The following is a 72,089-nucleotide window of genomic DNA, read 5'->3' as shown; positions in this document are numbered from 1 at the left end:
TAATTTTCAAAGTAATACCAATATTAATATTAATATTAACATTAATAATACTGAAAGTAATATAATAACTATATATTAACTTATGATTTATTATCATAATATTACATATTATTAATTATGTAATACATATATTATATAGTAACATATTTGTATATTTAATATTTATATATATATTATATATATTACAACATACATATTAATTGTGTGCAGAATAACGTCTTATTTATTTTGTATATATGTTTAATTCAAATGATTAAATAGTATTAACTCAAATTAATATATACACCTTTATTTATATTTACATATGTATATATATTTATTTAATAACATAATAGTTTTTATTACATCGCATATTATTTTACATATTTATTTCCTACCATTAAATCATATAATATTTCAAATAATATTCCAAATTATTATTTATATATACATTTAATTATATATGTATTTATTTACAATTAGTTGTTCGTGAATCGTCGGGAATGGTTGAAGGTTAATTGAATATATGAACATCCTTTCAAAATTTTCTAGACTCAACAGTACACACTTTGCTTATCGTATAGAAATCATATAAAGATTAAGTTTAAATTTAGTCGGAAATTCCCGGGTCATCACAATACCTACCCGTTAAAGAAATTTCGTCCCGAAATTTGAGTGAGGTCTTCATGGCTAACAATAAAAATGTTTTTCATGACGAATATGAGTTGATAGATAGAGTTTTATCACCATTGAGTAATGTAGATAAAACTATTCGATTACTCGAAGCGTACGAGTGAAGCTATCACAAAAGAGTGAAATGAGAAATAAAGATTCATCTTATCTTTTGACGTAGATAGGATTGATTTCCGGAGTTCAAGGGATTTAGAGAAAATCTTCGTAACAAGATTTGATTCTTCGATAATTAAGGAAATTAGGATCCGCTTTAAATGCGATCATCTGTTTTGATTGCTCTGTCGGATATTTTACTATAATTCCACCCCCGTCATTTCCTTAAAACTCACACCTTCTATTCTTTCCCCCCTCAATTCATAATTTAAAACATTCGTCAATATGCTCCATCCCGTCCTGATCCTTGATATACTTCTAACCTTCATATCTGTCATTCTTCTCTTTCATCTACCACCGGAAGATTCTATTCACTTCTATTATTACCTTGGGGTTATAGTGTTTTGAATTCTCCCGTGTCTTTATGTTGTGATAAACATTGATATACACGGTTTGTAATTTATGTGTTATTATCGGGCTTTATATCCTCTCTTATATTTCGGAGCTCTTTGCCTTTTTATTCTCTTCTCGACTCTAAGTCAAGCGAATAATGATCCAGTATTTGTAGATATGAAATTCGGAATGAACATAGTTAATGTTCTAAGAAAGAAATCGTAATGGCACGATCTTGATTTGGTAAATTATCAGAATATCCTGGAAAATACAACTATCAAGAAGATATGTTCTTAATATGTTTGGAGATTGGGTAGAACGTAAGAGTCGTGTTAATGGCACATGATGATGGTATGTTCTGTGAATCATCACGTTCCATTAGAAACTCAGCATAACTTACTGTAATATAATCACATTGATCAAGTGTCATTATATTATACTAACTCATGCATCAGTTCCCAACATTACTTTAATAACTTTCATATTTTAAGCTCGAAAGTTTACAGAATATAGGAACTAACAGTTTCTATATGATGTAACACTGATAGTACGAAGAGATTAATGATTTCAGGTAAGAATAGTTATAAAAATATCTCCAGAAATATGGATGATATTTATAATGAAAGATACGATAATATCTCGGAATATCTAAGATCAGAGGATGATAGAAACTATTGTCTGCAAGGGTTTAGAGTAATGAGCAAGATATTCACTAAAGACCTTAGCAGACATTGAATCATTCGGATTCTTTGAAGTCAAACTTATTCTTTGTGATTTGTCCACGGCTTTCTTCATAGTTTCGCATAATCTGCTTTTCGGTACTAAATTTTCTATTGAATGTTTCCATTATAATGATACACAGGAAGCACGAAGAGGTATATAATTTTGGACAAGAATATTTATGAAAATATCCTTAGAAATATCGAAGATATTGATGATGATATTTTGGAATTTCTAAGTTCGATGGTTGATGGAGAAAGATTTTTTGCAAGATTTTAACATGACTTCGGAGCAAGATATTCTCTAAAGATTTCAACGGATCTAGAATTATGGATTCTTTGAATATAGGGTATGGTCCTTGTATTTGTCCTTGGTCTCCTTCATGGTTAACTCTATCCATTTTCCAGTTCCAATGTTTCTGAGCTTTTCCAACATATTATTCTTTATCATCAAACTTCCGACGACTAAGGTCGTTTACGGTTGCCTACAGTTTCTGCTGCTTCATTCAGCTTTTTCAACATTCAGAGTGTCGGTTCGTAAACTGGGTGCCTTTTCAAAATTTCAGAATTGAAGATCGTAATTCTAGGAGATAATTGTTATATGTATACATATAACTGTTGATGTGGAAACGTTTGCGAGATTTAGAATACAGATTTACTAATTCTGGGTAATTGGTATGGCAATTCTTGTTACAAGATGCGAATGAGTACATGATGAGACTTCAATAGATAAATATAGTGATTGGTCGGAGGGATTTAAACCAAGGAGTGACGAGGTTGCTGGTACATTTGCTGGTAATGTGGTGGAATATAAAAGAATCCTCCGGTATCAAAAGAGTAATTGTATATATCAGGATTATAGTAAGGCTACTTCGAATGAAAAGTCGAAGTTGACTTGCTGGAGCTGTGACAAAATTTGTTACTTTGAAAGGGATTACCTAGTTATTTTGGGTAATAACAATGCCAAAGAAGCTAGCACAGATACGTGTTAAACGTTTACTCAGGTTCCGAGTGTTTTCAGGTGCATAACTATATGCATCAATCTTTTCTCCCGCAAATGAAGTGCGGTTGGTTCATCCTCTCGATTGAGGTGTTTTCAAGAATCATGAAAGGTTTGAACGCAGAATGTAATCGTGAAGATACAAATGATGTTTAAGACGAAATCAAGTGGCAGACTTGAATTATTATTTAGTTTCATATGTTATAATCAGTATTTTAATTCATTTTAATTATTCACTGTTGGTAGTCCTCAGTTGATTAGTCCATAGTTAGCTAGGAACAGTTAGCTAGGGTTTTGTTAGAGTGGATTCTTAACAAAATTTCTCATAGTTAATTTGTTTGTTCCTAACAAATTTTATTCCGTCAAATGTTTTCTTCATTATGCTCCCTTGTTGGATTCTGATAGGTCAAAATCCAAATATGAAATTTGAATGAACATGGTTATTTTGTGGGGAACGGATTCGTATAGCTGTGGTTGTAAGTAGGATAGTAAATAACAGTTGAATCAGATTCGTGGAATGTACAGTGTAACTTATTAATCCGAAATCTAAATATTCCTCGGGTATTGCCTACCCGTTAAAATATTTTTACCATTAACAGTTTGTGCAATAAAAATTTTAATTACAATCTTTATGAAAACATATATACATATATATTTTCTTCAGACGTAATCATGGATTTAATGAGTCAGTGTGATATTAAACTCATCAGATTTACGGCTAGAACTAGAGTACATAATCTCTAAAACATTAGAGGTTACATAATCATCACGAAGGATGAAGATAGTTTATGTAGAACGATTCGTAGAACGATGATTATGCTTGAGGTATAGATTGCGAGGTTGAGACGTGTGATGATGTTGTTGTTGTTGGTACTGGTTATGCTGCTGGTGCTGCTGATGGTGGTACTGTTGCTGTCGGTGCTACAAGTGTTGTTGGTGCTGAGGTTGGTGATGATGTTGGTGTAGTAAGTATAGCTTGTAGATCACGCACCATTCTTGTCAAGGTTTCTATCCTACCCTCTATCATTTCTATCCATCCACTCATCTGATTCGATAGATCTTGATTATCAATTCGAAGTTCCCTAACTTCTTCTAATATTCCCCTTCGATTGGTATTCGGAAGTAGAGGTTGAATATTTTCTGAGATTGCAGTAATGCGACCTTCGAGGTGGAAAACTTTAGCAAGAAGGGTGAATACAGTGTTGCGCATAGGTTCACCGGTGAGTACATCGTTTTCTCCAATGTTAGGAGGTAAGTTTGGTTCGCAGTAGGGCTCGCCTTCTTCATTTCTCCATCGAGTGAGTGAGTCTCTAACCCACCCCCATCTTCTCCAGAAAGAAAAATAACTAAATGGTTGAGGCACTTCTGGTTCATTGACTTCGGAGTCTGCTTCAATATACATCTCGAAATCGCTTCCGGAACTAATGAAATCCAAGCTAGGTGTAAGATCCATCTTTCACGATCATTTGAAGGGTTTTGATATGAAATGATTTTCGAATATCGAATGATATTTTAATTATATATAGAATATCTATACATACTTCCAAAGATCCCGTGAATTACGGAGAAAATTAAGGAAACATGTCAAATAAAGTCTACAGTGACAGATACACTAAGATATGGATTAGTAGATATGCTAAGATATGAATTTTGTCTATACACTATTCATGCAATCATTGCAGTGAGATGTGTCTAGACTAAGAATGATAAGCAGGTAATTTCCTAAGGATGATAATCTGATGATTTCTGACAAAATGATAAGCAAAATTTTCGACATGTAGACACGGTCGAAGTCCAGACTCACTAATGCATCCTAACGACTATCAGTTAGACACACTAATGCAAGACCCGGTTCGCTAAGACCACCGCTCTGATACCAACTGTGAAGACCCGTCATAATCCATCCAGACGAAGTCCATATCGATTATAAACGATTCACAATAGTTGATTACATCGCGAGGTACTTGACCTCTATATGATACATTTTACAAACATTGCATTCGTTTTTGAAAATACAATCTTTCATTACATCGAAAGTTGACGGCGTGCATACCATTTTATAATATATCTAACTATAATTGACTTAATAATAATCTTGATGAACTCAACGACTCGAATGCAACGTCTTTTGAAATATGTCATGAATGACTCCAAGTAATATCTTTAAAATGAGCAATTGCACAGCGGAAGATTTCTTTCATACCTGAGAATAAACATGCTTTCAAGTGTCAACCAAAAGGTTGGTGAGTTCATTAGTTTAACATAAATAATCATTTTCATCAATTTAATAGACCACAAGATTTTCATATTTCATTTCTCATAAATATACGTCGCATGCATAGAGACAAAAATATCATTCATATGGATTGAACACCTGGTAACCGACATTCACAATATGCATATAAGAATATCCCCATCATTCCGGGATCCTCCTTCGGACATGATATAAATTTCGAAGTACTAAAGCATCCGGTACTTTGGATGGGGCTTGTTGGGCCCGATAGATCTATCTTTAGGATTCGCGTCAATTAGGGTGTCTGTTCCCTAATTCTTAGATTACCAGACTTAATAAAAAGGGGCATATTCGATTTCGATAATTCAACCATATAATGTAGTTTTGATTACTTGTGTCTATTTCGTAAAACAGTTATAAAAACAACGCATGTATTCTCAGTCCCAAAAATATATATTGCAAAAGCATTTAAAAAGGGAGCAAATGAAACTCACGCATATAAATATTGTAAAAACAGTTAATAAAGCATTTGCATGTATTCTCAGCCCAAAAATGTAATGGGTAAAAAGGGAATAATGAAACTCACTCTACAATATTTTGTAGTAAAAATATTCATACGACGATACTGAACAATGCAGGGTTGGCCTCGGATTCACGAACCTCAATGAAGTAGTCCTTTTAAAAAAAAAATTGCCCAAGTCCGGGTTTTGAACCCGCGACGTCCCGTTAACCCAATAACATCCTTAACCATTAACATCCTTGTTCTTCTTTTAAAAAAAAAACAAAATGCCCGAGCCCGGGCTCGAACCTGAGACCTCTCTTTAAACCCAACACTCTAAACCACCCAAGCTATCTTTCATTTCTGAAATAACTAGGACATTAAACTGTTTTAACTCGATTTTTTGATTTCTTCTTCTTTATAACATCATCATACTCATCATCGTCCTTCTCATTATCTAATCTATCTATCAACATCGTTATTATTATTATTCTTTTAATCATGTATCATTATCATTATCGGGTAATCATAACCTCATCACTATAATCATAACCATTAAGTGATTTTATATCTACATAAAATCATAACAATAACCCTAATCATAATCATCCTTATAACCGTTATCATTTGTTTTCGTGTTGTCATTACCATTAACTCGATTATAATCGTTCATTATCATAGAATCATAACCCTAATCATCATCTAATCGTAATCGTTATCATAATCATCTTCAATTATCATTGTTATCATTAAAACAAAACAATCATAGTTTGAACCCCAAACATTTGCAGTCCATTACTTCTGGAGCCCAACAAAATATATTTAGAGTTCACAACCCAACTTTTATTTAAAAGATATCGGCCCACTATTAGAACAAAGAAGTGATACATCGAGCAGTAGGCCTATCAAGGCATATTTCAATTTCTAATAAATAATTCCAACTTGCTACCTAATATGTCGGCCATAGAAGTGGAACAAGAACAAGAATACCGTCGCTATCTCATCAACTTTACAGCTCATCCTAACACCATCATAAATCACAATCATTCTTGCCATTGTATCATCATTATTATTTCGGTTTGCAGTAAAATAAGGACACGAGAACAGTGGAAGTAAAACAGCGAAAATAATGGTGGTTATTGGTTATTGCGGTGATGGTTCAGACCAAAACAGAAATAAATGAGTCGAGCAAGGACCCACATATTCTTTGGTTATGTTTGGGTGCTTTGATTAGCAAGACAAGAAACAGGAAAACATAAGGTTGTAGCTGCAGTAGCGAGCAACCGAGGTTGAAGAAAGAAAAAGAAGAGAGAAAGAGTAGGGTTTCGAATAGATTAGAAAACAGTAATTAAATTGGAACTTAAATAACCAGAGTGGTGTTCGATTTTGGTTTAATTCAAATCAAATGGGTTAGTTGTGGTGATAATGGTGGTAGTAGTTCTTTTCGTGAGGAAGTTGTTTATGGTGAAGAGGTTGGCTGTTTAGGCAGTATGTTCACACAGTAACAACAATGGTTGTTTGTTGATTCCATCGTACGTATGAGGTAAAAAAAATATATAAACAATTTAAATAGCGAGTTTTGTGTTGTTTTTCCTATCAAACAAGTGTACAGAATATTAACATGAATAGCAGGTGCGAACTTACTTGATTTGTAGCAGTGAAGGTGATGGTTATGGTTTTAGTGGTGGTTAATGGTGTCGGGTTGATTGAGGATGGGGAAGAATCAAAATGGTGATGGTGTGTGTGTGATTTTTGTATGATATGTATATGTTATATACACATATTTATGTGATTCATAATATAGGTGGTTCATATTAGGAGGAGGATGATAATAGTAATCACAGTAATGAATTATATGATGTAGTAGTTGTGATAATACAGTAACAAGAATTGTTCAATGTTTTTGTAAGATAGCAATCGAAGAGTAGACATAATATCTGATCATACAATAATAAAATATAATTGATATCGATTGTTAACAAATTCTTGGATGCTTCTGCGATGGAATTCGATTATGAAACAGATTTAGAGACAGGAATTGAAAGTGTGATAGTGATGTGCAACAGACTCCATATAATTAATCAGATTATACATGTCTTTTATAATTTATATATAAATTAATAATTATTAATAGTTTAATTAATAATAATACAATTAATAATATTATAAAAATACTATTATCAATAATAGAAATAATAATAATGATATTAATTTTCAAAGTAATACCAATATTAATATTAATATTAACATTAATAATACTGAAAGTAATATAATAACTATATATTAACTTATGATTTATTATCATAATATTACATATTATTAATTATGTAATACATATATTATATAGTAACATATTTGTATATTTAATATTTATATATATATTATATATATTACAACATACATATTAATTGTGTGCAGAATAACGTCTTATTTATTTTGTATATATTTTTAATTCAAATGATTAAATAGTATTAACTCAAATTAATATATACACCTTTATTTATATTTACATATGTATATATATTTATTTAATAACATAATAGTTTTTATTACATCGCATATTATTTTACATATTTATTTCCTACCATTAAATCATATAATATTTCTGTAGTGACCCGAACTTTTCCATGTTTATATATATATTAAATAAAATTGTTATTTACATGATTAAATGTTTCCAACATGTTAAGCAATCAAACTTGTTAAGACTTGATTAATTGAAATATGTTTCATATAGACAATTGACCACCCAAGTTGACCGGTGATTCACGAACGTTAAAACTTGTAAAAACTATATGATGACATATATATGGATATATATATAGTTAACATGATACTATGATAAGTAAACATATCATTAAGTATATTAACAATGAACTACATATGTAAAAACAAGACTACTAACTTAATGATTTTTAAACGAGACATATATGTAACGATTATCGTTGTAAAGACATTTAATGTATATATATCATATTAAGAGATATTCATACATGATAATATCATGATAATATAATAATTTAAAATCTCATTTGATATTATAAACATTGGGTTAACAACATTTAACAAGATCGTTAACCTAAAGGTTTCAAAACAACACTTACATGTAACGACTAACGATGACTTAACGATTCAGTTAAAATGTATATACATGCAGTGTTTTAATATGTATTTATACACTTTTGAAAGACTTCAATACAATTATCAAAATACTTCTACTTAACAAAAATGCTTACAATTACATCCTCGTTCAGTTTCATCAACAATTCTACTCGTATGCACCCGTATTCATACTCGTACAATACACATCTTTTAGATGTATGTACTATTGGTATATACACTCCAATGATCAGCTCTTAGCAGCCCATGTGAGTCACCTAACACATGTGGGAACCATCATTTGGCAACTAGCATGAAATATCTCATAAAATTACAAAAATATGAGTAATCATTCATGACTTATTTACATGAAAACAAAATTACATATCCTTTATATCTAATCCATACACCAACGACCAAAAACACCTACAAACACTTTCATTCTTCAATTTTCTTCATCTAATTGATCTCTCTCAAGTTCTATCTTCAAGTTCTAAGTGTTCTTCATAAATTCTACAAGTTCTAGTTACATAAAATCAAGAATACTTTCAAGTTTGCTAGCTCACTTCCAATCTTGTAAGGTGATCATCCAACCTCAAGAAATCTTTGTTTCTTACAGTAGATTATCATTCTAATACAAGGTAATAATCATATTCAAACTTTGGTTCAATTTCTATAACTATAACAATCTTATTTCAAGTGATGATCTTACTTGAACTTGTTTTCGTGTCATGATTCTGCTTCAAGAACTTCGAGCCATCCAAGGATCCGTTGAAGCTAGATCCATTTTTCTCTTTTCCAGTAGGTTTATCCAAGGAACTTAAGGTAGTAATGATGTTCATAACATCATTCGATTCATACATATAAAGCTATCTTATTCGAAGGTTTAAACTTGTAATCACTAGAACATAGTTTAGTTAATTCTAAACTTGTTCACAAACAAAAGTTAATCCTTCTAACTTGACTTTTAAAATCAACTAAACACATGTTCTATATCTATATGATATGCTAACTTAATGATTTAAAACCTGGAAACACGAAAAACACCGTAAAACCGGATTTACGCCGTCGTAGTAACACCGCGGGCTGTTTTGGGTTAGTTAATTAAAAACTATGATAAACTTTGATTTAAAAGTTGTTATTCTGAGAAAATGATTTTTATTATGAACATGAAACTATATCCAAAAATTATGGTTAAACTCAAAGTGGAAGTATGTTTTCTAAAATGGTCATCTAGACGTCGTTCTTTCGACTGAAATGACTACCTTTACAAAAACGACTTGTAACTTATTTTTTCGACTATAAACCTATACTTTTTCTATTTATATTCATAAAATAGAGTTCAATATGAAACCATAGCAATTTGATTCACTCAAAACGGATTTAAAATGAAGAAGTTATGGGTAAAACAAGATTGGATAATTTTTCTCATTTTAGCTACGTGAAAATTGGTAACAAATCTATTCCAACCATAACTTAATAAACTTGTATTGTATATTATGTAATCTTGAGATACCATAGACACATATACAATGTTTCGACCTATCATGTCGACACATCTATATATATATTTCGGAACAACCATAGACACTCTATATGTGAATGTTGGAGTTAGCTATACAGGGTTGAGGTTGATTCCAAAATATATATAGTTTGAGTTGTGATCAATACTGAGATACGTATACACTGGGTCGTGGATTGATTCAAGATAATATTTATCGATTTATTTCTGTACATCTAACTGTGGACAACTAGTTGTAGGTTACTAACGAGGACAGCTGACTTAATAAACTTAAAACATCAAAATATATTAAAAGTGTTGTAAATATATTTTGAACATACTTTGATATATATGTATATATTGTTATAGGTTCGTGAATCAACCAGTGGCCAAGTCTTACTTCCCGACGAAGTAAAAATCTGTGAAAGTGAGTTATAGTCCCACTTTTAAAATCTAATATTTTTGGGATGAGAATACATGCAGGTTTTATAAATGATTTACAAAATAGACACAAGTACGTGAAACTACATTCTATGGTTGAATTATCGAAATCGAATATGCCCCTTTTTATTAAGTCTGGTAATCTAAGAATTAGGGAACAGACACCCTAATTGACGCGAATCCTAAAGATAGATCTATTGGGCCTAACAAACCCCATCCAAAGTACCAGATGCTTTAGTACTTCGAAATTTATATCATATCCGAAGGGTGTCCCGGAATGATGAGGATATTCTTATATATGCATCTTGTTAATGTCGGTTACCAGGTGTTCACCATATGAATGATTTTTATCTCTATGTATGGGATGTGTATTGAAATATGAAATCTTGTAGTCTATTATTATGATTTGATATATATAGGTTAAACCTATAACTCACCAACATTTTTGTTGACGTTTTAAGCATGTTTATTCTCAGGTGATTATTAAGAGCTTTCGCTGTCGCATACTTAAATAAGGACTAGATTTGGAGTCCATGCTTGTATGATATTGTGTAAAAACTGCATTCAAGAAACTTATTTTGTTGTAACATATTTGTATTGTAAACCATTATGTAATGGTCGTGTGTAAACAGGATATTTTAGATTATCATTATTTGATAATCTACGTAAAGCTTTTTAAACCTTTATTGATGAAATAAAGGTTATGGTTTGTTTTAAAAATGAATGCAGTCTTTGAAAAACGTCTCATATAGAGGTCAAAATCTCGCAACGAAATCAATTAATATGGAACGTTTTTAATCAATAAGAACGGGACATTTCAATTTCAAATAATATTCCAAATTATTATTTATATATACATTTAATTATATATGTATTTATTTACAATTAGTTGTTCGTGAATCGTCGGGAATGGTCGAAGGTTAATTGAATATATGAACATCCTTTCAAAATTTTCTAGACTCAACAGTACACACTTTGCTTATCGTATCGAAATCATATAAAGATTAAGTTTAAATTTAGTCAGAAATTCCCGGGTCATCACATAGCTAATCTTGAACGAATGTTTATTAGATGCGAACAATCAAATCTAGTTCTTAATTGGGAGAAATACCATTTTATGGTTAAAGAAGGCATCGTTCTTGGTCATAAAATTTCAAAAGAAGGAATTGAAGTGGATAGAGCTAAAGTAGATGTAATTGCTAAACTTCCACATCCCACCAATGTTAGAGGAGTTAGGAGTTTTCTAGGGCATGCCGGTTTTTACCGACGTTTCATAAAAGATTTTTCTAAAATTGCCACTCCTATGAATAAACTCCTAGAAAAGGATGCTCCATTCATCTTTTCAGATGAATGTATCAAATCTTTTAATATTCTTAAAGAGAAACTCACTAATGCGCCGATCATGATAACACCAAATTGGAATCTACCATTTGAACTAATGTGCGATGCAAGTGATTTTGCAATGGGAGCCGTTTTAGGACAAAGGATTGAAAAACGATTTCAACCTATATATTATGCTAGTAAGATGTTACAAGGAGCACACACAAATTATACAACTACTGAAAAAGAACTCCTTGCTATTGTCTTTGCTTTTGACAAATTTCGATCATATCTCGTTCTAGCTAAAACGGTGGTCTATACCGACCATTCTGCTCTTAGATACCTATTTTCGAAACAAGATGCTAAACCAAGATTAATCCGTTGGATCTTACTCTTACAAGAGTTCGATATTGAAATCCGAGATAAAAAAGGAGCAGAAAATCTCGCCGCTGATCATCTTTCTCGTCTTGAAAATCCTGAATTAGAAGTTCTAAATGAATCGGCCATACAAGACAACTTTCCTGATGAATATCTATTGAAGATAGATTATAATGAAATCCCATGGTTTGCAGACTATGCAAACTACTTAGTTTGCGGATTCCTTGAAAAAGGATTATTGTACCAAAAACGAAAGAAATTCTTCAGTGATATAAAACACTATTTCTGGGAAGATCCACATCTATTTAAAAGTTGTCCAGATGGAATAATACGCCGATGTGTATTCGGAGATGAAGCTAGTAAAATTTTAAACCATTGTCACACAGGACCAACAGGAGGGCATTATGGGCCTCAATTAACAGCAAGAAAAGTTTATGAAGCTGGATTCTATTGGCCTACAATTTACAAAGACGCACACCTTCTTTGCAAATCCTGTGATGCATGTCAAAGGGCCGGAAAAATAAGTCAACGTGATGAAATGCCACAAAATGTCATACAAGTATGTGAAGTATTTGACATTTGGGGTATTGACTTTATGGGTCCATTTCCAAAATCTCATAATAATCTCTATATTCTCGTAGCCATTGATTATGTATCTAAATGGGCGGAAGCACAAGCTCTCCCAACTAACGATGCACGAGTTGTAGTCAACTTTTTAAAATGTCTTTTTGCAAGGTTTGGAACACCGAAAGCTTTAATAAGTGATCGGGGAACTCATTTCTGTAATAATCAACTTGAGAAAGTTCTTAAAAGATATGGAGTAACTCATAAAATCTCCACTGCTTATCATCCACAAACAAGTGGACAAGTTGAAAATACCAACCGAGCTTTAAAACGTATTCTAGAAAAAAACGTAGGATCAAATCCGAAGGAATGGTCCATTAAATTGGAGGATGCACTCTGGGCTTTTAGAACAGCCTACAAAACTCCAATTGGAACCACACCTTTTAGACTCGTTTATGGAAAAGCATGTCATCTTCCAGTAGAAATTGAACACAAAGCATTTTGGGCTTTGAAGACATGTAATCTTGATTTACATGAAGCTGGACGTCTACGATTAAGTCAACTAAATGAATTAGAAGAATTAAGACATGAATCATACGAAAATTCGTTAATCTATAAAGAAAAAACGAAGAAATGGCATGATAAAAGAATCAGAAGTTTAAAAGAATTTAAAGAAGGAGACAGAGTTCTTCTTTTCAATTCACGATTCAAGCTATTTCCTGGAAAATTGAAATCAAGATGGTCTGGACCATTCATAGTCAAAAGAGTTTTCCCATACGGAACGATATAATTAATAAATTCAAATGGGATTGAATTTAAAGTTAATGGTCACAGAGTTAAACACTACATAGATAGTCCAATGGAAGTTGATAACGAAGTTAATCACAATTTCGATACCACAGCTAACTAAGTGTGGGGAGAATCAAGTCTTTAAAGGATAATATGTATTTCTGTTAGAGTTAGATTGTCTGTTTTCGTGTAGTTATCGAAAATGGAACCCGAATGGTCTTTCCCTAGCAGACCCTAAAGAACTAGTCTTCTCCCCCCATTCTGAATTTTTATTTTTTTAGGAAATGAAGACTGCCTGTGAACTAAACCATGGTCTAATGCTACACGCTTTGATCACTAAACGTAATAATGACACACTACCGAGTGAAATAGTATCAGTAATCAGAGAAAGATTGGACGGAGTAAGAAAAGAATCCAGATGCGAAGATAATAAGTTACAATTTGGTAAAGGAAAATCAAAATCCGCAGCGAAAAGAAGAGCACGACACCTAGAAAGATGTCACAAATGCGGAAAATGGTCACATGGAGGTAAATGTTCAAATAATCAAACCTATTCAAATACCGAATTTGTTACTTTATGCAGAGACGGACCGTTCATATGTTTAGAATAAAAAACACTGAATGCTCGAGGTTACGCCTATGTAGCCATGGAAAACCAATTAAACTGACTATCTTATGAATGGGATAGATCGTATAACTAAGAATACTATCTCACAGGTAAGTCTGTACAGTTTTTATTTTTATTTTTATTTTTAACCTTTTGATAATAAACGCTAATTTGTTCGCTATAAAGTATTAAATTGGTATTGAATAAAATTAGGTTTGGCGATCGAAATTATTGATATCATACAAAAATTTATTACATCACTGCGAAATTTAACGTTTATTCTTAAGGTATAAATATCTTTAATCAATCAACCCAAAATATTTAAAAAATTCGTCATGAGTTAAATTAGGTCTTGGAACTGAAAATACTTTACCGAAAAGAGGGGCGCATATTTTTGATAATATTTGATTGATTAAAGTGGGATAAAAGCCAAAAAGATTTTTAATTTTATTTTTACCATGTTTTTAAAATTAATATATAAATCTTAAATTAATATTGTAAACTTTGTAAAATCAATATATTTAAAATTGTAAATATTTGAAAAATTAATATAAGTTTGGTGTGAATTTATAATATGAATTTTTAAATTAAGTTTGGTGTGAATTTTTAATTTTTAAAATATGAATTTTATTTTTATGCATTTTAAATTGTAAGTTTGGTGTGAATTTTTAATATTAATTTTGAATTTTATATTTAAGTTGTGTGAATTTAAAAAGAAAAATTTACTTTATTTCGCTAAGTTAAAAATATGATTTTTAAAATTCGTCGTAAGTTGAAGACTAGGTCATTGAACCGAAATTGCTTTACCCAAGGGAGGGACGAGAACTTTTATTATCATTATTTTTAATCTTATTGAATTAAAGTATGACAAAAACATTAAAAACTAAAAAATCTAAGCTTTTAAAACAATCGCTTGAAAAAGACAAATTTTAATATTTTGTCGAAGGACGGACTAGGACATCGATCCGAAACGACCTCGCCCTAAATAACAAGGGAAACAAAATTTTAAAATTAATTGCTTAATTGTTTCATAAGTTAAGGTTTATTAAAAAAAAAAAAAAGCATCGCGACTCGCGGAGTTCCAAAAATACAGAAAAAAATAAAAGGGCCGAACAGATCAGTCTGCACACTACCACACCCATTTTTCACAAAATACACAAAAAATAACTCCCAAAATCGAATTTTTTCACCGAAAATCATCAAATCTTTTACTAAAATCATGTTAAGAAGGATGCTATCAAGGAATTACTCAAGAAAAACGGTAAATTTCTACACCTGAACACCATTTAATCCGAAAATTAGTATTCTTGAGCAAATTTATACCCAATTTGATTTTGATGCTTTTTAGTGTAATTATGCTTAAATTGCTTATGTATTATGCTTGTATAACCTAGATTGATGCTATTTAACATGATTAGGAGCCTTAAACTTCAAATTTTGAGTAATCTAGGGTTTGTGTTCTTGAGCAAATTTGGGGCTTTTTGATATAAACAGGTTATGGCCGATTTTTGTCATGAATTGTTGCTAAATTAAGTAGTGTAACATGTTTAGGTAGTTAAGTGACCCAAACTTTGAGCCTAAGCATGATTTTGAGAATTAAAGTGGACTTTTTCAAGTCTAAAATTCATGAACTTGATTTTTGAGAGATAATGCCATTTGAAACTTGTTTAATTGCTAGTGATGATTATTTTGACATATTATTTGAGTAGAATGCTTATGAACTTGGCGAACATTTTCGTATATGCTTATTTTAAAAAGTGTAGATTTGATGAAAATATGAAAATGAGCTTAAGTTTGATATAAATTGATCATGTCATTGTAATTATTTTGATTGATGATTTTGCTGACACTAATGCATATTTGGATGCACAAAAATTGTGTTTGATGTGTTTTGCAGACTGAAAGGGGTGAATCTTCATCCCAAGCTCGCAATGCTCCTACTGAGAATACGGAACAACAGGAGGTGGATAACTACTACAAACAAGATATACCTCATCTAGTCATGACATTTTCTGATATGCACTTGGAAGATTTGCACCCGAACCTGAGATTTGACAGACTTTGGATAGATTATCCAAAATACCAAAGGGGTTTGCATACTCTTCATTCTAAAGCTGTTGAAGTACCTAGGGTCATAGAATGGGGACCATTAGAAGCTGTAGAATTGGCCGGGCCAATTAGGGGAATTACTTGCACAGAGGTATGGTAATTCTACTTTTAACGATTGGGTACGGTTATTCAACATGCGTAGACCTGTATATAAAGTATGGTGTAAAGAATTGTTGTGTAGTATAGAATTAAATGATCGGGTAGATAGTTTAACCGATCGATCTTTTATTAGATTTTTGTTAGGAGGTTCGATGCGCCACATGTCTTTACTAGACATGGCTCAGGCTTTACGTATATATACGCCTGAGGAGTTAGCATCTGCCGATTGTAGAGGGTTGATACTAAATGGTAGAAAGATAGACGAAAATTTTGATACGCATGGTGTATGGAGTCAAATGACTAGCCATCACCGATTTAAAGGGGGAAATTACTCTTATTTGGATATAGGTAGAGCAGAGTTAAGAGTAATTCATAGGTTTTTAGCTAATTCGATTACACAAAGAGGTAAGAATAAGGAAAAGGTAAATGAACAGGATTTGTTTTACCATATGTGTATTCGAGACCCACAAAGCGCTGTAAGTATACCTTATTGTGTGGGTTATTATTTATCAGCTATGGTTAGGGGGATGAGACCGCATAGCATAATAGGAGGTGGTATATTTATTACTTTGATTGCTGAATATCTCGGTGTGGATATAAGTCGGGGGGGATTATTAGTCGAAGAACCAGGACTCCGCGATACAATAGGTTTAAATGTATACCATGGTACGAAGGTTTTGAAGAGGCGAAATAACGCCGCAGTACAATACCATGGTAGACATCCACAGGTTGAGAGAAACCAACAGCCAGGTAATGTGGGAGGGGGAAATGAAATGACAGAAATGCAAAGGTTTATAGCTTCACAAGAGTATGAAAATGCTAGACATCGAGCATTTGAAGATTGGCAAGTTCATCAAAACCAAATCATAGCTCATTGCCAACATGTAGGTAGAAACTATATTCCTACTCAATTGCCCGTATTTCCTCCCTGGTCTATAGAGATCCAACCACCGTATCCTACGTATAACCCAGCCGAAGCATTTTATAACACCTATGGTTATGCATGGAACCCCTACTGGTATCAGTATCATCCCTAGTCTACTTAGTTTTATTTATTTTATTATTTGTAATGTTAATACATTTAATACTTATGTTAATATTGTAATAGTTTTTATAATTTTCTAACTTTTATTATTAGATTTTAATAATTTTTGAATGTGGGGTAATATACCAAACTTCAAAAATATGTATATATGTTTGCAGTTTATCTTATGTACACAACAGGGTAAAACAACGCATTTTCAAAGACTGGCATTAAGTTCAGTAAAAGCAACTAATTTTGACGACAAGATGCAAAATATATGTGAAATAACAACGAGAAGGAATGAACAAATGATGTGCACCATTTATCATTCAACACAAACAACAATATGTTTGGAAAATTTGGTAAAATTTAATCATTTCTACGCTAATCACCCTCAATAATTTAAATTGTTACTGATTTCTTGCAAATGAGGGCATTGCAAGATCTTAAGTGTGGGAAGGGGTTAAATTCTTTCGGATTTTTAAAATTTTTATCTTAAACACTTGGTTACCATTAAAAATACTAGTAAAGCAGTAGTTGTATTAGAATCTAGTGCTCTCTGATAATAAAGAACAGCCCTAGTCTTATATACTGACTACCCAATTCTAGTAAAATTTTTCAAAATTTTCAATTAAATGAACTCAAAATCATGTTTATACATATTTATGAACGATAAAACTAGGTGTTAACACCGAAATTATTGTTACCTTGGAAAGGACATAAATTGAGAAACAAACCAAAATGTTAGAATTCATTTAAAATGGAATAGAGGACAATAAAAAGAAAAATAAAAGCCAAGTGTGGGAAAAATTACCAAGTTATCTTAAACATATGTCACATATTTCTGTAACAAATAACTGAAAATACTTTTGCTTTGGACTAAACTAAACTGTTTTACCCGATGAAAGAAAAGAAGAGATGGATCTACACGATGAATCAATTCCATCATTAAAAGGAAGTAAAGTCTTCCGAAAAAGAAACGCGCTTCTTGATTTAGGTCAAGAAGTTGTCGTCCAGACCAGCTGTAGGTTGACGAAAAACCTAGAAAAGTCATCTCTAAAATCAGCAGGAAATCCAAGGACCTCAGCATTAAACAGGGTCGCCAAGTGGTCAGATTTATCCTAACCATGAGAAGGATTTATCTCGTACAATGGGGGGGCACCGTGCAAATTAGCTGGATAAGACTAATGAATCAGATCCCCAGAAAGGATAATCTCCTTAAAAAATCAAAAATCAGCTTTTAAGCCTGATATTACTCAATCCTTGAGATTGACCTTAAAGATTGAGAATTACAAACTCATGGAATTCAATGATATCTAAACTCGAGCCTGAACGAGAAAATATTTTGATCAAAATTACAAACCGATTTGTTTTCTAAAAACCCATTTTCAATGCGTTCATTACCATTGAACGTAAAATCCTAGGAATTCACCTGGAATTCATTAGGTCACCTGAACCAAATCGGGTGTCAACCGTAAGAACGGTGGTTGCATAGTATGGTCAAAGACAGGACCTTGTGCCAGACCGAAAAATTATAAGGATGAGCTTTACTATTGCTCCTACCAAGGATAGTAATTGCGTCCGACACGTTATAGACTATAATTAAAAGCATGTCAGGGGACATTGCCTTAACAGTTGCTTATTCAACGCTTTCCTTTACAACCGGACGGTAGTTTACCAAAAGGTAATATACAGAGCAAGTATACTGGACGTGTTGCTTTCCTAATACAAGGTTAGCAAGTGGGTGACACAAAACCATAAGTTTTGAGCTAAAATTTTCAAATATGAAACCCACCAAACCCACAAAAATATTTTGCAAACACCGGTGAAGGGTTATTCTGGAAAACTTATCTAGGGTAAAAACTAGATTTAATTTTCAAAAGATCAAATGTTTTCATAAAGATCCAATTTCCTTAATGGATCTAAATTTTTATAGTCATGTGGGACTGTAAACCATATCGTTACTACCATTGTTTATACCGCCGTATAGAAATCACTGATGTACAAAGTGTGAAGAATAAAGAAGTGATTCTAGTATTTCAAGACTATATTGCTTGAGGACAAGCAACGCTCAAGTGTGGGAATATTTGATAATGCTAAAAACGAACATATATTTCATAGCATTATTCCTCAAGAAAGACAAGCTTTTAGTTGCAATTGTTCTATTTACAAGTGATATTCGTTTAAATAATAAAAGGTGAAGACAAAAGACAGATTCGACGAATTGAAGACGCAAACGACCAAAAAGCTCAAAAGTACAAAATACAATCAAAGAGGTTCCAATTATTGATAAGAAACGTCTCGAAATTACAAGAGTACAAGATTCAAAACGCAAAGTACAAGATATTAAATTGTACGCAAGGACGTTCGAAAATCCGGAACTGGGACCAGAGTCAACTCTCAACGCTCGACGCAACGGACTAAAAATTACGAGTCAACTATGCACATAAATATAATATAATATTTAAATAATTCTTATAATTATTTAAATATTATAATATATTAAAAATTCGTCGACAAAGAAAGACTCCAAAGTTGGTGAGCTGGAAAATCAAACTCCGCGACTCGCGGAGTTTGAAGGCAAAAATTGCCGCGAGTCGCGGAGCCCCAAATTCTGAAACCACCTATAAAAGCAAACGCAGTTTGATTGCAAAAATATCAATATATATCCACCCATCTATCTAAACGTATATATTTATATTTATATTTTAATTTTAATTTTAATTTTAATTTTAATCCTAATAATAAGGGTATGTTAGCGAAAGTTGTAAGGGTGTAAGTCGAAATTCTGTCCGTGTAACGCTAACTATTTTTAATCATTGTAAGTTATGTTCAACCTTTTTAATTTAATGTCTCGTAGCTAAGTTATTATTATGCTTATTTAATCCGAAGTAATCATGATGTTGGGCTAATTACTAAAATTGGGTAATTGGGTCTTGTACCATAATTGGGGTTTGGATAAAAGAACGACACTTGTGGAAATTAGACTATAAGCTATTAATGGATTTTATATTAACTAAACAATACCTTGTTAATTTAATATACAAACTTATAATTTGACGTATTTATATATAACCACATACGCTTGACTGGGTACGGTGGGCGGGATATCTATAAATACCAATAATTATTCATTTTACCGGACACGGAACTGGATTAATAGTTAAATAGACTTGTTGAAACAGGGGTGAATTACATTCAAGGGTAATTGGTGTAATTGTTAACAAAGTAGTAAAACCTTGGTTTACACGCAGTTGATAACCTGGTGTATTCATTAAACAAAGTATTAAAACCTTGTTACAATTCGAATCCCCAATTAGTTGGAATATTTGACTTCGAGAATAAGAATAATTTGACGAAGGCTTTCGCTCTTTATATTTATGACTGATGGACTATTATGGACAAATCCGTATGGACATATTAAATAATCCAGGACAAAGGACAATTAACCCATGGGCATAAAACTAAAATCAACACGTCAAACATCATGATTACGGAAGTTTAAATAAGTATAATTCTTTTATTTCATATTTAATTTCTTTTATTTTATATTTAATTGCACTTCTAATTATAGCACTTTTATTTATTGTTATTGTATTTAATTGCACTTTTAATTATCGTACTTTTTAATTATTGCAAGTTTATTTTATCGCACTTTTATTATTCGCAATTTCATTATCATTATTTACTTTATGCTTTAAATTAAGTCTTTTATTTATATTTTACATTTGGTTTTAACTGCGACTAAAGTTTTAAAATCTACAAACCGGTCATTAAACGGTAAAAACCCCCCTTTATAATAATAATATTACTTATATATATATATATATATATATATATATATTTGTATTTTTATAAAAGTAACTAATATAGCGTTAAGCTTTGTTTAAAGATTTTCCCTGTAGAACGAACCGGACTTACCAAAAACTACACTACTGTACGATTAGGTACACTGCCTATAAGTGTTGTAGCAAGGTTTAGGTATATCCCATTCGTAAATTAATAAAACTTGTGTCATATTTTGTAGTATTTTGTATTAAAAATAATACTATTTCGTACCCTCACGCTACATCATCAGTTTTCTTTTTTATTTATTACTTTAATTTCTATTGTTGCCATGGTTATTGGCTAAGTTATTTAATGTTTGTCTAGACTTATAAACCTTTGTATTGGATGCTACTTATCAGTTATTCTTTTAATTAATGATGATTTGATGTTTGAATTAAAGAACGATTCTAATTAAAGCTAGACTTTTCGATTCAATTGGTTGTGTATTTGTTTAATAGGACGAGATTTCATTAATTTAATGCATAAATTTACAATTGGTTTGTCTTAATTGATTGTTTACTTACTCGGAGACGAGAGTAAATTGGATTCAATGGCTAGACGAAATAGGGGTGAATTATACGCAACGAGAGTTGGTGTAATTGTGATTCGAGTCTTCATCTCAGCTGAGATATTTAGTCACATTTAGGAGGTCTTAGGCTACGGGAAATTCCGTGTCGTGTAATCTTAATTGAAGTGTTTGCGTTGGGGAATTCCAGGTGAACCGACTAGATAATTCATATTAGTTAGATAATAACTGGGGCTTAATCTAAATGCATCCAATGCTACGTGTAAAAGGTCTAGAAAAGCATTCGTTCTTCTATTTGATTACAACTATCTTATTTTTATTTGTCAGTTTGCTTTAAAGCTTAAACTTAAAAATACTAAAAATATTGTCTTTTACTTTTTATCTATCCTTGATTTGACTAATCGTTAAATAGCCACAAAACAAATTATCTCATACTTTCAATTTTCATAGATTAACTTAGTTTATTTTTATTAGTTACAATCTTAATTCTCACGTTTAAACTGTCCTTAGAATGATTTCGGAATTACCAACTTTATACTATTGCACGATCGGGTACACTGCCCGTTAGTGTGTAGTAATCTTTAAACCGGCATTTTTCAGAGATAAATTATATACTAGATTTCACACATCAAGTTTTTTTGGCGCCGCTGCCGTGGACAGTTGTGTCGTAAATTAAGATTGTTATCTAATTGTTCTTAGTTTAGTTTAATTAGAGTTTTTTTTATTAATTTTCTTTATTTTCAGTTGAATCGGTGCGTTTAATCAGTTGTTAGTTGTGATTTCGCAGATAACAGGTAGTGCATGCCACATACACGTTCTTCTAATTCTTCGATTCTTCAACCGTTTGACGAACCCGAAAGAGAGTTATTCAGAGCGTTAAGTCAAGAGCAACAGTCTACAGTGGATTCATCAGCTTCTTCAAATGATAATATAATCAATTTGGATAGTAGTGCTGAGACTGTGGTGCCCGAATCACCACCTTTAATCAACGAAGTAGAAGAATCTTACATTTCCTTAGATATTTTCGAGACTGAAGAGATGGTTGAACAACCAAATCATCCTCGGACTATGGCAGAAAAGCTGAAGGCCACCCGAGCTGGCCAAGGCAATTCGATTACTCAACCAAACATCACTCAGCCTTTCCAAATCACAGGGCCAATTCTGAGTTTGATTTCTTCAGACTGCCAATTTCATGGCAAGGATAGTGAGGATGCTAATGAGCATCTCCGTATTTTCAATGATGTTTGCAACCTTTTCAAGCTGCATGAGGTTGCCTATACTTTGATCAAGACAAGGCTTTTTCCCTGGACTCTTAAGGGAGAAGTTAAGCGATGGTTAGATAAGCAACTAGAGGGAACGATTATCTCTTGGGAAGTTTTAGTGGATAAATTCTTATCAAAGTTTTTCACTGCGTCTCGAGCTGCTAGACTTCAAGCAGAAATTTCACAATTCAGGCAAAAGAGCAGTGAGACATTATTTGATGCTTGGGACCGTTATGCTAATATATTACGATCGTGTCCTCAACACGGGTTGAATGATTTACAAAAGGTCCAAATTTTTTATAAGGGGTGTGTCATACCAACTCGTCAGAGCATTGATCAAGCAGCAGGTGGTACTTTAATTGATAAGACAGAAGAAGAGGCACTAGAGATTATTGAAAAGCAAGCTGCCTACACTCATGAATGGCATCAAGATCATGAGTCAACCCATTCAGCGTCAATTAAGAGAACCGAAAACACTGGTGAGTATGATGATTATGGGTCTATCAATGCTAAGTTAGACAAATTTGGTAGACACTTGGAGAAGTTGGAAAAGGACATGCATGGTATTAAGGTTGGTTGTGAGTTTTGTGGGGGATTACATTTAGGAAAAGATTGTGGGTTTGACTATGAACCAAAAAGAAGAGATCGCTTATATTAGTCAACAGAACAACAATCAGTTTCAGGGACGTGCGCAGTTTAATAGGAATTTCAACAATCCCTATAATCCTCAAGGTAATCAAGGTTCGAGGTTCCATCCAGGATCTAGTGGAGGATATCAACAGCAAGCTCCCGGGTATTTTCAGAAACCCCAAGCCGAAGAGAAAAAGTCCAACCTGGAAGCTATGATCGAAAAGCTTGTGATGTCTTAAACTCAGCTTGTTACTACTGTTACTCAAAACAATGAGAAGAATGATCAAATGTTTCGAAATCAACAAGCGACTATTCAGAATCTGGAGAAACAAATTGGTCAACTTGCTAATCAGAGTAATGAGAGGAAACCAGGGGAGTTACTGAGCAAAACAGATACTAACTCGAAGAATGGGCACGTTAATGCTATCACCACCCAAAGTGGTTTAGCATATGATTCACCGCGGAAGACCGATGAGTATGCTTTGCGAGTACTGTTAGCTAAGGATCGTGAACCGGTTGTTGTTAGTGAACCGGAGGGGGAAAAGGAGCCGGAACAGGTGATTGAGAAAGTTGTAAGGGTACCGAAAACCATTGCTGCGAAACCGGTAGTTAAAGAGTATCAACCACCGCTCCCATTCCCCAGGAAGCAAAGATTGGAGAAGCTTGAGGCAGAAAAGTCCAAATTCATGGATTTGATTAAAAAAGTTAGCATAAATATGCCTTTTATTGATGTGATTGCAGGTATGCCAAAGTATGCAAGGTTTCTGAAGGATTTTCTAACTAACAGGAAGAAGCTGGAGAATGTGTCTTCGGTCAGGTTGAATGCCGCATGCTCAGCGGTAGTTGCAAATAAGCTTCCCGAGAAGCTTGAGGATCCTGGGAGTTTTACCATTCCTTGTTTACTTGGTAATTTAGATTGTGTGATGGTGTTGGATTTGGGGGCTAGCATAAATTTAATGCCTTATTCTATTTATTTACAGCTAGACCCTGGGGAGTTAAAACTCACGCATATAGCTATTCAGCTAGCTGACCGCTCTATTAAATTCCCTCGTGAAATCATAGAGAATATGCTAGTTAAGACCGGGTCGTTGATTCTTCCAGCTAATTTCGTGGTTTTGGATATGGAAGTGGATGAAAGGATTCCACTTATTTTGGGTCAGCCATTTTTGAATACTGCTAGGTGTATCATCGATGTTTATGGCCAAAAGTTGACCCTTAGGATAGATGACTTGAGTGCAACATTCTCAATCGACCATGCTTTAAAGTACCCTGCCTACACTGATGATACATGTTATTTTCTTAACGCTGTGGATGTCCAGTCTGAGTTTTTGCAGGAATTCCCAGAGTTACAGGGTTCAGGAGAATGCTCCTTGGTTAAAATTGATGAGGAGTTGCAGGTTGAGGAGGTGGATATTTTAACTGCCTTGATGAAAAACGGCTATGAGCTGATTGAGGAGGAGTTCAAGGAACTCGAACGTGATGTGGACTACCGGAGCAAGTCTTCAATTGAAGAACCTCCCGAGTTAGAATTGAAGACACTTCCAGATCATTTGGAATACGCTTATTTGCAGGAGGAATCTAAGCTCCCGGTAATTATTTCTTCTTCTCTTACTACAGGTCAGAAAACTGAACTTGTGACCATGCTAAAGGCCCATAAACCGGCCATTGCGTGGAAAATTCATGACATCAAGGGTATTAGTCCCTCCTATTGCACCCACAAAATCTTAATAGAGGATAACTCCAAACCTGTGGTGCAACGTCAAAGGAGGTTAAACTCGCACATGCAAGATGTCGTGAAGAAAGAGATCATTAAGCTCCTTGATGCAGGTCAGATTTACCCGATTTCTGACAGTCCGTGGATTAGCCCGATACACTATGTGCCTAAGAAAGGTGGTATGACTATCACCACCAATGATAAAAATGAGTTAATTTCCACTCGAACTGTCACGGGGTGGCGTGTTTGTATTGACTATCGTAAGTTGAACGACTCCACACGCAAAGGCCACTTCCCGTTACCTTTCATGGATCAAATGCTAGAGAGGTTGGCGGAAAACAGCATTTATTGTTTTCTTGATAGTTTTTCGGGCTATTTTCAAATTCCTATCTCGCCCAAGGACCAAGAGAAAACCACTTTTACGTGCCCATATGGCACATTCTCATACCGTCGCATGCCCTTTGGCCTTTGTAATGCTCCGGCCACTTTTCAAAGGTGCATGATGGCCATATTCCATGATATGATAGAAGATTGTATGGAGGTGTTCATGGATGACTTTTCGGTCTTCAATGACACTTTCAATTCATGCCTTCTTAATTTAGAGCGGATGTTGGTAAGGTGTGAGAAATCTAATCTTGTGCTCAACTGGGAAAAGTGCCATTTCATGGTACAAGGGGGCATAGTCCTCGGGCACAAGATTTCTAGGAATGGTATTGACGTGGATCCCGCAAAGGTAACGGCTTTTAAGAACCTTCCACCTCTAACCGATGTTAAGGGTGTTCGAAGTTTTCTCGGGCACGCCGGTTTTTTCCGGCGGTTCATCAAGGATTTTTCCAAAATCGCTAACCCGATGAATAAACTCCTTGAAAAGGACACACCTTGGAACTTCTCCGAAGAGTCCCAAAAGGCATTCGAACTTCTCAAGGAGAAACTCATCATTGCACCTATCATAATTGCTCCGAATTGGTCTCTTCCGTTCGAGCTTATGTGTGATGCATCCGATTTTGCTGTTGGCTCTGTCTTGGGCCAAAGGGTCGAGAAACATTTCCGACCCATTTATTATGCAAGCAAGACCTTGAAAGGAGCGCAATTGAATTATACTACCATTGAAAAGGAGCTCCTTGCGGTCATCTTTTCGTTTGATAAGTTCCGGTCCTACTTAGTCTTATCTAAGACTATAGTCTTTACGGACCATTATGCTCTAAAGTACCTTTTCGCCAAACCGAATGCTAAACCTCGACTGCTTAGATGGATCTTGCTTTTGCAAGAATTCTATGTTGAGATCCGGGATAAAAAGGGTGCCGAAAACTTAGCGGCCGATCACCTTTCACGTCTTGAGAATCCCTCCCGTGAGGTTCTCGATGAGACTACTATTCATGATGATTTTCCAGATGAATATCTCATAAAGGTGGAGGAGTGTGGAGACCCTTGCTTCGTTGATTTTGCCAATTACTTGGTTGGGGGGTTCTTAGAAAAAGGTTGGTCACATCATAAACGTAAGAAATTCTTTAGTGACCTTAAGTATTATTTTTGGGAGGACCCTTATCTTTTTAGGTGGTGTTCCAATGGAATGATCCGCTGATGTGTTTCCGGAGACGAATGCGAGCGCATTCTTGTCCAATGTCATCATGGACCAACGGGGGGGCATTATGGTCCCCAAGTTACGGGGCAAAAAGTATTTGAGGCCGGTTTTTATTGGCCTACTATCTTCAAGGATGCCCACCGCATATGTCAATCATGCGATGCTTGTCAATGGGCAGGCCAAATCACCCAACGAGATGAGATGCCTCAAAATGTCATTCAAGTTTGCGAGATTTTCGATATTTGGGGGATTGATTTCATGGGCCCGTTCCCGAAATCTAATAATAAGCTCTACATTCTTGTTGCCATCAACTATGTTTCGAAATGGGTCGAAGCGCAAACTTTGCCCACTAATGATGCACGAGTTGTAGTTTTGTTCCTTAAACAACTCTTTTCTCGGTTTGGTGCCCCAAAAGCTTTAATTAGCGATCGGGGAACTCACTTTTGTAATGCCCAACTTGAAAAGGTGTTGAAACGATATGGGGTGACCCATAAAGTTTCTACATCATACCATCCTCAAACGAATGGGCAAGTCAAAAACACCAACCGAGCTTTAAAGAGGATTCTTGAAAAAACAATTGTTTCTAATCCTAAGGAGTGGTCGTTCAAACTTGATGATGCCTTATGGGCATTTAGAACGGTGTACAAAACGCCAACCGGAATGACTCCTTTTCGTTTACTTTATGGTAAAGCGTGTCATCTTCCGGTGGAGATAGAACACAAAGCTTTTTGGGCTCTCAAAACGAGCAATCTTGATCTTAAGGAGGTAGGTCGCCTTCGGTTGAGTCAATTAAATGAGTTGGAAGAATTAAAGCTCGATGCTTATGAAAATTCGTTGATTAGTAAGGAGAGGACAAAGAAGTGGCACAATAATCGTCTAAAAGATCCTAAAGAATTTAAGGAAGGGGATCGTGTGCTTCTTTTCAATTCACGGTTCCGTTTGTTTTTCGGAAAGTTAAAGTCTAAGTGGTCGGGACCATTTATTATTCGTAAGGTTTATCCCCATGGGGCGGTTGATTTGGTTAATTCAAAGGGGGAAGAGTTTAAGGTGAACGGTCATCGAATCAAACACTACGTCGATGGACCGCAAGAGGTGGATGATGAGATCAAACTCATCTTTACCTCTAACAACACGTGATAGTCTTGGTGATTTTCTTTGTTGTAGAGTTTGTATATTATTTTTGTAGTTTATTTTTTTTCATGCTTGAAACAGGTGCAATTTGATCAACGGTAATTGTTTTGGTTCATGGGAAATTGAATGTTTTGTTTCATGCTTGAAAAAGGGAATTATGTGTTAAAAAAATGAAAAATTCGAACTTATGCGACTGCGCGCCGCGCACTTACCTGCGCACCGCGCACATGTGAAGGAAAGTAACTGGGCGTTTTGGTTAATTTCTGAATTGGTTTCAAGCTATAATGCGCACCGCGCATGTGTACGCGCACCGCGCAGTTTTTCCACGTACAAACGCGTACCGCGCTCTTTCTGCGCACCGCGCGTTTCTGCTATCAGGCCTGATTGCTGTTTTTAAAATAACCCGAACCAAATTTGTTTTAACCCGAAATTAAACGGGTCTAGTCGGTTTTTAAGCACTTTTAGGGTTATTTTAAACCAATTTACACCCAATCAAACACACACAAACGCATACGATCAATTCTCAAAGCTAGGGTTTCTTTAATTTTCAAACTTTTTGTGATTTTCTCTCAAATTACTTGTGAATCATGCCTCCTAGGGTCCGTTTCTCTTACTCTTACACTTAATTTCATCTCTATTTGTACTATTTATGTTTTAATTGATGATTAATTGAAGTTCAAGTGTGGGGTTAACCCTAATTCGTTTAATGCTTAATGATTCACATGATTAGTATTAATAATGCCTAATATGCTTTGTTTGTATGATGTTTACATTTGATTAGTGCATATTATTGATGCCAGGGTTTGCTATGAGATTAAATCCGAATTTGAAGTTTTAATTTGGGGTTTTGTGTGTGAGATGGTTAATGGAGGTAGTTCATGATAGTGTGGGGTAATTTGGGCGTGTCAAGTGTGAAGCTACTTGATTTTTGATGTTTTGAGTTGGATTGCCAATAAAGTTGATAATTTTGGGTATATTTGAGTATGATATGACTTTTTCATGTGTTGTAGGGGATTTCGAAGGTGATTTTGAGTTGGTTAAAATTTTATGTTCATGAATGGTTAAGCCTAGTTTGTTTGGAAATCGAATTTTGTTGATATGCTAGCTTTTCATGAAACATGAAATATTATTGATTATGTGGATTTAGTTGGTTGTGTTTGTCATGAAAGATAGTGTTATTTTGAGACATGCTCTTATGTGATGTTTAATTAGGAAAGGAAAATGAGTAAAAAGAGGATGTTTGCGAGTTTAAAATTAGCTAACACTAACTTTTGAGTTTTTGTGGTTGTTTTGTGGTTAAAATTGTGACTGCAGAGTCAAGCAAAGCGTACTAGAACTGCACCAAGTGCTTCAGCAGAAGCACAAGCACTACAAGAGGATCCGAGGGATTGGATTGAGTACGTCAGGAATGAGTATCCGACTGAGTTTGCGAGGATAAATGTTGGGGTATTGGTCTCACTTGGTATTTTGATTGGAGCTTTCTTGAGGAAGCTCAAGTTCGTCGAGAGTTTGATTCTATACTAATGTTGTCTTATAATAACACAATTCTCCGCCCGTGGGAGAGGGTGTTTTCGCTTCATGATGATATTTATCCGTTGTTATGCAAGGAGTTTTTCTCTTCGTTAGTGGTTACTAATATTCGGGATCCGAATGAGCGTAATTTTATGCGGTTTCATTTGGGTGGTCAAAATCAAGCGATGATTCGGTCCCAAATTGCTCGAGCTTTAGATTTATATCCGGAATTGGATAATATCCGACTTCCGAATTATTTGATTAGGACTGAATTTTACAAGCAGGAGCCTTTTAACACTGTTGATTTTTGGGGTAGATTAACTGGAGGTGAAAATTTTCATGCAGGAAGAGTAAGTTATGAGAAAATTAAATTACCATTTGATCGGTTGTTGTAAAGGTTGGTGGCTTGTACTTTTAATGCGCGGGTGAATGGGAATGAGAAACTGAATAATAAGGATTTGTGGTATATGGATCAAATCAAGAGGGGGAAGCATACTGACATTGTTGGTTCTATTGCTACTTACTTGAGCAAATGTGCAAGTGATACGGCTCCGGGAAAGAAGCTTTTAGGTTGCCATTATATTACTATGTTTGCGAGAAAGTTGAATGTGGATTTAAGCAGGTTGCGTACGACGGATCAGAGTATGCCAGTTTTTGGTTCGATGTTCTATACTAATGGGAAGATTTTGATGCACGGTTTTGAAAATCGATTGGTTATGTATCGGGAACCTGTGGGTTCTGGTGCGGCAGGTACGAGTGCAGCTGGGGCTGCAGGTGGTTCTTCAGTGGGACCTAGCACGGGAGCTGGTCCATCAGCTAGTACACATTTTGAAGGGTCTTGGTACCCGAGTCAGGAAGGTTGGGACATTTTGATATACAGTGTGAATAGAATGGGTTTAGATTACGGCGATGTTGCAGGTCAGGTAGAGAATCATGTGTATCAGTATACTATGGATCAAGCTGATAATGCGGAGTTTCATCGTGACATTCGTAGGCATACCGAGGTGGTGGAAAGGCATAATGAAGATGTTAGTCGACACAATGTTCAGATGTGGGAGAGTCAGCAGCGAACGGAGGAGCTCGCAAGAGCTAATAATTATGATACAGGGATGATTGCATATGGTGTCGATTGGCAGCGCCATAATTCGCGTTTGTATTTTTCTATCCCGCAGCAGTATTATGGTACGGCGAGTCAGGAGTCGGTTTATTATTATGATCAGAACTGTCCTGAGTATCTGCCGCGTTATAGAGAGACAGAGGCTATGAGGGACGCACAGTTGAGGTTCCAGCAGGAGTATCTGGGCGGGTTCCGAGCAGGAGCAGTTCGGGAACCTATGGATGGCCGTTTAATGATTACCAGGGTTGAGGGCCTGCGTGCCTGTTGATCATGTTGTATTTGTTTGCAAACATTTTATTTGGTTCTGTACTTTGATAAGTATTTACTTTAATTATGTACTGTGAATTTATTCGGGGACAAGGCGTTTCGGCATCGGGTGGTGTCACCTTGTCCCATTTATGTAGTTCTTTTGTTTTTCTTTTCTTAGGTTTGTTGGTGAAACGATTTTTTTTCAAGTCTGGCATTAAGTTCAGCAAAACTCCATGATTGATGATATTAGCGTGATGATCGGGAATGGACGATGTTCTTATGCTGGCAGTCAGTTCAACGCCATCTGTCACTGGCATTCCGCGATCAGTGGTTAAGCTCGATAAGTTTTTGTATATTCTTTCTTACATAACCCTTTCGATTTTAATCTAATTTTGATCTCAAGTGATGGGGACATTACTTGATGTCAAGTGTGGGGTGGGGATGTAAAATCTCTCGGGTTGGTTGTTAATGGAATCATCATCATATTAGTTTTGATTTAAAAAGACTTGACGTTTCATGGGTTTTGGTCGTAAAAAAATTGATTGAAAAATTAGGGGTAAAAAAAAATAGAAAAGTTAGTTTAAAAAAGAAAAAAAAAATAGAAAAATAATTGAAAATTCGGCCAAAACCTTTGTTATGAAAATTGGTTTTGATTTGGCTTGGTATTTTATGGCATATTTCGTTATTTAAAAGAAGCCAAAATTGTTCCACATGTTCATTTTCTTGGACATGAAATCCTACGAGTTCGGGGAACTTAATAGTAGGTCACCTGTGAAATATCCCGTTCATATTGATTATAAACATTCCATATTAATTGATTTCGTTGCGAGGTTTTGACCTCTATATGAGACGTTTTTCAAAGACTGCATTCATTTTTAAAACAAACCATAACCTTTATTTCATAGATAAAGGTTTTAAAAAGCTTTACGTAGATTATCAAATAATGATAATCTAAAATATCCTATTTACACACGACCATTACATAATGGTTTACAATACAAATATATTACATCGACATATGTTTCTTGAATGCAGTTTTTACACAATATCATACAAACATGGACTCCAAATCTTGTCCTTATTTTAGTATGCAACAGCGGAAGCTCTTAGTATTCACCTGAGAATAAATATGCTTTAAACGTCAACAAAAAATGTTAATGAGTTATAGGTTTAACCTATATATATCAAATCGTAACAATAGACCACAAGATTTCATATTTCAATACACATCCCATACATAGAGATAAAAATCATTCATATGGTGAACACCTGGTAACCGACATTAACAAGATGCATATATAAGAATATCCAATCATTCCGGGACACCCTTCGGATATGATATAAATTTTGAAGTACTAAAGCATCCGGTACTTTGGATGGGGTTTGTTAGGCCCAATAGATCTATCTTTAGGATTCGTGTCAATTAGGGTGTCTGTTCCCTAATTCTTAGATTACCAGACTTAATAAAAAAGGGCATATTCGATTTCCAGAATTCAACCATAGAATGTAGTTTCACGTACTTGTGTCTATTTTGTAAATCATTTATAAAACCTGCATGTATTCTCATCCCAAAAATATTAGATTTTAAAAGTGGGACTATAACTCACTTTCACAGATTTTTACTTCGTCGGGAAGTAAGACTTGGCCACTGGTTGATTCACGAACCTATAACAATATATACATATATATCAAAGTATGTTCAAAATATATTTACCCATAACTTCTTTATTTTATATCCGTTTTGAGTGAATCCAATTGCTATGGTTTCATATTGAACTTAAGTTTATGAATCTATACAAAAAAGTATAAGTTTATAGTCGGAATTATAGGTTACAAGTCATTTTTGTAAAGGTAGTCATTTCAGTCGAAAGAACGACGTCTAGATGACCATTTTGGAAAACATACTTCCACTTTGAGTTTAACCATGATTTTTGGATATAGTTTCATGTTCATAAGAAAAATCATTTCCCAGAAGAACACTTTTAAATCAAAGTTTATCATAGTTTTTAATTAACTAACTCAAAACAGCCCGCGGTGGTACTACAACGGCGTATATCCGGTTTTACGGTGTTTTTCGTGTTTTCCGATTTTAAATCATTAAGTTAGCATATCATATAGATATAGAACATGTGTTTATTTGATTTTAAAAGTCAAGTTAGAAGGATTAACTTTTGTTTGCGAACAAGTTTAGAATTAACTAAACTATGTTCTAGTGATTACAAGTTTGAACCTTCGAATAAGATAGCTTTATATGTATGAATCGAATGATGTTATGAACATCATTACTACCTCAATTTTTCTGGATAAAGCTACTGGAAATGAAAAAAATGGATCTAGCTTCAAAGGATCATTGGATGGCTTGAAAGTTCTTGAAGCAGAATCATGACACAAAAACAAGTTCAAGTAAGATTTTCACTCGAAATAAGATTGTTATAGTTGTAGAAATTGAATCAAAGTTTGAATATGAATATTAACTTGAATTAGAAATATAACCTACTGTAAATAACAAAGGTTTCTTGATCTTAGATGATTACTTAGAATGGATTAGAAAGCTTGGAAGTAGATTTGCAAACTTGGAAGTATTCTTGATTTTTATGAAACTATACTTATGGAATTTATGAAGAACACTTGGAACTTGAAGATAGAACTTGAGAGAGATCAATTAGATGAAGAAAATTGAAGAATAAAAGTGTTTGTAGGTGTTTTTGGTCGTTGGTATATGGATTAGATATAAAGGATATGTAATTTTGTTTTCATGTAAATAAGTCATGAATGATTACTAATATTTTTGTAATTTTATGAGATATTTCATGCTAGTTGCCAAATGATGGTTCTCACATATGTTAAGTGACTCACATGGGCTGCTAAGAGCTGATAATTGGAGTGTATATACCAATAGTACATACATCTAAAAGCTGTGTATTGTACGAGTACGAATACGGGTGCATACGAGTAGAATTGTTGATGAAACTGAACGAGGATGTAATTGTAAGCATTTTTGTTAAGTAGAATTACTTTGATATGTGTCTTGAAGTCTTTCAAAAGTGTATGAATACATATTAAAACACTACATGTATATACATTTTAACTGAGTCGTTAAGTCATCGTTAGTCGTTACATGTAAATGTTGATTTGAAACCTTTAAGTTAACGATCTTGTTAAATATTGTTAACCCAATGTTTATTATATCTAATGAGATGTTAAATTATTATATTATCAAGATAGTATGATATATTAATATATATTAATATTATATATATACATTTAAATGTCGTTACAACGATAATCATTACATATAAGTCTCGTTTCGTAATTCTTGAGTTAGTAGTCTTGTTTTTACATATGTAGTTCATTGTTAACACACTTAATGATATATTTAAATATCATTTTATCATGTTAAATATAGTGTATCAATATCTTAATATGATACATATGTATATAGTAGACGTTATCATAACGATAATCGTTATATATATCATTTCGAGTTTCTTAACTTAGTAATCTCATTTCTTATGTATATCACACATTGTTAATATACTTTGTGAGATACTTACTCATCATAATCTTATGTCAACCATATATATATGTCTATATATATACCACAACATGTAGTTTTTACAATTTTGTAACGTTCGTGAATCGCCGGTCAACTTGGGTGATCAATTGTCTATATGAAACTTATTTCATTTAATCAAGTCTTAACAAGTTTGATTGCTTAACATATTGGAAACACTTAATCATGTAAATAACAATTTCATTTAATATATATAAACATGAAAAAGTTCGGGTCACTACAGTACCTACCCGTTAAATAAATTTCGTCCCGAAATTTTAAGCAGTTGGAGGTGTTGACGTATCTTCTGGAAATAAGTGCGGGTATTTCTTCTTTATCTGATCTTCTCATTCCCAGGTGAACTCGGGTCCTCTACGAGCATTCCATCGAACCTTAACAATTGGTATCTTGTTTTACTTAAGTCTTTTAACCTCACGATCCATTATTTCGACGGGTTCTTCGATGAATTGAAGTTTTTCGTTGATTTGGATTTCATCTAACGGAATAGTGAGATCTTCTTTAGCAAAAAATTTCTTCAAATTTGAGACGTGGAAAGTGTTATGTACAGCCGCTAGTTGTTGAGGTAACTCAAGTCGGTAAGCTACTGGTTCGACACGATCAATAATCTTGAATGGTCCAATATACCTTGGATTTAATTTCCCTCATTTGCCAAATCGAACAACGCCTTTCCAAGGTGCAACTTTAAGCATGACCATCTCTCCAATTTCAAATTCTATATCTTTTCTTTTAATGTCGGCGTAGCTATTTTGTCGACTTTGGGCGGTTTTCAACCGTTGTTGAATTTGGATGATCTTCTCGGTAGTTTCTTGTATTATCTCCGGACCCGTAATCTGTCTATCCCCCACTTCACTCCAACAAATCGGAGACCTGCACTTTCTACCATAAAGTGCTTCAAACGGCGCCATCTCAATGCTTGAATGGTAGCTGTTGTTGTAGGAAAATTCTGCTAGTAGATGTCGATCCCAACTGTTTCCGAAATCAATAACACATGCTCGTAGCATGTCTTCAAGCGTTTGTATTGTCCTTTCGCTCTGCCAATTAGTTTGTGGATGATAAGCAGTACTCATGTCTAGACGAGTTCCTAATGCTTGCTGTAATGTTTGCCAGAATCTTGAAATAAATCTACCATCCCTATCAGAGATAATAGAGATTGGTATTCCATGTCTAGAGACGACTTCCTTCAAATATAGTCGTGCTAACTTCTCCATCTTGTCATCTTCTCTTATTGACAGGAAGTGTGCTGATTTGGTGAGACGATCAACTATTACCCAAATAGTATCAAAACCACTTGCTGTCCTTGGCAATTTAGTGATGAAATCAATGGTAATGTTTTCCCATTTCCATTCCGGGATTTCAGGTTGTTGAAGTAGACCTGATGGTTTCTGATGCTCCGCTTTGACCTTAGAACACGTCAAACATTCCCCTACGTATTTAGCAACATCAGCTTTCATACCTGGCCACCAAAAATGTTTCTTGAGATCCTTGTACATCTTCCCCGTTCCAGGATGTATTGAGTATCTGGTTTTATGAGCTTCTCTAAGTACCATTTCTCTTATATCTCCAAATTTTGGTACCCAAATTCTTTCAGCCCTATACCGGGTTCCGTCTTCCCGAATATTAAGATGCTTCTCTGATCCTTTGGGTATTTCATCCTTTAAATTTCCTTCTTTTAAAACTCCTTGTTGCGCCTCCTTTATTTTAGTAGTAAGGTTATTGTGAATCATTATATTCATAGATTTTACTCGAATGGGTTCTCTGTCCTTTCTGCTCAAGGCGTCAGCTACCACATTTGCCTTCCCCGGGTGGTAACGAATCTCAAAGTCGTAATCATTCAACAATTCAATCCACCTACGCTGCCTCATATTCAGTTGTTTCTGATTAAATATGTGTTGAACACTTTTGTGGTCGGTATATATAATACTTTTGACCCCATATAAGTAGTACCTCCAAGTCTTTAATGCAAAAACAACCGCGCCTAATTCCAAATCATGCGTCGTATTATTCTGTTCGTGAATCTTCAATTGTCTAGACGCATAAGCAATTACTTTCATTCATTGCATTAATACATAACCGAGACCTTGCTTTGAGGTGTCACAATATATCACAAAATCATCATTCCCTTCAGGTAATGACAATATAGGTGCCGTAGTTAACTTTTTCTTTAACAATTGAAATGTTTTCTCTTGTTTATCTTTCCATTCAAATTTCTTCCCTTTATGCGTTAATGCAGTCAAGGGTTTTGCTATTCTGGAAAAGTCTTGGATGAACCTTCTGTAGTAACCAGCTAGTCCTAAAAACTGGCGTATGTGTTTCGGAGTTTTCGGGGTTTCCCACTTTTCAACGGTTTCGATCTTTGCTGGATCCACCTGAATACCTTCTTTGTTCACTATGTGACCGAGGAATTGAACTTCTTCCAACCAAAATGCACACTTTGAAAATTTAGCGTACAGTTTTTCTTTTCTCAGCAACTCTAGCACTTTTCTCAAATGTTCTTCGTGCTCTTGATCATTCTTTGAGTAAATAAGTATGTCATCGATGAAAACAATGACAAACTTGTCAAGATATGGCCCACACACTCGGTTCATGAGGTCCATGAACACAGCTGGTGCGTTAGTCAATCCAAACGGCATAACCATAAACTCGTAATGATCGTAACGTGTCCTAAAAGCAGTCTTTGGAATATCATCCTCCTTCACCCGCATTTGATGATATCCAGAACGTAAATCGATCTTCGAATAAATAGACGAGCCTTGTAGTTGATCAAATAAGTCGTCGATTCTCGGTAGTGGGTAGCGGTTCTTGATGGTAAGTTTGTTCAACTCTCGATAGTCGATACACAACCTGAATGTACCATCTTTCTTCTTGACAAAGAAAATAGGAGCTCCCCATGGTGATGTGCTTGGTCGAATGAAACCACGCTCTAAAAGTTCTTGTAATTGGCTCTGAAGTTCCTTCATTTCACTAGGTGTGAGTCTGTATGGAGCACGAGCTATTGGTGCAGCTCCCGGTACAAGGTCTATTTGAAATTCAACGGATTGGTGTGGAGGTAGTCCCGGTAATTCTTTCGAAAATACATCGGGAAATTCTTTTGCGACGGGAATATCATTAATGTTCTTTTCTTCGGAATTGACTTTCTCGACGTGTGCTAGCACAGCATAGCAACCTTTTCTTATTAGTTTTTGTGCCTTCAGGTTATTAATAAGATTTAACTTCGCGTTGCTCTTTTCTCCGTACACCATTAAGGGTTTTCCTTTTTCTCGTATAATGCGAATTGCATTTTTGTAACAAACAATCTCTGCTTTCACTTCTTTCAACCAGTCCATACCAATTATCACATCAAAACTCCTTAACTCTATTGGTATCAAGTCAATCTTAAATGTTTTGCTAACCAGTTTAATTTCTCGATTCCGACATATATTATCTGCTGAAATTAATTTACCGTTTGCTAATTCGAGTAAAAATTTACTATCCAACGGCGTCAATGGATAACTTAATTTAGCACAAAAATCTCTACTCATATAGCTTCTATTCGCACCCGAATCAAATAAAAAGTAAGCAGATTTATTATCAATAAGAAACGTACCCGTAACAAGCTCCTGGTCTTTCTGTGCCTCTGCCGCATTAATATTGAAAACTCTTCCGCGGCCTTGTCCATTCGTGTTCTCCTGGTTCGGGCAATTTCTTATAATGTGGCCCGGTTTTCCACATTTATAACAAACTACATTGGCATAACTTGCTCCGACACTACTTGCTCCGCCATTACTCGTTCCGACATCATTTGTTCCTTTCATTCTGTTAACCCCTGGTCCGTAGACCTCACACTTCGCCGCGCTATGACCATTTCTTTTACACTTGTTGCAAAATTTGGTGCAGAACCCCGAGTGATACTTTTCACACCTTTGGCATAGCTGCTTCTGATTGTTGTTGTTGTTGTGGTTGTTATTGTTGTTGGGATGATTATTGTAGTTGTTGTTGTTGTTGTTGTGCCGTTTGTTGTAGTTGCGATTGATGTTGCGATTGTTGGGATAGTTGTTGTTGTTTTGGTGACTCTTATCACCATTTTCCTCCCACTTTCTTTTGACTAACTTCACGTTGGCCTCTTCGGCTGACTGTTCTTTAATTCTTTCCTCAATCTGGTTCACTAGTTTGTGAGCCATTCTACATGCCTTTTGTATGGAGGCAGGCTCGTGTGAACTTATATCTTCTTGGATTCTCTCCGGTAACCCTTTCACAAACGCGTCGATCTTTTCTTCCTCATCTTCGAACGCTCTCGAACACAATAGGCACAATTCTGTGAATCGTCTTTCATACGAAGTAATATCGAATCCCTGTGTTTGTAACCCTCTAAGTTCTGACTTGAGCTTATTGACCTCGGTTCGGGGATGGTACTTCTCGTTCATCAAGTGCTTGAATACTGACCACGGTAGCGCGTAAGCAGCATCTTGTCCCACTTGCTCTAGATAGGTATTCCACCATGTTAACGCAATACCTGTGAAGGTATGCGTAGCGTACTTAACTTTGTCCTCTTCAGTACACTTACTTATGGCAAACACCGATTCGACTTTCTCGGTCCACCGTTTCAATCCAATTGGTCCTTCGGTTCCATCAAATTCCAAAGGTTTGCAGGCAGTGAATTCTTTGTAGGAGTATCCTACACGATTTCTTGTGCCGTTAGCTATATTGCTAGATTCAGAGTTATTGTTGGTATGTAGCGCGACCTGTACTGCGGCTATGTTTGAAGCAAGAAAGGCACGAAATTCCTCTTCGCTCATATTCAAGGTGTGTCGAGTAGTCGGTGCCATTTCCTTCAAAATAGTCAAATGAAACAATTTAATCATATAGAATATTAAGAGTAGTCAATAGTATCTCTTAGCATAATATGAACTCATTTATAAAAGCTTTTTCTTCATATTAGCGTTTTATAAGTTTAAATTCGGGTACTACCTACCCGTTAAGTTCATACTTAGTAGCTAATATACAATTCAACTACTATAATTCCATATGAAAAACTGATTATAATAATATATCACATACAAATATTCTTCAAACTTACAACTTCGCTATATTACATATAACATGAAATATAGTACACTATGATACAGGACAGTTTTGAAGATAAATCTAGTTAATACGCAAGTTGTTCAGCAAAGGAAATAAAGACACATAATTCATAAGTCCAGAAACAAGTCATGTATTCTGGTTTTACTAAGACGACTTCCCTTCCTTGGTCTTGTGAAAAATAACCGTTATGACCATTAGCTAGGCAGCATGTTGTAATGTCGTCAAAAGGACGAGGGTTTCGTAATGTCTAACAGCCCCGTAATAATCTAAAAACCTTGTTTCTCACCCCAACTACTGAATCCGTCACTTGTGGGAAAGTTTTATTTAAAAGCTGCAATCCGATGTTCTTTTTCTCACTTTGGTAAGAAACGAACATCACTAACCCGTAAGCATAACATGCTTCTTTGTGTTGCATGTTAGAAGCTCTTTCTAATTCACGAAATCCTATGTTGGGATATGTTGAGTCAAAATAGGTTCTTAACCCGTAGCGTAAAATTGCATTTGGGTTCCCCGCATTTAATGCTTTAAAGAAAACACGGCGTAACTTAAAGTCTCCCCAATGTGATATACCCCGTCTATCAAAGGAAAGCCTTTTATAAACTAAGGCATTTCTGGAAAGTCTTTCAAATGTTTGACAAGTTAATTTCGCCATAACTAAATGTGCTGATAAATTCTGACCGACTCTAGACAAGATTTCCTCAATCATATCCTCTGGTAGGTCTTCTAAAATATTCGGTTGTCTACCCTTAACGTCCATTTTGTTTTTATACTATAAAATGGACAAGGATTAGATTCGTAATAACAAACAATACAAGCAATTTTTACATAGAACATAAAAGTACAAGCACACTACAATACATTTATTACACAACATGCTCACACCCCTCTAATCTGAATCACTGGTTTCTTCTTCTTCGGACTTGGTTCTTTTTCCTAATCTTTTAGGAATATATGATGTTCCTCTAATACGAGTCGTCATTTTCCACATTGGTTTAGAAAAACCTGGTGGTTTAGAGGTTCCCGGGTTATTGTCACGATATTGAAAATACGGGTGTTGACGTACATATAAAGTTCATCGGGGTCGGAATCAGATTTCTCTATTTTGATGCCTTTTCCCTTATTATTTTCTTTTGCCTCATTAAATTGGGTTGGGGTAATTTCTATAACATCATCGGAATCCTCATCAGGATCCGATTCATCGGAAAATTGGTAATTTTCCCAATATTTTGCTTCCTTAGCGGAAACACCATTGACCATTATTAACTTTGGTCCATTGGTTGAGGATTTTCTTTTATTTGACCGGTTTTCTATGGTTCCTACTATTCCCCCCTCCGGAACCTCTTCTTCTTCCGGTTCCTCTTCTTCTGGTTCCACTTCTTCCGGTTCCGTTTCTTCTTCCGGTTCTTCGGGAACTTGTGAATCTTGCCAATATATATTCAACTCTTCGTTATTATTAGGTGAGTCAATGGGATTTGTGCTAGAGGTAGACATTTATCACACAATATCAAACATGTTAAGAGATTAATATATCACATAATATTTACATGTTAATAATATATAGTTTCCAACAAAAATGTTAAGCACATTTAGTGTGAACAGAATGGGTTTAGATTACGGTGATGTTGCAGGTCAGGTAGAGAATCATGTGTATCAGTATACTATGGATCAAGCTGATAATGCGGAGTTTCATCGTGACATTCGTAGGCATACCGAGGTGGTGGAAAGGCATAATGAAGATGTTATTCAACACAATGTTCAGATGTGGGAGAGTTAGCAGCGAACGGAGGAGCTCGCAAGAGCTAATCATTATGATACAGGGATGATTGCATATGGTATCGATTGGCAGCGCCATAATACGCGTTTGTATTTTTCTAACCCGCAGCAATATTATGGTACGGCGAGTCAGGAGTCAGTTTATTATTATGATCAGAATCGTCCTGAGCATCCACCGCGTTATAGAGAGACAGCGGCTATGAGGGACGCACAGTTGAGGTTCCAGCAGGAGTATCCGGGCTGGTTCCGAGCAGGAGCAGTTCGGGAACCTATGGATGGCCGTTTAATGATTACCAGGGTTGAGGGCCTGCGTGCCTGTTGATCATGTTGTATTTGTTTGCAAACATTTTATTTGGTTCTGTACTTTGATAAGTATTTACTTTAATTATGTACTGTGAATTTATTCGGGGACAAGGCGTTTCGGCATCGGGTGGTGTCACCTTTTCCCATTTATGTAGTTCTTTTGTTTTTCTTTTCTTAGGTTTGTTGGTGAAACGATTTTTTTTCAAGTCTGGCATTAAGTTCAGCAAAACTACATGATTGATGATATTGGTGTGATGATCGGGAATGGACGAGGTTCTTATGCTGGCAGTCAGTTCAGCGCCATCTGTCACTGGCATTCCGCGATCAGTGGTTAAGCTCGATAAGTTTTTGTATATTCTTTCTCACATAACCCTTTCGATTTTAATCTAATTTTGATCTCAAGTGATGGGGACATTACTTGATCTCAAGTGTGGGGTAGGGATGTAAAATCTCTCGGGTTGGTTGTTAATGGAATCATCATCATATTAGTTTTGATTTAAAAAGACTTGACGTTTCATGGGTTTTGGTTGTAAAAAAAAATTGATTGAAAAATTAGGGGTAAAAAAAAATAAATAGAAAAGTTAGTTTAAAAAAGAAAAAAAATAGAAAAACAATTGAAAATTCGGTCAAAACCTTTGTTATGAAAATTGGTTTTGATTTAGCTTGGTATTTTATGGCATATTTCGTTATTTAAAAGAAGCCAAAATTGTTCCACATGTTCATTTTCTTGGACATGAAATCCTACAAGTTCGGGGAACTTAATAGTAGGTCACATGTGAAATGTCCCGTTCATATTGATTATAAACGTTCCATATTAATTGATTTCGTTGCGAGGTTTTGACCTCTATATGAGACGTTTTTCAGAGACTGCATTCATTTTTAAAACAACCATAACATTTATTTTATCAATAAAGGTTTTAAAAATATTACGTAGATTATCAAATAATGATAATCTAAAATATACTGTTTACACACGACCATTACATAATGGTTTACAATAGAAATATTTTACATCGACATATGTTTCTTGAATGCAGTTTTTACACAATATCATACAAACATGGACTCTAAATCTTGTCTTTATTTTAGTATGCAACAGCGGAATCTCTTAGTATTCACCTGAGAATAAACATGCTTTAAACGTCAACAAAAAATGTTGGTGAGTTATAGGTTTAACCTATATATATCAAATCGTAACAATAGACCACAAGATTTCATATTTCAATACACATCTCATACATAGAGATAAAAATCATTCATATGGTGAACACTTGGTAACCGACATTAACAAGATGCATATATAAGAATATCTCCATCATTCCGGGACACCCTTCGGATATGATATAAATTTAGAAGTACTAAAGCATCCGGTACTTTGGATGGGGTTTGTTAGGCCCAATAGATCTATCTTTAGGATTCGCGTCAATTAGGGTGTCTGTTCCCTAATTCTTAGATTACCAGACTTAATAAAAAGGGGCATATTCGATTTCGATAATTCAACCATAGAATGTAGTTTCACGTACTTGTGTCTATTTTGTAAATCATTTATAAAACCTGCATGTATTCTCATCCCAAAAATATTAGATTTTAAAAGTGGGACTATAACTCACTTTCACAGATATTTCCTTCCTCGGAAATAAGACTTGGCCACGGATCGATTCACGAACCTATAAAAATATGTACATATATATCAAAGTATGATTAAAATATAATTACAACCATTTTTATTATGTTTTAAAGATTTGAGTGTATTAAGTCAGCTTTCCTCGTTAGTAACCTACAACTAGTTGTCCACAGTTAGATGTACAGAAATAAATCGATATATATTATCTTGAATCAATCCACGACCCAGTGTATACATGTCTCAGGCTAGATCACAACTCAAAGTATATATATATTTGGAATCAACCTCAACCCTGTATAGCTAACTCCAACATTACTGCATATAGAGTGTCTATGGTTGTTCCAAATAATATATATACATGGGTCGATATGATATGTCAAAACATTTGCATACATGTCTATGGTATCCCAAGATTACATAATATATTGTGTATAATACAATATAAGTTAGCTAGGATATGATTTGTATAGATTTGTTAAACATTTCCCGTAGCTAAAATAATCAAAAAATATCCAATCTTCTTTTACCCATAACTTCTTCATTTTAAATCCGTTTTGAGTGAATCCAATTGCTATGGTTTCATATTGAACTTAAGTTTATGAATCTATACAGAAAAAGTATAAGTTTATAGTCGGAATTATAGGTTACAAGTCGTTTTGTAAAGGTAGTCATTTCAGTCGAAAGAACGACGTCTAGATGACCATTTTGGAAAACATACTTCCACTTTGAGTTTAACCATAATTTTTGGATATAGTTTCATGTTCATAAGAAAAATAATTTTCCCAGAAGAACAACTTTTAAATCAAAGTTTATCATAGTTTTTAATTAACTAACCCAAAACAGCCCGCGGTGTTACTACAACGGCGTATATCTGGTTTTACGGTGTTTTTCGTGTTTTACGGTTTTAAATCATTAAGTTAGCGTATCATATAGATATAGAACATATGTTTATTTGATTTTAAAAGTCAAGTTAGAAGGATTAACTTTTATTTGCGAACAAGTTTAGAATTAACTAAACTATGTTCTAGTGATTACAAGTTTAAACCTTCGAATAAGATAGCTTTATATGTATGAATCGAATGATGTTATGAACATAATTACTACCTCAAGTTTTCTGGATAAAGCTACTGGAAATGAGAAAAATGGATCTAGCTTCAAAGGATCCTTGGATGGCTTGAAAGTTCTTGAAGCATAATCATGACACGAAAACAAGTTCAAGTAAGATTTTCACTCGAAATAAGATTGTTATAGTTGTAGAAATTAAATCAAAGTTTGAATATGAATATTACCTTGAATTAAAAAGATAACCTACTGTAAATAACAAAGGTTCCTTGATCTTAGATGATTACTTGGAATGGATTAGAAAGCTTGGAAGTAGACTTGCAAACTTGGAAGTATTCTTGATTTTTATGAAACTATACTTATGGAATTTATGAAGAACACTTACAACTTGAAGATGGAACTTGAGAGAGATCAATTAGATGAATAAAATTGAAGAATGAAAGTATTTGTAGGTGTTTTTGGTCGTTGGTATATGGATTAGATATAAAGGATATGTAATTTTGTTTTCATGTAAATAAGTCATGAATGATTACTAATATTTTTGTAATTTTATGAGATATTTCATGCTAGTTGCCAAATGATGGTTCCCACATGTGTTAGGTGACTCACATGGGCTGATAAGAGCTGATCATTAGAGTGTATATACTGTGTATTGTACGAGTACGAATACGGGTGCATACGAGTAGAATTGTTGATGAAACTGAACGAGGATGTAATTGTAAGCATTTTTGTTAAGTAGAATTACTTTGATATGTGTCTTGAAGTCTTTCAAAAGTGTATGAATACATATTAAAACACTACATGTATATACATTTTAACTGAGTCGTTAAGTCATCGTTAGTCGTTATATGTGAATGTTGATTTGAAACCTTTAAGTTAACGATCTTGTTAAATGTTGTTAACCCAATGTTTATTGTATCTAATGAGATGTTAAATTATTATATTATCATGATATTATGATATATTAATATATCTTAATATGATATATATATACATTTAAATGTCGTTACAACTATAATCGTTACATATACGTCTCGTTTCGTAATTCTTGAGTTAGTAGTCTTGTTTTTACATATGTAGTTCATTGTTAATACACTTAATGATATATTTAAATATCATTTTATCATATTAAATATAGTGTATCAATATCTTAATATGATACATATGTATATAGTAGACGTTATCATAACGATAATTGTTATATATATCATTTCGAGTTTCTTAACTTAGTAATCTCATTTCTTATGTATATCACACATTGTTAATATACTTAGTGAGATACTTAATCATCATAATCTTATGTCAACCATATATATATATGTCTATATATATACCACAACATGTAGTTTTTACAATTTTGTAACGTTCGTGAATTGCCGGTCAACTTGGGTGATCAATTATCTATATGAAACTTATTTCATTTAATCAAGTCTTAACAAGTTTGATTGCTTAACATGTTGGAAATACTTAATCATATAAATAACAATTTCATTTAATATATATAAACATGGAAAAGTTCGGGTCACTACAACCTGTACCAAAACGGGTGTAAACCGTGAGAGAGCGGTGATTGCATAGCGTGATTGTGACCGAATAACGTCCCAGATCAAAAACTTTTGGTTACTTGGTATAGAAAACTTCCAAAACTATACCATTTTATTATTACATCATCTAATGGTGGGATACTGTGGGAAGAGGAGCCTTGAGCTTCACCAGTGTTGTCCTTTTTAGGAACAATAGCTACGTGCTTGTGTTTGCTTAGACAACACAACCCATAGCCAAAAGCTATGGCACCCAACGATTTTTGGAATTTATCAGAAGGGTAGTATCTACTTTCTACCTTTCTTAAAACAAGCAGAAAAGCTTGTCATGTAGGAAGTAGGTAACTTGGAATTAATTCCAACCACGTTCATTACCATTGAATGTGAAATCCTACGAATTCTTTAAGAATTCAATCGTAGGTCACTTGCACCAAGGCGGGTGTCAACCGTTTGAACGGTGATTGTATCATGTGGTCAAAACCGGGCCATGCGCTAGATCAAAAACTTTAATAGGGCGATCCTCATTGTTTCTCCTAACAAGGACAATGTTGCACCCGACCACTTTACATAACCCGAGGAGTAAAGTCTCCAAATCGACACACTTGCTGATTTATTTCAGAAGCTGTAGTCCAGACCAGTTGTAGGGTGACGAAAAGTCTTGAAAAGTCATTTCTAACATCGACTGGAAATCTACCAGGCCTCAACATCAAACAGGGAAACTGGTAGTCAGACTTATCTCGATGAGGGAGATCTGTCTCGTCAAATGGGAAGCGCACCATGATACACAATTCTGTGATTGATCAGATTCCCAGTGGATAGCCTCCGGAAAGGTAAGATATCAGTTTTTAAGCCTGATGAACTTCAATCTTTATGATTGACTTAACAGATTAGATGATTACCTCATGATTATCGATGATATCTGGACGTAATGTGTATCCTCCTAAGCACATTATTTTCTTACCGACATCTTACGATGTTAGTTACTGTGGGAGGCATTGGCTTGACCAATCGCGGGGTAGCCCGTATGGTTCGTATAGTTCTTCGGTTCGATGGTTTTACCTTCTCGGCTCATGGCTTCCACTTGTATCACATTTCATATATTTGAAGACTTATCAGGTTCGAGATTCTCTACATTTATTTGGATTACATATTTGGTGCACACTGTTCGAGTTATTATTATTGTGCCGATACTTTATTTGGGGATGTTGGAGATTTTGGGATTACAAGTGGAAGCCACATGGTTAATTTGTTCTATTAAAACCGTACCCACGCTAGTATCTCTTTTGGTTCATGTTTGTTGGTTCTACTTACACTTAAGAAGACGTTATCATTTGGTAGAAGATTATTTTCGAGTCGAATTTGCTTGAGGACAAGCAAGACTCTAGTGTGGGGTGATTTGATATTGCACATTTCTCATATATTAATCATGGCAATATTCGTCATTTTTAGTCCATTTGGATACGGTTTTGGTTATTATTCGCGAGTATTTGGAGGATTATGATTTGAGAGCTGAGAAGTGATTAATGGAGTTTTTTATGGAGTTTATGGCGCGTTTACAGCAGTTTTTGTGTTATTGGTTGATTTGGGACGAGACCAAGACTTGTGATATGTAAAAACAGTTGAGAATTGCTGAATACAGGGGTGCGCGCCGCGCATAAGGATGCGCACCGCGTAGTTGTACTTCAAAACAGATCAGGATCTTTTGATTTTTGAACAGCATATTTTATACAGAAGTGCGCGCAGTGCACATATCTGCGCACCGTGTGGATTGAGTCGGCCAGATTTTAAAGGGTATAAAAAGGGTTCAGTTTTTTATATTAAGGGGAATCTTTTTCACAGCCGATTTTGGGAGCTCTTAGGGCGATTTTTGGGCACTTTTGGGGAATTCCAAGGTTACTCTAACGCTCTAATCATTCCGCTATCAAGGATCAATCCAAGCAAAAATCAAGATTCATCGTGCTAGGTTGATTCCAAGTTATCAAACAATGTTTTCTTTATTATTTATTACTTTGATTTCTATTGTTGCCATGGTTATTGGCTAAGTTATTTAATGTTTGTCTAGACTTATAAACCTTTGTATTGGATGCTACTTATCAGTTATTCTTTTAATTAATGATGATTTGATGTTTGAATTAAAGAACGATTCTTATTAAAGCTAGACTTTTCGATTCAATTGGTTGTGTATTTGTTTGATAGGACGAGATTTCATTAATTTAATGCATAAATTTACAATTGGTTTGTCTTAATTGATTGTTTGCTTACTCGGAGACGAGAGTAAATTGGATTCAAATGGCTAGACGAAATAGGGGTGAATTATACGCAACGAGAGTTGGTGTAATTGTGATTCGAGACTTCATCTCAGCTGAGATATTTAGTCACATTTAGAAGGTCTTAGGCTACGGAGAATTCCGTGTCGTGTAATCTTAATTGAAGTGTTTACGCAGGGGAATTCCAGGTGAACCGACTAGATAATTCACATTAGTTAGATAATAACTGGGGCTTTATCTAAATGCATCCAATGCTAGGTGTAAAAGGTCTAGACAAGCATTCGTTCTTCTATTTGATTACAACTATCTTATTTTTATTTTTCTGTTTGCTTTAAAGCTTAAACTTAAAAATACCAAAAATATTGTCTTTTACTTTTTATCTATCCTTGATTTGGCTAATCGTTAAATAGTCACAAAACAAATTATCTCGTACTTTCAATTTTCATAGATTAACTTAGTTTATTTTTATTAGTTACAATCTTAATTTTCACGTTTAAACTGTCCTTGGAACGATTTCGGAATTACCAACTTTATACTATTGCACGATCGGGTACACTGCCCATTAGTGTGTAGTAATCTTTAAACCGGCATTTTTCAGAGATAAATTATATACTAGATTTCACACATCACACGTGTTTGTAGGTGACGTTTGTACTATATTGTAAATGATGTACTACAATTATGTATTTATTTTTTTTATATTAAAGTAACGGGTTTAATACTTGGCATATATTTAATTATCGGATTAATACTTTGAAATTTTGACTGATATAGCGTCTACCGGAAGAGTTGTTAGCTTTGAGGAGTTTGAAAGCCGGAAGGGAGTATACCGTGACAACTCATGACGGACATGACTTCAAGTGGGTTTTACGAACAAACAACGGCAGTAAGAAACGGAATATATATGTTTCAGGTGGGTGTCAACATTTATGCGTGTGAATGATTTAAAAGTAAATGATGAAGCTGACTTGACATACAAAGCAGCAGAAAGGAACTTTGTGTTGTCTGCTATTAAACGTTATGGCTCGTAGATGATGAAAACAGATTGCACACCAGTATTTTGTTAATATTTTGATTACCTGGATGCCTGGATGCTTGATGTTGATGTTTTTTGAGGTGGATGTTTATGTTTATGGTTTAGTTTGAATTTAGTTTGTTTCAAGTTATTGAAAATAATGTTAAGCTTTTGGAGTAACGTATGTTTTGAATGTTAATGATACGCATACCCGATTGGCTCGTGTTGCACATCACAATTGCACAATGTGTGCATATCCCTCCACTATGGCACTTCAGGCGCAAGTAAATGTGCGCTAGTATGCGCCAAGTTAGGATAGCGTGATACATAAAGATGACGTGTCTTGTACTTACCACGATCTCTGTAAAAAGACCGACAGCTAGCAAAGAGTAACAGTATTGTTCCCTGGTCCCCTCCACTGAACGACTAGGTAGTACAGACAATAAATCAACGTGGAACACGTGGCTCCAATAAGCAAACGGCACTGTAGCTATAAATAACGGACTCGAATCACAAGGTAAGGGATCCGTTTTTGGGAAATTACACACATTCTATTTTTAGTACCCACGTACGGACTAACTGATCTATCTATATAGTGCCCTAACTACCCGCGCTACTGGACTCACAACATACCACGAGATATTCTCGATATACAGGTAACGTTCTACGAACATAAACCCTATTTCCTGCGCGAGCCATCACTAACCGGACAACCCGTCGATGGTGAGTCTATGTTTAACCACCCCTACAGAGATCATCATCTCGTGAGGGGTTATTCACAGTGCTTCGGACCGGAGTGTTAAACCCAATTGACCCTTAAATCCCCTTTCTTTGATGTCAAGCATGGACCGAACCCGACCCAATTATTCTATGCTTGATCATTTGGCGCCATCCGTGGGACATACAAGTAAAAGGTTTTGATTCGATCTTTTCTCTATATGTCTATCACTCATTCATTTTTTCTATACAGGCATCTGTTACGAAAAGGTAAGTGTATTCGATGACCAACTGCCAACAGCAGTTAGGAACTAAGTGCAAAGTCGGCGCTGGCAGAAGTTCGGAGGTGATAGAGATATCATTCCACGCCATCTGAACGTTCGACACTTCCTGCGCGCCCCTTGTAGTGTAGGGATACTTACCCGAGTCGGGTCATGGTGTGAAGCGCCTTCATATGGACAATGGCAGTAGTGTTGACATCATGTATGAACATTACTTCCGACAGTTACCCACACCGACAAGGCGGACCATCAAGCCTCCAACCATAGCCTTGTCTGGGTTTTTAGGAGAATCATCGTAGCCAATTGGAATTATAGACTTGAGGCTGGAGCTGAGAGACAGCAAGGATAAATTAAAAAAGCGTACTGAGAGCATAGAATTTTGTGTAGTGTGCTCGTATTCTACGTACAATGCTATACTAGGGAGAACCTCCATTCAAAAATTTGGCGCTATACCATCCACAATCCACGGGATAGTCCGGTTCCCAACAGAGAAAGGAGTTACCACGCTCGAATCAATGTCGCTGGATGTTTTATACGCATCTATTACCGATAAAGAAAGCGCTACTCCTGAAGAAAAAGGTGCGGATGAATGGTGGGTTGTGGTTAATCCCGAATATCTGGAACAAAAGGTAAAGATAGGGGGAGCCTCACACCTGAAACTAAAGAAAAACTGAGGAATATACTCATTTCCAATTCAAACGTGTATAGCTAGCGCGACACCGATATGAACGGGGTACCGCGAGAGATAGCGCAACATTATCTTCGCGCTAGCACCAATTTGACCCCCTATCAAACACAAAAAGCGGCCGATGGATCCCGAAAGAAGTGAGTGGTTGCGCAGAGAAGTCGACAAGCTAGTAAAAGCTAACATACCGTGTAAAGTGAACTACCAAACATGGGTGGCTAACCCCGTATTGGTGGCCAAGTCTGATGGAACATGGCGACTCTGCATCGATTTTAAAGACATTAACAAAGCTTGCATAAAGGACAATTATACGTTGCCAGAGATAGACTGGAAATTTGAGTCGCTCGCAGGTTTTTGATTTAAGTGTTTCCTGGACACCTATAAAGGATATCACCAAATACAGATGGCAGAGGAACACGAAGAGAAGACCGCGTTCCACACAGACCAAGGGATATATTGTTACACCAAAATGCCCTTTGGACTGAAAAATGCAGGTGCTACTTATCAGCGTACCATCGATACAGCGTTCGCTAAACAAATTGGACGCAATCTTGAGGCTTATGTTGATGATCTCGTCATTAAAAGTAACATTGACGAGCAATTGCTAGCGGACATCCTCGAAACATCTAATACACTCAGAAGCATCAACATGAAGCTTAAACCCGCTAAGTGTAGTTTTGGAGAAGAAGAGGGAAACTTTTTAGGGCACATCGTGACTCCACGTGAAATCAAAGTGAACCCAAAGAAAAATAGAAGCAATTGAGAAAATGCCCTCTCTTAAAACAAAATAGCAAGTTCAAAGCCTCAATGGGAAATTAGCCGCACTAACACGATTCCTGTCTAAGGCCGCTGAAAGATTGCTTCCGTTCTTTCACACCCTGAAATACTGCGCTAAAAAGTCAGATTTCAAATGGACTGAGGAGGCAGAAAAAGCATTCTAAGAGATGAAGGTGTTCCTCAAAAATCTCCCGACTTTAACATCGCCAATAGCGGGTGAAACTCTGATACTCTACCTTGCGGTGTCTAAAGAAGCTGTTAGTTCCGTCCTTGTAGCTGAACGAGGAGACGCCCAAATGCCGATATACTTCGTTAGCAAAGTATTGTCAGGAAGCGAGTTAAACTATCTCCCCATAGAACAGCTCGTATACGTGCTCGTTGTCACTTCCCTCCGTCTACGCATGTACTTCCAAGCACATCCAATTACGGTACTCACCGACCAACCTATTCGACAACTACTATACAAGCCAGAGATATCGGGGAGATTAACCAAATGGGCGATAGAACTAGGCGAGCATGAAATCGCATACTGCGCTAGAAGCACTATTAAGGGACAGGTGATGGCAGACTATCTGGCCGAAACAGCCGCTGATATGCGAGTAATCTGTGATCATGAACAACTTCCCATACCTTCTCCCGAACTGTGGGAACTCTATACCGATGGCGCAGCAAGCTCGGAGGGCGCTGGTGCAGGTTGATCCTCACAGGTCGGCACTAGGAAGATCACACATACGCGCTGCGGTTCAACTTTAAGGTGACAAACAATGAGGCAGAATATGAGGCACTACTAGCAGGGATGCGTATAGCCCAGGAATTGGGAGTAAAAAAGTTACAAGCATATGTAGATTCACAATTAGTTGCTAATCAGATAAATGGCACGTTCGACGCCAACGACAAATCCATGCAATCATACCTGGCTCTGGTCCACTCTCTAGTTGATACATTCATTGACTTCAGAATCAGTCAAATCCCTAAGAGTCAGAACAAACAGGCGGATGTACTCAGTAAGCTGGCAGCTCTCACCTTCAACCATTTGGAAAAGAAAATACTAGTGGAGCAAGTTTTCAAGAAATCCATCGAGCCGGCGATAACGGTTGCATCTGTCGAAGAGGAAGAAGCGACTTGGATGACAGACATCATAGAATTCCTGCGGACTGGGTCTTTACCCGAAGGAGAGAAGAAAGCAATGAAGATTAGGGTGAAAGCGCCAAATTACGAACTGCGAGGGGAAATCCTATATCGAAAATCTTATTTAGGCGCGTCCCTACGTTGCGCGGGACCCAAAGAGGCTGCTACGATTATTGATGAGATTCACAAAGGATCTTGCGGGTTACATTCTGGGTCGAGGACATTCACTGAGAGGATCAAGTGACTAGGGTAATATTGGACCCGAATGTACGCTGATACGGCAGAAAGGATAAGAGTTTGCAAAGAATGCCAATTGTACGCACCCGTTAGCAGAATGCCACAGCACCCTATGATACCCATCATGTCGCCATGGCTGTTCTGCAAATGAGCTATAGACATAGTGAGACCTTTCCCAAAGGGCGCAGGGAACGCTGAATACCTAGTGGTTGCTATCGACTTCTTTACCAAATGGGTGGAAGTGAAACCCCTGCGCACCATCACCAGTAAGCAGATCAGAGATTTTTTCTGGGAAAGCATTGTATGTAGGTTCGAAATACCTAACGAAATTGTCAGCGACAATAGCACACAATTCGAAGGCAACCCCTTTCGCAGCAGGTGCCAGGATTTGAACATCAAACAACGTTTCACCTCCGTCGCATACCCTCAGGCTAATGGCCAATGTGAGGTTACGAACAGAGACATCGTGCATGCCATCAAAGCAAGGTTAGGAATGAAGCGCGTCGGATGGGTGGATGAGTTACCCAAAGTCCTATGGGCACACAAAACAACACACAAGAACAGCACAGGAGAAACACTATTCAGTTTTGTATACGGTTCGGAGGCAGTAATTCCAGCAGAAATAACCGTCCCAATAGAAAGGATTCTGTCATACAGTGAGGGTGAAATCGACGAAAGGCTGCGCACCAATCTGAATTTTGTGGAAGAGCGCAGGGAAATGGCGGCGATCCGTGAAGCCACCAACAGGCTGCGCATAGAAAAATATTACGACAAGCTTGTGCGGGCAAGGACATACAAGGTAGGAGATCTTGTATGGCGCGACAACCAAGCAAGTAGGGCCTAAAACACTGGGAAGTTAGGGCCAAACTTGGAGGGACCTTACAAGGTCATTGGGATCAGTAACACCGGAGCTTACAAACTGGCAGAGCTTAAGTGCAATCCAATCAAGCGGACCTGGCATGCTACCGCGCTTAAGAAATGTTACATGTAATATAGGAATTAGGAGAATTGATCACTCACCTACTTTGTCTAGATTTACATGTAATTACTAAACCACGCACCTTTGTAGGCTGATCGTGTACTGCGTTATTGTAAAATCGTCTTTTCGATTATATTAAAGCAACAAATCATTTTCAGTCAATTATTTCTCGTGCCTTTAGAAGCAGAATAGCTATTTGACTTAAACTGCACGCGCACGGTAATATACTAGCGTGTTCCTGCCTCTTTAAGGGATGAGTTTCCCTAGCTCTCGCGTGGCAGAAGTCTGTTTGGTAACATACTAGACTATTTACCGAAGAGTGACGGTCATTGGGTTGACCTAGTTCCGCCCGAGTAGACCTTGGGATCTGCAAGTCATGACTATAAACAAAAAAGCGTTGGTCACGCTTGACCACAGTCCCAAACTAACATTTGGAAGACTCTTAGACGCGATTACGAGCACGCGATCTAAGTGTGTGTTGAGTGCATATCAATGCACATAAAGATTAGCGATGACACGCCAAGAGTGAAACTAACAACGTTATCGATAACAAAGCAATAATATGAGCAGTCAATATATCACAAACTTACATTACAAAGTAAAGTTACAACTTAGAATCCACCAAATCTTGCGCCATCACTCTCGAATCACGTAACAAATCCTCAAGCCGAGGAATAGGTGTGATGACCCGGGAATTTCCGACCAAATTTAAACATAATCTTATATGATTCGACTCGATAAGCAAAGTCTATTAAACCGAGTCTCATTATGTTTGAACTATTTCATGATAACATTTGACCTTTAACTATTTCCGACGATTCACGAACCTTTAATTGTAACTAAGAATGTAAATATAAATAATTATATATAAAACTAATTATATTAGTATTAATGAACTATTAAGTAATTTTGTTATTATAAAAGATAACATTTAATAACTAAAGATTTTCATTTTGAATATATATAGTATATTGTATATAAATGATTCAAACATATTTTACCAACGTTATCAAAATATTAAATATACAATGTTATACTTTGTAGTTAATTGTTTAATATACATAATTAATCATCTACTCAACATTTAAAACATGATTTTATATATATGGTAGTATACATATATACATAAATATAACTATATATATATGATTTTATACATAATTATTATATTATGTATATGTAGAAATTTATAATATATCTATGATGAAATAATGTACTATTTTAATAAATATATATAATACTTACATATATAAAACATTTATATTTTTCATAATTACATACATAAGTATAATATAATTAGTATGTAAATAAATATTATAATATATTTATATTAAAATGCATAAATATATAATATTCAGTATATGTTACAATACATATTACATAATTATTAAATATTACATAATAATAGATGATATTAATAAATTAAATTTAAATACAAATATAGTTGTTGTAGTAATGTTATTTGTATCGTCAAATATCAATATTTGTATTCATAATATCACTTTATATCATATAAAGATGAAATTGGATGTATAAATTAGATTATTATTACTAATATTATTATTATCGATAAAATATTAATATTATCATAATTAGTATGGTATTATTATTATTATTATTATTATTATTATTATTATTATTATTATTATTATTATCATTTTTACAATTATTATTATCATTAATATTATATTTATCATTATTATTAATTTTATTAATATTATTAGATATTAATAGTATTGTTATTATATATTATTATTATTAATTAAAAAAAACAGTAGGGATCTATATTATACGCTTGACCTCTGTATCCTTTATCTCTATTATTATTATTATTATTATTTTTGTTTCTTTCCTGCTCCAAACTCGTGAACCTGTGTTGACATTTTCTCCATTTTTTATCAACCGATCTCTATTATTACAAAATGATTATGTATAATTGCAAATCAAATAAAAAGGAAATCCAATGGGATTAAAGAGCACAGCGATATTTTTTTTTTCTTCTTCTCTGCACGCTCCAATTTTTTTTTCTCTTAATTCAATTTCGAATAAAGTTTCAAAATCTAAAAATGCAGAAAGGTTAGAAATCTTTCTTTGAATCTATCTGCAAAATCTCAACTCTCAAATCTTTATATCGATCTTGAATTTTGAAGTCAAAGTTTAGTTTAAAAAAAGTCAACAATTGTTCTTGAGACAAATTCGCGTTCGTGTATATGTTTCTGATCAAATTGACGATTCCAGTAGTTTTTATACATGTTTAGAAAACTATTTCGTGTTATAAACATTATCTATAATGTTATCTATTACGAAATCAAATTTTTTTTTTGTTCCAAGAACCGACGCTGCAGTAGGCCTTTAGTGTTTTTTTTTTTTTTTATTTTAGAACCCAAATTATTTTTTTTCTGTAATGTTTTGAAGCTTTAAAAGGAACCCTGATTTTTTTTTTTTGGTTATTGATGTTTTGTTGAATCCGTGAGACTTGTGGAGAAGAAGAGGAATAGAAGAAAAACAGTTTATATATAAAATTTAAATTCGATATTAGTACAGAGAATCAGAATTGGTGGGATGGTCGAGAGTGTTTGCGTGTGAGCATGTGGTCACGAGATCGAGTCCAGAGGACGGTAGTTTCTTTTTTTTTTGAAACTCTTTTCATGTGAGGTAGTTTTCTTTTCTAATTTTATTATTGTTATTATATATTAATTATTATTAGTATTATTATTATTATTGTGATTGTTTTGATTGTTATTGTTATTGTTATTATTAGTATCATACTTGTTATCATATTTGAAAGTATTATAGACATTACTATTATTATTATGATAGGTATTAATAATATTATTATTAGTAATAAACTTATCATTTTAGTATTTTATCATCATTAGGATTATGATTATCATTATTATTATTATGAAGGAAATAAAAATATATTATTATCATCAATATTAGAATTTGTACCGGTTTATAAATAATAGTATCATCAGTACATTTACAATTAATAATATCATATTTATCAGTATCATCATTAATATTTACTAGTATTATTATGATTATCATTTATCATTTTATAAATATTAGAACCCTTATTATTAACATAAGTATGGTATTAGTATTAATATTATTTTAGAGTTATTATTATTAGTATCATTAACAGTTATCATTTTCATTTTTTTTGCTATTAGTATTATCATTATTAATAAAATTATTATTATTATTAGTAAATCATTATTATCTAAATTATTATTTTAACAAATAAATCTTTTGTACACTATATATATACTTATGGTATATACTAGGATTGTATTAATAATTCACATAACAAACTAATAAAATTTCATAAATACAATACTAACCACAAATATATGTATATAAATATATTAATGTCACTATTTATATAAACGTAAATCATTATAGATATATATACATAAAATCGATATATATATATAAAATATAACTTAAAATATAATATAAGTATACGTTTTAAAATAAAGGTTAGAATAAATTCTACAAAACTATAATATATAAATAATACATATTAATAAATGAAATTTTGTAACTTACATTATACGTATTAATATATACACAATTGATATAGGTTCGTGAATCCGAGGCCAACCCTGCATTGTTCAATGACGTCATATGTATTTTTACTACAAAATACAGTATCGTGAGTTTCATTTGCCTTTTTACCCTTTATATTTTTGGGCTGAGAATACATGCGCAACTTTTATAACTGTTTTACGAAATTGACACAAGTACGTGAAACTACATTCTATGGTTGGATTATCGAAGTCGAATATGCCCCTTTTTATTAAGTCTGGTAATCTAAGAATTAGGGAACATACACCCTAATTGACGCGAATCCTAAAGATAGATCTATCGGGCCCAACAAGCCCCATCCAAAGTACCGGATGTTTTAGTACTTCGAAATTTATATCATGTCCGAAGGAGGATCCCGGAATGATGGGGATATTCTTATATATGAATATTGTTAATGTCGGTTACCAGGTGTTCAATCCATATGAATGATATTTTTGTCTCTATGCATGGGACGTATGTTTATGAGAAATGGAAATCTGAAATCTTGTGGTCTATTAAAATGATGGAAACGATTGTTTAAGTTAAACTAATGAACTCACCAACCTTTTGGTTGACACTTTAAAGCATGTTTATTCTCAGGTACGAAAGAAATCTTCCGCTGTGTATTTGCTCATTTTATAGATATTACTTGGAGTCATTCATGGCATATTTCAAAAGACGTTGCATTCGAGTCGTCGAGTTCATCAAGATTATTATCAAGTCAATTATAGTTGGATATATTATGAAATGGTATGCATGCCTGTCAACTTTCGATGTAATGAAAGTTTGTCTTTTCAAAAACGAATGCAATGTTTGTAAAATGTATCATATAGAGGTCAAGTATCTCGCGATGTAATCAACTGTTGTGAATCGTTTATAATCGATATGGACTTCGTCCGGATGGATTAGGACGGGTCTTCACAGCACTGTGAAGACCCGTCCTAATCCATCCGGACGAAGTCCATATCGATTATAAACGATTCACAACAGTTGATTACATCGCGAGATACTTGACCTCTATATGATACATTTTACAAACATTGCATTCGTTTTTGAAAAGACAAACTTTCATTACATCGAAAGTTGACAGGCATGCATACCATTTCATAATATATCCAACTATAATTGACTTGATAATAATCTTGATGAACTCGACGACTCGAATGCAACGTCTTTTGAAATATGCCATGAATGACTCCAAGTAATATCTATAAAATGAGCAAATACACAGCGGAAGATTTCTTTCGTACCTGAGAATAAACATGCTTTAAAGTGTCAACCAAAAGGTTGGTGAGTTCATTAGTTTAACTTAAACAATCGTTTCCATCATTTTAATAGACCACAAGATTTCAGATTTCCATTTCTCATAAACATACGTCCCATGCATAGAGACAAAAATATCATTCATATGGATTGAACACCTGGTAACCGACATTAACAATATTCATATATAAGAATATCCCCATCATTCCGGGATCCTCCTTCGGACATGATATAAATTTCGAAGTACTAAAACATCCGGTACTTTGGATGGGGCTTGTTGGGCCCGATAGATCTATCTTTAGGATTCGCGTCAATTAGGGTGTATGTTCCCTAATTCTTAGATTACCAGACTTAATAAAAAGGGGCATATTCGACTTCGATAATCCAACCATAGAATGTAGTTTCACGTACTTGTGTCAATTTCGTAAAACAGTTATAAAAGTTGCGCATGTATTCTCAGCCCAAAAATATAAAGGGTAAAAAGGCAAATGAAACTCACGATACTGTATTTTGTAGTAAAAATACATATGACGTCATTGAACAATGCAGGGTTGGCCTCGGATTCACGAACCTATATCAATTGTGTATATATTAATACGTATAATGTAAGTTACAAAATTTCATTTATTAATATGTATTATTTATATATTATAGTTTTGTAGAATTTATTCTAACCTTTATTTTAAAACGTATACTTATATTATATTTTAAGTTATATTTTATATATATATATCGATTTTATGTATATATATCTATAATGATTTACGTTTATATAAATAGTGACATTAATATATTTATATACATATATTTGTGGTTAGTATTGTATTTATGAAATTTTATTAGTTTGTTATGTGAATTATTAATACAATCCTAGTATATACCATAAGTATATATATAGTGTACAAAAGATTTATTTGTTAAAATAATAATTTAGATAATAATGATTTACTAATAATAATAATAATTTTATTAATAATGATAATACTAATAGCAAAAAAAATGAAAATGATAACTGTTAATGATACTAATAATAATAACTCTAAAATAATATTAATACTAATACCATACTTATGTTAATAATAAGGGTTCTAATATTTATAAAATGATAAATGATAATCATAATAATACTAGTAAATATTAATGATGATACTGATAAATATGATATTATTAATTGTAAATGTACTGATGATACTATTATTTATAAACCGGTACAAATTCTAATATTGATGATAATAATATATTTTTATTTCCTTCATAATAATAATAATGATAATCATAATCCTAATGATGATAAAATACTAAAATGATAAGTTTATTACTAATAATAATATTATTAATACCTATCATAATAATAATAGTAATGTCTATAATACTTTCAAATATGATAACAAGTATGATACTAATAATAACAATAACAATAACAATCAAAACAATCACAATAATAATAATAATACTAATAATAATTAATATATAATAACAATAATAAAATTAGAAAAGAAAACTACCTCACATGAAAAGAGTTTCAAAAAAAAAAAGAAACTACCGTCCTCTGGACTCGATCTCGTGACCACATGCTCACACGCAAACACTCTCGACCATCCCACCAATTCTGATTCTCTGTACTAATATCGAATTTAAATTTTATATATAAACTGTTTTTCTTCTATTCCTCTTCTTCTCCACAAGTCTCACGGATTCAACAAAACATCAATAACCAAAAAAAAAAAATCAGGGTTCCTTTTAAAGCTTCAAAACATTACAGAAAAAAAATAATTTGGGTTCTAAAATAAAAAAAAAAAAAAAAAAACACTAAAGGCCTACTGCAGCGTCGGTTCTTGGAACAAAAAAAAAAATTTGATTTCGTAATAGATAACATTATAGATAATGTTTATAACACGAAATAGTTTTCTAAACATGTATAAAAACTACTGGAATCGTCAATTTGATCAGAAACATATACACGAACGCGAATTTGTCTCAAGAACAATTGTTGACTTTTTTTAAACTAAACTTTGACTTCAAAATTCAAGATCGATATAAAGATTTGAGAGTTGAGATTTTGCAGATAGATTCAAAGAAAGATTTCTAACCTTTCTGCATTTTTAGATTTTGAAACTTTATTCGAAATTGAATTAAGAGAAAAAAAAATTGGAGCGTGCAGAGAAGAAGAAAAAAAAAATATCGCTGTGCTCTTTAATCCCATTGGATTTCCTTTTTATTTGATTTGCAATTATACATAATCATTTTGTAATAATAGAGATCGGTTGATAAAAAATGGAGAAAATGTCAACACAGGTTCACGAGTTTGGAGCAGGAAAGAAACAAAAATAATAATAATAATAATAGAGATAAAGGATACAGAGGTCAAGCGTATAATATAGATCCCTACTGTTTTTTTTAATTAATAATAATAATATATAATAACAATACTATTAATATCTAATAATATTAATAAAATTAATAATAATGATAAATATAATATTAATGATAATAATAATTGTAAAAATGATAATAATAATAATAATAATAATAATAATAATAATAATAATAATAATACCATACTAATTATGATAATATTAATATTTTATCGATAATAATAATATTAGTAATAATAATCTAATTTATACATCCAATTTCATCTTTATATGATATAAAGTGATATTATGAATACAAATATTGATATTTGACGATACAAATAACATTACTACAACAACTATATTTGTATTTAAATTTAATTTATTAATATCATCTATTATTATGTAATATTTAATAATTATGTAATATGTATTGTAACATATACTGAATATTATATATTTATGCATTTTAATATAAATATATTATAATATTTATTTACATACTAATTATATTATACTTATGTATGTAATTATGAAAAATATAAATGTTTTATATATGTAAGTATTATATATATTTATTAAAATAGTACATTATTTCATCATAGATATATTATAAATTTCTACATATACATAATATAATAATTATGTATAAAATCATATATATATATAGTTATATTTATGTATATATGTATACTACCATATATATAAAATCATGTTTTAAATGTTGAGTAGATGATTAATTATGTATATTAAACAATTAACTACAAAGTATAACATTGTACATTTAATATTTTGATAACGTTGGTAAAATATGTTTGAATCATTTATATACAATATACTATATATATTCAAAATGAAAATCTTTAGTTATTAAATGTTATCTTTTATAATAACAAAATTACTTAATAGTTCATTAATACTAATATAATTAGTTTTATATATAATTATTTATATTTACATTCTTAGTTACAATTAAAGGTTCGTGAATCGTCGGAAATAGTTAAAGGTCAAATGTTATCATGAAATAGTTCAAACATAATGAGACTCGGTTTAATAGACTTTGCTTATCGAGTCGAATCATATAAGATTATGTTTAAATTTGGTCGGAAATTCCCGGGTCATCACAGTACCTACCCGTTAAAGAAATTTCGTCCCGAAATTTGAGTGAGGTCGTCATAGCTAACAATAAATATGTTTTCCTGACGAATATGAGTTGATAACTTGAGTTTTATCATCATTGAGTAATATGGATAAAAATAATTCAATTATTCGAAGAGTGCGAATGAAGCTATTCACAAAAGGATGAAATGAGAAACAAAGATTTGTTTTTAACTTTTGACGTAGTCAGGTTTGAATTTAGAAAATAAGGCGCGTCTTAACTTTTGACATTGCCTTGGTTGAATTCCGGAATTTAAGGGATTTAAAGAAAATCTTGAAGATCTATAAAATCTGATTCTTCGGGATTTATGGAAATTAAGATCTCTTTAATTAAATACGGTGATCTGCCCCGATTACTACGTCTGATATTTCCAGTATAAATTAAGCTCTTCCTTTCCATTATTCTCACCATTCTTATACTTTCTTTCTTAGTTCATACATCCAAAAGATTCTGAAAATGATTAATCCTGTTCTGATCCTTGTCCTCATCCTTACTATCGCAACAATCATTCTCCTTTTCCAACTTCCACCAGAGGAATCTGCTTTCTTCTACTTCGCCCTCGGGATTATAATGTTTTTAATTCTCCCGTGTCTTTATGTTGCGATAAACATTGATATACACGGTTTGTAATTTATGTGTTGTTATCGGACTTTATATTCTCCCTTATATTTCAAAGCTCTATGCTTTTGTTTTCTCTTCCCGACTTCAAGTCAAGCGAATAATGGTCCAGAATTTATAGATATAGAGTTTCGAATGATTATAATGTTCTAAGCATGAAGGAACGTGATAGCACGATTTGATTTTCAAATTTATCAACATCACGGAAGATAGAACCATCAAGAATACATTTTCTTGATTTGTTACGGAGTTAAGTAGGATGAAAGAGTTATGTAACATGGCACATGATGACGTTATGATCTGTGAATCATCACGTTTCATTTAGAAACTCAGCATGACTTACTGTAATATAATCACGTTGATCAAGTGTCATTATATTATACTAACTCATGCATCAGTTCCCATCATTACTACAATAACATTCATATTTTAAGCTTGAAAATTTACAGAATATAGAAACTAACAGTTTCTATATGATGTAATACTGATAGCACGAAAAGATTAATGATTTCAGATAAGAATAGTTATAAAAATATCTCCAGAAATATGGAGGATATTTATAATGAAAGGTACGATAATATCTCAGAATATCTAAGATCAGAGGATGATAGAAACTATTGTCTGCAAGGGTTTAGAGTAAGGAGCAAGTTATTCACTATAGACTTTAGCAGACATTGAATTATTTGGATTCTTTGAAGTCAAACTTATTCTTTGTGATTTATCCACGGCTTTCTTCATAGTTTCGCATAATCTGCTTTTCGGTACTATATTTTCTATTGAATGTTTCCAATATATTGATACACAGGAAGCACGAAGAGGTATATAATTTCGGACGAGAATATTTATGAAAATATCCTCAGAAATATCAAAGATATTGATGATGATATTTTGGAATTTCTAAGTTCGACGGTTGATGGAGAAAGATTTTCCGCAAGATTTTAACATGACTTCGGAGCAAGATATTCTCTAAAGATTTCAACGAATCCAGAATTACCTGAATCCTTTGAATATAGGATTTGGTCCTTGTATTTGTCCTTGGTCTCCTTCATGGGTAACTCAATCTGTTTTTCAATACCCAATTTTCTATCGAGCGTTCCTAACACTCCTTTCTTTATCATCAAACTTTTGTCCGTTTAGACCATCTACCATTTTTCTGTTTCCTCTGCATTTAATGCTATGATATCTGAATCATCGGTTATTAATCCGAGGTGGTTTCAGGAGAATTGTGTTTTTAGATGATTAAACGCTGATGGTAATATGATGGAATATGAAAGGTTACCTGGTAACAATAAAAGAGCACGCGTATATATAAACGTTATAATAAGGTTGTTTCGTACGAAAAGTCGAAGTTGACTTGTTGGAGTTGTGACAAAATTGGCTAATTTTGAAAAGGGATCGCAAAGTTGTTTTTGTTAATAAATGCCAAAGGATCTGACGCGGCTACGTGTTGAACTTTTACTCAATTGCCGAGAGTTTCTCAGGTGCATAACTATATGCATAAATCTTTCCTTCCGTAGATGAAGTGCGGTTGATTCATCCTATCGATTGAGGTGTTTTCAAGAATCATGAAAGGTTTGAACGCAGAATGTAATCGTGAAGATACAAATGAGGTTTAAGACGAAATCAAGTGGCAAACTTGAAGAATTGTTTAGTTTCATATGTTATATTCAATATTTTAATTCATTTTAATTGTCCAATGTTATTAGTCCACAGTCGATAGTCCACAGTTGACAGTGCAATCATTCATATATAGTTTAATATATAATATTTGAATTAATTAATACGTATCGTGACCCGTGTACATGTCTCAGACTCGATCACAACTCAAAGTATATATATTATTATAGAATCAACCTCAACCCTGTATAGAGAACTCGATCATTACTGCATATAGAGTGTCTATGGTGATTCCAAATAATATATATAGATGTGTCGATATGATATGTCAAAACCTTGTATACGTGTCCCGATATTTAAAGTGCGTAAAATAAATAACAGAAATTAAATGACGATAAATAAAGTGCGTAAAGTAAATAACAGAAATTAAATGACAATAAATAAAATTGCGAGAATATAAATTGCGATAAAATAAATTGCGATAAATAAATTGCGATAAATAAAATGTAATACGGAATTAACAGTTAGCTAGGAACAGTTAGCTAGGATTTTGTTAGCGCGGTTTCTTAATAAAATTTAATATTGTTAATTAGTCTGTTTCTAATCAATTTTTATTGTGTCCATTATTTCTTCATTATGCCACTTGTTGGATTCTGATAGGTCAAAATTCAAATATGAAATTGAATTTGAATGAAAATAGTTATTCTTTGGTGAACGGATAAGTATCCCGGTGGTTGTAAATAGGATAGTGAATAACTGTTGAATCAGATTCGAAGAATATACAGTGTAACTTATTAATGTGAAATTTAAATATTCCTCGGGTATTACCTACCCGTTAAAATATTTTTATTATTAACAGTTTGTACAAAAGAATTTTTAATTACAATCTTTATGAAAACATATATACATATATATTTTCTTCAGATGTAATCATGAATTTAATGAGTTAACATGATATTAAACTCATTTAGTTTTCAGTTGGAACTAGAATAAATAATCTCTAAAACATTAGAGATTACATAATCACCATGTCGAACGAAGATAACTGATGTAGAATGTCATGTAGAATGATGATTATACTCGAGGTATAGATTGAGATGTTGAGGCATGTGATATTGAAATTTGGGTTGTTGGTGGTACCGTTGGTGCCGGTGATTTGGATGAAGCTGGTACGTTTTGCACCATATTTTCCAAGACTACAACTTATGCGCGAAGTTCGTTAACTTCTTCTATTACACCGGGATGATTGTCGGTTCGGACGAGCGGATGAATGAGGTTTAGAATCTGAGATAGTATATGATCGTGATGAGATACTTTGGAAATGAGAGAGAAAATGGTGTCTCGAACAGGTTCGCCGGTAAACGTTTTAGGTCCATTGTCAAGAGGTGAATTTGGTTAGTGGAAATGATCGCCTTCTTCGCGTTTCCATTGATTAAGTCGACTACGAACCCATCTCCAATTCATTCAGAATAGATGATGGCTAATTGATCGATTCATTCCGGTTACTCTGCTTTCGGAGCTCGAGTGGAAATCCATATCGAAATAGCTGTCGGAATAACTATCGAAATAGCTATCGAAATCAGATGGACTCGAACTGGTTGAGGGATTCATCTCGTACGATCAGATGAAGGATTTTCGATAAGAAATAGATTATAGGATGTAGATTAGTACCCTGCAATACATAATTTACATATGCATATATAATACTAAAATCCCATAAGCTACGGAGGAATCTACGGAAGCTGTCAGGCAAAGGTAACAATAACAGATACGCTAAGATATGAATTTAACTATACACTGTCTATGCAATAAAGGCAGTAAGACGTGTCTTAGACTTTAAGGATGGTAAGCAAATAATTTTTCGACACTAAATGATAAGCAAAACTTTTGACATGCAAACACGGTCGAAGTCCAGACTCATTAATGCATTCTAACGACTATCAGTTAGACTCACTAATGCAAGACCTGGTTCGCTAAGACCACCGCTCTGATACCAACTGTGAAGACCCGTCCTAATCCATCCGGACGAAGTCCATATCGATTATAAACGATTCACAACAGTTGATTACATCGCGAGATACTTGACCTCTATATGATACATTTTACAAACATTGCATTCGTTTTTGAAAAGACAAACTTTCATTACATCGAAAGTTGACAGGCATGCATACCATTTCATAATATATCCAACTATAATTGACTTGATAATAATCTTGATGAACTCGACGACTCGAATGCAACGTCTTTTGAAATATGCCATGAATGACTCCAAGTAATATCTATAAAATGAGCAAATACACAGCGGAAGATTTCTTTCGTACCTGAGAATAAACATGCTTTAAAGTGTCAACCAAAAGGTTGGTGAGTTCATTAGTTTAACTTAAACAATCGTTTCCATCATTTTAATAGACCACAAGATTTCAGATTTCCATTTCTCATAAACATACGTCCCATGCATAGAGACAAAAATATCATTCATATGGATTGAACACCTGGTAACCGACATTAACAATATTCATATATAAGAATATCCCCATCATTCCGGGATCCTCCTTCGGACATGATATAAATTTCGAAGTACTAAAACATCCGGTACTTTGGATGGGGCTTGTTGGGCCCGATAGATCTATCTTTAGGATTCGCGTCAATTAGGGTGTATGTTCCCTAATTCTTAGATTACCAAACTTAATAAAAAGGGGCATATTCGACTTCGATAATCCAACCATAGAATGTAGTTTCACGTACTTGTGTCAATTTCGTAAAACAGTTATAAAAGTTGCGCATGTATTCTCAGCCCAAAAATATAAAGGGTAAAAAGGCAAATGAAACTCACGATACTGTATTTTGTAGTAAAAATACATATGACGTCATTGAACAATGCAGGGTTGGCCTCGGATTCACGAACCTATATCAATTGTGTATATATTAATACGTATAATGTAAGTTACAAAATTTCATTTATTAATATGTATTATTTATATATTATAGTTTTGTAGAATTTATTCTAACCTTTATTTTAAAACGTATACTTATATTATATTTTAAGTTATATTTTATATATATATATCGATTTTATGTATATATATCTATAATGATTTACGTTTATATAAATAGTGACATTAATATATTTATATACATATATTTGTGGTTAGTATTGTATTTATGAAATTTTATTAGTTTGTTATGTGAATTATTAATACAATCCTAGTATATACCATAAGTATATATATAGTGTACAAAAGATTTATTTGTTAAAATAATAATTTAGATAATAATGATTTACTAATAATAATAATAATTTTATTAATAATGATAATACTAATAGCAAAAAAAATGAAAATGATAACTGTTAATGATACTAATAATAATAACTCTAAAATAATATTAATACTAATACCATACTTATGTTAATAATAAGGGTTCTAATATTTATAAAATGATAAATGATAATCATAATAATACTAGTAAATATTAATGATGATACTGATAAATATGATATTATTAATTGTAAATGTACTGATGATACTATTATTTATAAACCGGTACAAATTCTAATATTGATGATAATAATATATTTTTATTTCCTTCATAATAATAATAATGATAATCATAATCCTAATGATGATAAAATACTAAAATGATAAGTTTATTACTAATAATAATATTATTAATACCTATCATAATAATAATAGTAATGTCTATAATACTTTCAAATATGATAACAAGTATGATACTAATAATAACAATAACAATAACAATCAAAACAATCACAATAATAATAATAATACTAATAATAATTAATATATAATAACAATAATAAAATTAGAAAAGAAAACTACCTCACATGAAAAGAGTTTCAAAAAAAAAAAGAAACTACCGTCCTCTGGACTCGATCTCGTGACCACATGCTCACACGCAAACACTCTCGACCATCCCACCAATTCTGATTCTCTGTACTAATATCGAATTTAAATTTTATATATAAACTGTTTTTCTTCTATTCCTCTTCTTCTCCACAAGTCTCACGGATTCAACAAAACATCAATAACCAAAAAAAAAAAATCAGGGTTCCTTTTAAAGCTTCAAAACATTACAGAAAAAAAATAATTTGGGTTCTAAAATAAAAAAAAAAAAAAAAAAAACACTAAAGGCCTACTGCAGCGTCGGTTCTTGGAACAAAAAAAAAAATTTGATTTCGTAATAGATAACATTATAGATAATGTTTATAACACGAAATAGTTTTCTAAACATGTATAAAAACTACTGGAATCGTCAATTTGATCAGAAACATATACACGAACGCGAATTTGTCTCAAGAACAATTGTTGACTTTTTTTAAACTAAACTTTGACTTCAAAATTCAAGATCGATATAAAGATTTGAGAGTTGAGATTTTGCAGATAGATTCAAAGAAAGATTTCTAACCTTTCTGCATTTTTAGATTTTGAAACTTTATTCGAAATTGAATTAAGAGAAAAAAAAATTGGAGCGTGCAGAGAAGAAGAAAAAAAAAAATATCGCTGTGCTCTTTAATCCCATTGGATTTCCTTTTTATTTGATTTGCAATTATACATAATCATTTTGTAATAATAGAGATCGGTTGATAAAAAATGGAGAAAATGTCAACACAGGTTCACGAGTTTGGAGCAGGAAAGAAACAAAAATAATAATAATAATAATAGAGATAAAGGATACAGAGGTCAAGCGTATAATATAGATCCCTACTGTTTTTTTTAATTAATAATAATAATATATAATAACAATACTATTAATATCTAATAATATTAATAAAATTAATAATAATGATAAATATAATATTAATGATAATAATAATTGTAAAAATGATAATAATAATAATAATAATAATAATAATAATAATAATAATAATAATACCATACTAATTATGATAATATTAATATTTTATCGATAATAATAATATTAGTAATAATAATCTAATTTATACATCCAATTTCATCTTTATATGATATAAAGTGATATTATGAATACAAATATTGATATTTGACGATACAAATAACATTACTACAACAACTATATTTGTATTTAAATTTAATTTATTAATATCATCTATTATTATGTAATATTTAATAATTATGTAATATGTATTGTAACATATACTGAATATTATATATTTATGCATTTTAATATAAATATATTATAATATTTATTTACATACTAATTATATTATACTTATGTATGTAATTATGAAAAATATAAATGTTTTATATATGTAAGTATTATATATATTTATTAAAATAGTACATTATTTCATCATAGATATATTATAAATTTCTACATATACATAATATAATAATTATGTATAAAATCATATATATATAGTTATATTTATGTATATATGTATACTACCATATATATAAAATCATGTTTTAAATGTTGAGTAGATGATTAATTATGTATATTAAACAATTAACTACAAAGTATAACATTGTACATTTAATATTTTGATAACGTTGGTAAAATATGTTTGAATCATTTATATACAATATACTATATATATTCAAAATGAAAATCTTTAGTTATTAAATGTTATCTTTTATAATAACAAAATTACTTAATAGTTCATTAATACTAATATAATTAGTTTTATATATAATTATTTATATTTACATTCTTAGTTACAATTAAAGGTTCGTGAATCGTCGGAAATAGTTAAAGGTCAAATGTTATCATGAAATAGTTCAAACATAATGAGACTCGGTTTAATAGACTTTGCTTATCGAGTCGAATCATATAAGATTATGTTTAAATTTGGTCGGAAATTCCCGGGTCATCACAATAGGGATGTGGCGCAAGGCCCTGCAAGCCTCCATGGCAACTTCGCGCGCCTCAGGAATAAGGCAATCCAAGATAGCTTTAGGAAGAATGGTGGGCACCAGAATATGCTTTCTCACAATGTCCCAAAAGTGGAGGCGCTCAACATCCTGTATGGCTTTCAAAGCAACCTCATAGCGATCATTTACAGCATCGCTATTTAAAGCATGGTCCACTATGCGAGGAAGACCCACCTTTAACACCCCTAACTCATGAACCGCCAACTTCGCCCGCCGCTCTGATTCGGCGCACTATGCCCTAAGCGCGCGAATAGTTTCCTCATGGTTACTATTCTGGCAATTAGCACAATCTATTTGCGCCTGTATCTTTTTGTTGGCCTTTTGCGCATTATCGTTATGGTGTCCCTCATTATAGAAATTTCGTCGCAGGAAGACCCATTGCTCGGCCCGGGACCCTGGACGCTCTCACCTTTAACAGAACTCGTCGAATTAGGACGTTATTTTTCGACGGAGGAATAGCTATCGACCTGAATTGGGGACGGGCGAGGTTTATTCACGCCCCCTCTTGCAGTAGGCACGCGCCCGTCATTTGGGTAGAAATATTAATGATGAGTGGAGTCAAGGCACAAGCAAAATATGTACAAAAGAAGCGCGGAACATACCAGTACGAGCGCGCTTCGACGAGGAGGAAGCAGTCGGTACTTTACGCTTCTTTTGAACAGGTGCATCGCTACACCGCTTGGGTAAATCAGCATACTGCACCGCAACCTTCTTCTTCTTTTTCCTGCGTGAAGAACCGGACGCAGAGGCTGCGGTAACAGGGCGCTTAGCCGAGAAGCCTTTCCTCAAAGGCATGCGGTCCACCGCCACAGACGCGGAAGAAGAGAATTCAAGATACTCGAAAAAAGGAATTGCTGTCAACATAAGACAAAGACGTTAAGAAAGAAGTAAAAGTGGAGAAAGTCGAAAGTTCTATATACCTTGAAGATGGCGACTGAAGTGAGGATTATAGCTGGGATCTGGCCAATGCTTGAATATCCCACCGGCATACAACACGTTGTTGCTATACGCAAATAAGGGAAGAGCGCGACCCACGCACTTGTCCAACATTGACTGTTCGCTTGAACTTAAAGGCAACACTGAATTTAAGCTCCCGTCGAAACAATATTGCCAGGAACGCATGTTCGAAAACTCTAGAGGGATGAAAGTATCATCCACAAAGAAGTAGCGCTCTTTCCAGTCTGGTGGATTTTCCTCTATTTGTTCACCAGTAAAGCGGACGTTATCGAGAAAAGCAAACCAACCCGTATCGAGCCGTTCAAAGGAAAATATATTCTTGAATAAATTCACCGTAGGTATAAAATCATGCGCCCTACACCACATCTGGAACACAACGAGGCGAAAAGCGCTATCAGGGTCTAGCTGACCCACACCAATATTGAAATGAGAAAGTACGCGCAAAATGAAAATTGTAGGAGGAATGCGCATATTCCCCGGCTCGAAAACTACGCTATATACGGTCACCTTCCCACCAGGGGAACAGTTGGCTCGATCTAAACGACCAGGAACAATGGGTGACA

The 72,089-nt window shown here is 33.7% G+C and overlaps 3 protein-coding genes across 3 annotated transcripts; all 3 read left to right on the top strand.

Annotated features, from left to right (window-relative positions):
* The first annotated feature begins 51,938 nt into the window (after nt 1-51,938).
* On the top strand, nt 51,939-52,469 carry LOC139888120 (uncharacterized). The gene has a single exon (XM_071871154.1). It carries the CDS (start codon nt 51,939-51,941, stop codon nt 52,467-52,469), a length of 531 nt encoding a protein of 176 aa, XP_071727255.1.
* Nucleotides 52,470-52,567: 98 nt separating this feature from the next.
* LOC139888119 (uncharacterized) lies at nt 52,568-53,143 on the top strand. Its single transcript, XM_071871153.1, has one exon. The coding sequence runs from the start codon at nt 52,568-52,570 to the stop codon at nt 53,141-53,143; it is 576 nt and encodes a 191-aa protein (XP_071727254.1).
* Nucleotides 53,144-53,629: 486 nt separating this feature from the next.
* LOC139888118 (uncharacterized) lies at nt 53,630-53,980 on the top strand. The gene has a single exon (XM_071871152.1). The coding sequence runs from the start codon at nt 53,630-53,632 to the stop codon at nt 53,978-53,980; it is 351 nt and encodes a 116-aa protein (XP_071727253.1).
* The last annotated feature ends 18,109 nt before the right edge of the window (nt 53,981-72,089 follow it).

The sequence above is a fragment of the Rutidosis leptorrhynchoides genome, chromosome 2 (assembly GCF_046630445.1).
Source record: "Rutidosis leptorrhynchoides isolate AG116_Rl617_1_P2 chromosome 2, CSIRO_AGI_Rlap_v1, whole genome shotgun sequence".
Lineage (NCBI taxonomy): Eukaryota > Viridiplantae > Streptophyta > Magnoliopsida > Asterales > Asteraceae > Rutidosis > Rutidosis leptorrhynchoides.
The sequence above is the reverse complement of the archived record's forward strand: the minus strand, read 5'-3'. Positions and strand labels throughout refer to the sequence as shown.

What these genes read in the sequence shown, in the direction of transcription:
- LOC139888119 (XM_071871153.1), top strand. Translation starts at nt 52,568, where the DNA reads ATGCGTATAGCCCAGGAATTGGGAGTAAAAAAGTTACAAGCATATGTA.
- LOC139888120 (XM_071871154.1), top strand. Translation starts at nt 51,939, where the DNA reads ATGAAGGTGTTCCTCAAAAATCTCCCGACTTTAACATCGCCAATAGCG.
- LOC139888118 (XM_071871152.1), top strand. Translation starts at nt 53,630, where the DNA reads ATGAAGCGCGTCGGATGGGTGGATGAGTTACCCAAAGTCCTATGGGCA.